The sequence below is a fragment of the Nipponia nippon genome, unplaced genomic scaffold (assembly GCF_047370975.1).
Source record: "Nipponia nippon isolate SJK-2023a ecotype South Korea unplaced genomic scaffold, ASM4737097v1 scaffold_7, whole genome shotgun sequence".
In the NCBI taxonomy this organism is placed as follows: domain Eukaryota; kingdom Metazoa; phylum Chordata; class Aves; order Pelecaniformes; family Threskiornithidae; genus Nipponia; species Nipponia nippon.
In genome coordinates this window covers 28,510,844-28,582,932 of record NW_028262391.1, presented here as the reverse complement: position 1 = coordinate 28,582,932, position 72,089 = coordinate 28,510,844, and the positions used below count along the sequence as shown (strand labels likewise).

Here is a 72,089-nt window from a genome sequence, read left to right as displayed (position 1 = left end):
TCACTTTTTTCCCTTTTTCCCTTTCTCACTGGCCCCAGTCTCCAGATAGCTCCAAAATTTCACAAGGAAAGAAACTGCTTTCAAGTAGGAATAAAACAAACAAGGTCATTGGAAAAGATAAAAAATAATGAGTTTCTTTTTGTAGGACTCCTTGCTCATCTCTCCCTCCCCCTCCCCTTCTTCATCTCACTCCAGAAAAAGAAAAATAAATCTTTACTAATCCCTTTGGAGGCCTGCCTCCAGATCCTCCTGCAATGCATGTTGTAGCCATGCTGAAAACAGCAGTGTGGCCTCAGACTCCATGAAAATCAGTTTATTACCCATTCCCCAAAACCTCCCTCTTCCTCCTGTCCCAGACCCACCTCCCCATGCAGGATTGTCGCAGCCCACCTCTCTGGGTCAGGCTCAGACCAGTCAATGGCCACTGATGTGGTGTCTTCTCCTGTTTTATTTAATTTTTTTTTAAGTCCTAGGGATTTGGAAAGTGATGAATATCTCCAAACTGGGTTTTAAATAGTTGGTTAAAGAGCAGTCAGCAGAGAAGTAGGAGGAAGCTCTTGGGGAATGAAGATGATTTTGGCCAACCTGTGCTGCACGGCTCCAGTGAGGTCAGCCCCACCCTGGGGCTCGGTTGCACCCCCTTCTTCTGGGGGCTTACACTGCCACGGGGTGCTCACCAAAAAAATTCACAAAAACCATATTTTTTTTCATCAGAAAACAATTTTGTTCCTACATCCATGCGGGGAGAAAAAAAGTTTTAAAAGTTGAAATTTTTTGCTCTGCCACTTTTTAAAAAGGAATGTTAATGTTCTGAAATGACATTTCAGTCTGAAATTGAATAAAACATTTCATTTGATCTAAAATTAATTGGGGTGGGGAGGAGAAGGGTTTATTTTGGTAGGGGAAAAAAAAATCAAAGGGTCTGTACTTTGCATTGATCCAAAACATTTCTTATTTGAATTTTTTTGTGGAGGATTGGGCAACAAGCTGAGTTTTTCATTTGTCCAGCTCTAAATGGAAGCCCTGAACCAGTGAGTACTTTACATTTGCAAAATGCAAAGCCTGAACAGTCCTGGTGGGAAGAGTTTGGCCCTGCTTTTGCATCCACTGTATTGGCTTGCCTGCTGATTTTAAGCCTGAGATGCTGGACACGTGGGATGGTGAGGAGGTGATCAGATCAAAGAAAGGCCACGGCATTGTCTTACCCTCTTCAAGGTGCTGTAGGGGCTCCTCTTTCTCATCAGATTTCCTAAAAAAATCAGTATGTCCCCTTTAACCTCTAATGCCACATCATGTTTTACCTCAAATTGTGTGTTAGTATTAGCAAAGGAGTTTGGAAACACCTTTGGCTGAAATGTCTGGTCCAGCCTAGCTCAGTGGTCCTGGGGATATCTTCAGATGTGCTGATCCCTGGAAGGACGAGATGGTTGGACATCCCCAGCCCTGGACTGATGCTATGAGTGCTGGTTTCATGAAATATATTTTAAGTAGAACAAGGTAAAAAAAGTCACTCACTGCAGATGTCAGCCTTCAGCAGCCCAGCCTTGATGGAGCAGTCATGGTGGCACCTGTGCCAACATAGTGTATTTCTGTACCAAGGCAAGCAGATCTACAGCAGCCTCTGTGGTTCGGTCACTGTTTTGCCAACACTGCCAGACAAGTGGGCTGCCAGGTCAGGGTGCCGTCCAGCTAACAGCAAAACCAGGCTTAGATACATCAGAAACTGGCCCAAGGTTGAATGGGCCAGCCAAGCTAGGACCATCTTGGGTTCAGTTTTGATGGTCAGCCATCTCCAAAGGAGATCCCCTGCCCTGTGGGACCAGCAGTGTGTCACATTTCCAGCTGGACACCAAGACAACCCTCTATGACACCAACCGCCCAAGTCCTTGCACTGGTCTGGGCTGTAGCCCTAAACTCATGTGATCCAATCCAGACAGCAAAGGACCTTCAGACCCTCCTCTTCCTCCCTGACGCCCCCAATTCCAACCTCAACATACGCTCTGCAGCATCAGCCTGCTCTGGAGCTGGGGAAGGCAAGTTGTCACATTATGCATCCAGCCCCTGGCAGCCCTGCCTGTACCCCTGCCCATGGCCCTGCCCAGCAAGACCTTGCTCAACCCTGGGGGCCGCCTATGCCCCTGAGCTTCCAGGCTGGCACAGAAGGCTCTTCACTGCTCTGAGCCGAACAACATCCCTGCCAGGCTGCCGACATGGCCTGCACTGAAAAACACTGATGGAGTCCAGAGCTGATGAAATCAAAAAAGCTTTAAATGAAAATTGCTCTGAAGAGCACTGCAGAGAGGGGGGAGGCAAGGGGAGGGTGCAGAGAGGAGCTCCACAGCTGTTTTCTTTCATGTCCTTTAAAGCTCCTGTTATGTTGTTTTTTTAATTAAAATGTTTTTTAGGAGGCTGCTGGGATTTACTACTCCTTGTCATTGATGGAGGTGAGGTGCACAGAGAGCATCCAAAGGCTGGTGGAGGGATAAGGGAGGCAGCGCTGCAGTGCCAAGTCCCCCAGCCATGTGTGGACGGCGCAGGGCAAGAGCGGTGGCGTGGCAGGATCAAACCTGCCCCAGCCTTACGTACACAGGTGAAGTGGAGGTGCAAGAATAAAGCATCAGTCTGACATGGATTCTGATCAAGACCCTTAGATAGGGCAGAAATAGCTCCCAGTCCCCGTGCTCGTGTCTTGCTTATCTAAACGTGTTGCTCTCTACCAGCCCCGTGGCTTAAGGCTGTGGCTGGTGAGTGAGCAGCCTGGCTGTATCTGCTTGTGGAAGTGCAGATCTGCGTAAAACTAATTCTTTCTCATAGTAAAACATGCCCTGAAACCCTTGCCTACAAAGAAATGCTGTGCTTTAATCCCAGCCAGCCTGAATTTTCTGTGTATTTGTAAAATAAATGATCTTTCTGTGCTTAGCCAAAGCAGTTATTAATGTTTTCACACCAGAAAAGACACTCATTGCAATTTCAGTACCTGCTAGTGATGAATAATGAACACCTAAAAAAAAAAATAAGTATCAGCATTTGTTTATAGGACATCAGTAATGAGAAGGCAGGGTTACGATCAACAGTTAAAACCACTGTTTGACCCATCCTTGGAGTCAAACCCCCAGAAAAGATTCTCAGCGAGATGGAAACCTTACCATAGCTCCACACTGTCGCCCTCCCTTCCTCCAGCTGTAGCACCTGACAGAGGCGAGGGGATCTGATCGTGATAAGTGGGTAAATGATAGCAGTGAGATAAGCAGCGCTCTGCTCCACGCCAGGGCTTTGCACAATATCATGGTTCATTATAAAGGAACGCAAATACCCTGGCAGAATCCTAACCTAATGAAAGTCTTATTTTCCAGAGTAACAGTTCATTACTGGACTTGCTGTGCAGTCTAAACCCCTAAGGTGGAAAAAAAAACCTATGCGGGGCTGCTGAATGTGTAGCGAAATCCTAGTAGGCTTGGACATTTGCAATTCTGCTACATCTCTCTTTGCGGGAGGGATGATGCTCCTTGCTCTGACTCAAAAGGGGTTTTTAGGACTCTAGGGGTTTTTTTAGGACTCTGTGGGTGTTTTAGGATACAGATGCTGTCCCCATGCAGTGGCAGGTGAAACACAAACACTGCTGCCCAGCCTCGTACTCACCCTGGGACACGCGATCTCTCACTGATGGTGCAAACACGGGTGTCCGTATGCAGATATTTGTGTGCAGGACACACACACAGGAGATCTGACCAGCAGCTTGGATGCCGAACTAAAACACACTTATGAACGTGGCAAGATGAGCTGGGAGAGCTACAGAGCCCCAAACACCTGAGCTCACTACACCTTCAGCTCCTTGCAGGAATCTCAGCTTTGCAGGCTGCCCTTGAGGCAATGCCTGGGGGCAGGAGGAAAGCTATGATTACAGGGGAGACTTTCCAAAGCCATATATGAAATAAAAGGGGAGGACAAGCCTTCCCCCCGCAGCATGTAGAGTCACAGCCCTTCCACTCCTCAGGACAGCCATCATGGACTGCAGTCTGTGGATGACCTGCCAGGAGCCTGCAGAGACACGTCTGGTAAAACAAAGCTGCTCATCCTTGTGTCCAGCAGTAAAAGAAGGCAAAATATTATCATCTGTGCCTTTTTTCCCCCTCATCTGTTCACAAATAGAGGGAAAAAATAGCAAGACAGCCAACCGAGAGCCTCTCCTCTGCAAGGGCATGCTGGGACCCCCAACCTGGAAGAGATGCACCTCCCAGTGCAGTGATGCTTTCATCCTGACCCAGCCAAGCATGAGCAATGCGGTGAGAGCAGAGCATGAGTCCAGCCCGAAACAATGGCTGCTTCTGCTTCCCACCCACCTCCAGTCTCTACAAGCTGGTGTTAATCCAGGTGCCTCAAGAGCAGATGTAAAACATATTCACACTCTCTTCCAGAAAAGAAGACAGAAAAAAACCCCAACCTGGCAGTGGTGCAAAGCAATAGTAACTGAGCAGGCAAATGGACAGAGAAAATACTTTCCTATTTTCTATTCCAACCTTATGCCCTCTGCTTTGGTGGTGTGATGATAGCTATGTTTTTCAACCCACCCATATGTGGCTCATTTGCCTACATTATTTGGGGATGTAGGAGACAAAGTCCCCGTGGCTTTCAGTAAAACTACATCTCTTCCTCGAAAAATGTAAGGAAGGCTCCTCACTCGCCCAGTCTGCAATGCCAGGCAGGGCAACTCCAAGGTCTGGACGTTGACTCTGAAGCCAGGGAGGGACATCAGAAAATGCAATCACTCTGTAAGCCAGAAAGCAGCAGTTACACACTGTTTCTTCACTCCGCTTTACAACCACCACCCATCTTCCGCGAATGCATCAGCTATTCTTGACAGCTAGGGCTGTTTAAAAAATGAAGACTCACTGTCAGAAATTTTGTGAAATTACAGTTATTTGTGCTTTTTCCAGGAGGGAAGAAGGCTTGTCTCTGCTAACGGCACCAACTAAAAGTCACGTACTTCGTCTAAAAGTTGCCTGTACTCTCTCTATTGTCAACAGGATGAAAAGGCCTCCAGAGAACTATTGAACCCGTCCGTCATGGATACCCCTTTGGGACAGGACAAATTGCCTTCTGGAAGAAACTTGCTTCTGCATGGACTACAGAGAGAGCTAAAATGAGCATGCACCTAATTTTTACATGATTGGTGAGGAGAGAGGAATCCCAGCCCATATGTTTAAACACGTGAGTTCTTCCATCTTGACATCCTTTGCAATTATTAGTAGCACCTCCACCCAGCTTCTTTATCCAGAATATTATTGAACATGTCCATCACTCCAATGAGGAGTTTTGCTGTAAATAATAACAAGGGAGGAGTTCTCCTCTGTGAACCGGTGTAGCCTCTGAGCCCTGCTCACCCTTCCCCAGCACACTGGCATTTTGTCTCTTTTACACCTTCCTCCCCAAAGTCAGTCTCTGTAGGCTAAGCCCAAATGAAATGCAGTAATCCCCTTCTCCACAGCAACAGTCTGAGGTGACAAAGACATCCATGAACACATATTTACTGATATTACCATTAAACCAGCCCATCTTTCCTAGTCCTATCCGGCTACAAGTGGGATCCTTCTCAATCATGGATGTCAATGCCAGCTCCCAGCAGAGCTCAAAAGAGCAAGAAAACAAAAATTAAATCACTCCTGGCTTTCACTGAACAGGTTGAGGATGACACAGTGATGGAGGAGGGAGATGCTTTACTATCTTTTAAAACAGGGATCATCAAACCATACGCACCACAGGAAACACAGCTCTGGTCCTCTAACCGAGGGTGCCTGGCTGGTGGGACTACTTGCTGGCACACATCCATCAGCCATGCAGAAGGGACATGCTCTGATGTGGGCAAAGCCCTGGCACTCACCACCTGCCAAGTGCCCTGAGGACCCATCCCCATCACCCACGTGGGATATTTCCTGGAGCAGATGCAGGTGGCAATGTCCACACAAGGTCCAGAGAGGAAAAAAACACCGAGGATCCAGGTTGGGAGGTACGTGCTGGAGCTGTGAGCTTCTCGACGCTACCTCTAGGCAGACAGAAGAGCTGCTCCACACACAGAGGTCAGGATGGTGCCTGGCGGTTTTTGAATGCCCAAAGGCCAAAGCATACCATATAAAAATAAAAACCCAATGTTCTCATCTCCACCTCCACTGTAGGCTTGAGGGGTGAATGCAAGTGATGCACTTCTGCTTCAGTTTCCCCTTGTACAAAACAGGACTAACCGCATCAAGCCACCTTCAGAAATCACATAAGGTTCTTTGGAGAAAAGGGAACCTAAAACTGGTTGGTCTATTTATAATATTTGCAGGTAATGGCATGCTAATACGACTCATTAACACTCAGACACTGCTCATTAGTGTCTTTTCACTCTTCCTTCGCAAGGCCCATATTTCTATTTTACATATAATCTATTTTATTAAGCAGTTTCTTAATAGAAAAAGGTATTATCGTCCATGCAGCTTTTTTATAAATCCCCTCGAATTTAATTAGGCCCCAAAATGTTCAAGGAAGTTTGGTTATGTAGCTAAACTTCAGAAAACTCAGTTGTAACTCCACCTCCAAAGCATTTAAGTTTTACTTAACTATGTGCTCCACATTCTTCTCCCACGTGACATCAGACAATATAATTATTCTGGTTTTCAAGATCACAGCTATCCTGGGAAAGTAAGGGCTTTTGTATTATTTCCCAATGAGTAAAACCCCAGCACCAGCCTCTGCAAGGGGCTCTGCCCACTCTTGGAAAAGAGAACATTCATTTTGCATCCCTTGGAAAATGAGAAAAACTGAGCAGGACTTTTAAAGTCCCTCCCAGCTGATTTTCCACACTGAAACATGAAACCTCCTGGGCAATGGATTCTCCTCCCGTCCTCAGTTCTCCTTGCCGTTGGGATGCTGAGGCTGAACCCCAGGACTGCAGTAGCGTTGAGGTCTACTTCAGCCAGGCTTGATTCAGTACTGGAGAAGGGAATGAACTAAAACTTGTTATTTAGTGCAGCTTGCCTGGTACTCCTGGCAGAAGCCAGGGCATCTCAAAGCCATTGGCAGAAAACTCAGCCTGAGACCAGCTTCACACCAGACCCCCGCATTCTCATCCGATCCCAGCTCACATCTAAATCTCAGACTTTGTGTGGCAACACCACCACCGGACCACTTTTCTGCCAGCAGGGTTTGCTAGAGAAAACATTCCAAATCTGAGCAGTGGTGAACCTGCAAGGCCTCCAGATGTGTCCCTGCCAGCTGGGATACACCCCCAGCCCAGGACCCGGGTCTTTACTGGGTCCCAGTGGTTATGCTTACCAGGGGCAAACACCCTCAAGCTCTCTGCTGCTACAGAGATACAACCCTGTGCAACAGGGGCAACACACATTTCAAAGCCAAGCAGTTGCCACATGTAAAGCACTCACTGTCCCTGGGCTTTGCGCTATTGCGTTGTAACCCGCAGCCTGTTTTCTAGCTGTCAAGATTTCCTCCAGCAAGCAGGATTTGCATTCGTCTGCAGCCTTGCCATCCACTCCCTTTCCCGCTGCTAAAACCTCCCCTCCCTGCCAGGTAAAGGATTTTTGAGCTGCCATTCCTCCTCATTACCATAAAACAGTTAGCTACGTATTGTTCTACTTTATGCAGAAATTGCAATTTCATCTGTAGCTTTAAAGAAATGGGAAAATGTTCTAAAACATGGGCTTTTATTGAATTAAATATTAACATAAATACAGAGCTGAATGCAGCACTGGATTATTAATTTTAATATTTAATCCAACAAGAAACCTTATGGTTGTTTTAGGGTGGTTTATTTTCTTTAATCCAATTCATTTCCTGTCAGCACTAAAATTAAGTTTTCTTAATGAAGGAAGGTGATCAGGAAAGTGTACTCTCATGGTACAGAATATTAGCGGCTGGTGACTGAGAGCATACAAATAATAAAAAGAGAAAGCAATAGCAGTAACGATACCCCTGTGTTGGCATGGACAAGCATAAAAGGAACATAATTAATACGATGCACAGCTCAGATGAATACGAGTCAGAGATTAAAGAAAGCAGGTGACCCTTAAGTGTTTGTCATTCAGAGTGAAAACAGCACAGATGGCTAACTTTGAGGATGACGTCTTTAAACACAAGCTCACCTACTGGGCAGTAACAGAAATGTTTAAGGAGACCCTTTCAGCCTGGGTCCATGCCCTCCACCTGGTGTGGCTGTCCCCATGTCAGCGCTGCATCACGACACCGAAGGCGTCAGGCTTAGTGGGGACATCGGCAGAGCTGTGTGCACCAGCTGTAGAGCCGTCCTTTAAGATGACGCTCCTCCTTCCAGCTCGATCTGGCACATCTGCCAGCTGTTGGGTCCAACAGCCCCATGCCTTTGAGGGATGCTTGCTGCGTGCTCTGTGGGACGGGTACTGGGAGTGCTGGCAAAGAGAACAGGTTGATCTTATTCATGGTAAGGGTAGCGCAGCATTTCTGTCTCTGAATTTGCCCTGGGTCTGACATTTCTCAGCCATCCTGCTGGCTGCTTGCTCCCTGATCGGGGGACAAGGTGGGGCAGGCTGCATGTCTGGGTTTTAGTGATGACATTTTAAGTTGGAGGAAGGTAGAAAAAGAAAACCAACCCGGGCAGGAAAATGCTTTGGAAAAAGTATTTTACAGCAGCTGCAGCTTGAGTAAACCAGTCTAGCGCTTTTTTATTTACACCAGGTGGGGATCTGGTCCAGAAGCTTGGGAGGACTCTTCCTTCCACAAATGGAGCAGTATCCTTTCTTCTGCTTTTTTTTTCATGCAGACTTTAGACACGCTCTGTTCTCTGCCCTGATAACACAATAACCTGGGGGCAGTTGCATTTCCACAGGACACATCATGGTGGGCAGAAAAAGCCACCTTTTCTGATATGTGATCTGTCTCTTGGGCTTTCTTTGGCTTCTTGGACAATTGCTGCTTCTCACAGTAACTACGAGGTGGGAGGTGAAGTTCTTGCTTTGGAAAGTTGCTCTGTGATACGAGCTGGGCATGCAGAGAGAGTGAGAAAGAGAGGGGCAAGCTGCTGAGGCCAGCAAAGGAGGACGAGAGGCAGTCAAGAGTGGAGGATACCAAACAAGAGAGACCAAGCTGGAGGCGGGGGATGGTGAGGATTCATTGGGATTCAGAGGCATCCAAGCGAAGGAGCAGACAGAGGCTGATCACTGATGCTGAATAGCAACAAGCTTCCCCAAGTGCTGGGCAGATACCTGCAATTATTTTCAGGCAGTGCCATCCATCTGGAACAGTGCTGGGAACGGCTGCACCTGGGGTGGCTCTTCGGACACCCCATGCCACCTTGCCCCACACACACGCTTCTCCAGGAAAGCCCGAACCCTGCCTGCTATTTCCTCCATATCTGAACACACCCTACAATAGCAACCTCCCTAAAAGCCCTGGGGACCCCCAGCATCCAGCACCCATGAAGCCACAGACGCTGGCATCAGGGGAGAGGGAGAAACCATGCAAAGGGCTTCCAGGCAGATTGAGTCAGCAGATATAAGATGGCATGGCCCTGTTAGGATTAACCCTCATTAACCCTGAAGGTCTGCCCATGAGTCTCACCTTGCCAGCAACCTAATGAAGAGCCTGGAAAGGCTGATCAGCTTGTGATGGTGAGGCATAGGTATTTTTCTCCCCAGGCTGATGCCAAGCAGAGCTGCACGCAGGCTCAGCAGGCAGGGAGAGGAAAGACGGCCCATCCATGCCAACACATCCTTATGTTTCATTGTTTAAGCTCTTAAGCTCCTGTTTGAATTTGAGCTGTAAAACATTGAACTGATTAAAAAAAAAAAAAAGTCCTCCTTAATCCAGAGAGAAGGATGAATGTTTCAACCAGCCATGTCTTTGCTGCATGGAGCTGGCTATCTCTATGAACTCTGCCATTTCCCAGGGTGACGGAAAGGGGACCAACCCTCTCCCACAGCAGGAAAGCCAAAGCTGGGTTCTGCTGGGTCCCATGACCCCCCTGCCCAGTGCCGGTGGCTAAAGGGGCAGAAAAGGCAGGAAAAAATGAGTCTGTCCTACTTGCTTCTTGCTAGAGAGGGGCCTGGAGTGCAATCCTTCGATGATATTGTAGCCTTTGGATTATTACCTGTCACTACAGAGCCAGCAAAACACACTGACCTCCAGAATCTGCCTGTGGCGGGGCTGGAGATGAAAGAGTGCCAATACAAAGAGAGCAAAGCCTGCCTTGGAAACAGTGACATGATGATTATTGCTATTGCGTATAATCACACATAATGACGGCACAGGAGAGCACTGTGGCCATAGGGAATCATTTTATCACCAGCCTCTCCTAGTCCGACAGAAAGCAACAAAGACAAATGTCCCTAAATGCTGAGGCAAGTCAACGATGAGCACGTTCAGATCTTGGTCACAAACTGGACATCTGCATTAATGATGGTGTCTCTTGGCCCACTATTGGAGCTCACATTGTGGAGGAAGTTAACATAGTTATGGGCTGCTGTGGCCGTCCTTATTTATAAGGTTTCAGTTTTTCATTTTCATGCATACACTGTTGCATACCATGGTGCGCAACCAAGCCCTGGAGTGATGAGCGCGTGAGCAGCTCCTGCCCACCCTCATCAGCCAGGCCCAAACCAGCCCTGTGGTTCTGTGCTCTCCTGGCAAAGAAAGGTGTAAAAAATATGGCAATCATAGGTGGAAAATTGGGTCTGTGAAAGGGTGCAACTGCTTGGAGTACAGCTGAAGGAAAGATGGCTGGCACTGCAGCTGCTTAAAGCTGGAGCAAGCTTGGGAAGCAAAAGGGATCCAATTTTACATGGCAGAATGGGCTGGCCCTAGACTGAGCGTTGTTCATGGCTTAGGACTATGGAAAGAGCTCATGTGTAAAGGTGGGAGCATCTTCCCCACAAAACCAGGGAGAGCCAGGGCACCAAAGCTGCTGGTGCACAAGGCAGCTTGGGTCTGGTACAACACCAGGGTCTGGGAAGCAATAGAGCTGGGACAATAAAACCTGCCTGAGTTTTTAACCAGGTTAGCCCAGATGGGAGGTCCATGCAAATACAGCCACACTGCTCCTGTGCTGGCACAGCCACATGGGGCTCAAGTCAATCCCAGTGACTCACACGCAGGTATCTGCTACCTTGCCACCACTCTACCTTGTTCAGCACAGGCAACCCAGAAGGATGAATTTGTGACTAACTTTGCCTAGCACCTTGGCAGACCCTAAGCAACCTTGTGGAGCAGAGGGAATCTGCAAAACAGCAAGAAGTGTGAGCAGATGAGAGACTGTCAGGAGTTTTTTTGTTTTACAATGATGATTTATTTGTTTTGAACCTGGTTACAAATGCTAATAGAACATGATTTTCAGCAGCATTTTTCACTCTTGTATTTTTTTCCAGGTAGAAGAAAAAAATTTGTGACAAATTCAGGAAGGACTTCCCTGTCCCTGTCATTGCAAAAAGCCACTTATGAGACCTTTTTGTTGAGATCTAGAAGTGACTTGAACAGGACTGCTGCTTGGGAGGGGAAGGTAACATCACCACGATCACACTTCCTACTCTGCAGCAACAGGGAGAGAAAAAAGGTAACAGGGAACAGAAAATATTGGTAACCCAATGATGCAACAGAGATTTCTTGCAGGGTATCCATACAAGCGATCACTAACCATGCTTGCAGGAGCAAGAGAGCTCTGGCACAGATTTACCACAGAGCATCCATTGAGAGGGGCTTGCATGGGCTGCTGGGACACAGCAGAGGAATGAATCCCACTGACCATGTGATCTCCCAGTAAAAGCTATAGCTACTCTAGCACCCGCCATACCCCCCACACCATGTGCTATGGACACATGCCACCACCAAGGCCACATGTCACACGTGGTTTGCAGGAGTCATGGTGTGATGGAGGGCTAACACTGCAGAGGCGTGGGAGGGAACAGGGGCTGGATGCTCAGGCCAGGATGGATGGACAAGAGCTAAATGCTACCCTCCTTATATATATATTTATATCCTGTTTACTCTCCTCATATATATTACCCTCCTCATATACATTTTATTTACATTCAGGTAATCCTTAAGGCAGGAAATTCCTGCTGGGTATGTCTTTACCCTTCTCTTATTTTCTTACGGACTCTCTACCTGTTGTCCCTGTCTGTAGCTATTTCTTGTCCTGCTTTTGACTTTTACCTGTCCCATTTTGCAGCAACAGAGAGGAGCCCTACCAGTGAGGCACTGAGAAATGTGTACCTGGGAGGGAGTGGTGCCACAGGCCATGAGTGCTTGAAAAATGGTGCATGGCTGTGAGAGAGTTAAGCCCTGCATATGCTGCAGTATGGCTGGCTTAAGCCATGAAAGTCTCTCCAGAGCTGCAGGTCTCCTTTAGCAGGGCTGGGAAGAATTTGCAAAGGCAGCTCAGCTCCAGCAGGGATGGACACCGCCTGCCCCAGGGCACTGTCAAGGCTGAGCCATCAGAGCGCACATTGCAAATGCACAGCACTAGTGACAAGGCAGCGGGAGCACGGTGGGAACCGTCAGGCTCCTCATCTTCCTCACACCCCTTCACTGATAATAAACTGGAGTCGCTGTTGTGAATGGGCAGAGCAAGTAGCCATGGGGGGTGCAGAGGGTGAGGAGGTGCCTCCTCCCTACCCTGCTCTTCACAGCATCCCTCCGCACTGCTCGAGGAGTGGGATGCTGCCCCTGTGGGGTCTGAGGGGTGACAGGTTAGGCATTGCTGAAGGCCACCTTAAACCTGCTCTTCTGCATCCTCACCCCTTCCCTCCACTCCAGCTGGTGGAAATCAGGGTTGTTGCCCACCATTACACGCACTGGGATGCTCTCTAACAAACAAAACACAGCTCTCTCTAGACATGCACACTTTCCTAGGATGAACTTCATCTGCTCTAGAAAGCTGATACCAATCACTTCCTTCCCCACGCCTCATTTTCTTGTTCCTTCAACTTAAATCAGTGAGGGGCTTGGAAAACTGAGTGCGATCAGTGGCCTCCAGCCTGCTACATTGAACAGTGCACATAGCAAGCATAGGGCCTTATTTCTCTCTTTGCCTGTATCAGGGGGATGGGGGCTGCCAAGATGGCTTTGCACGTGGTTGCAGAAGTCAGAAGCCCTGGCCAAAAAGGTTTGCCCCTAAAATGGCCATGCAGTTCTAGCACACCCCTTTTTCCCTTCCTTTTTCATGGGTGCCTGTTAGCACGGCCACTCTGAGGCTGCAAAGATGCCATTTACCACGAGAGGACACCATCCTACCTCCGACTTCCTCGGCGCACAACGGCTGGGTAAAAATATCCATAATAATATTACAGGGACCGACTGGAACACACACGTTGGAGAAGAGAGCAAGAAAGAAACAATATGTTTATCATCCTGCTATATCCAGTGAGAACACTGCCCAGCCATTTATTTATGCAGCAAGTACCCCTTTAAATATACAAATCACAGGAACATTAGGCTGTAATAGACAGACCAGGGATTAGTCTGAATGTACTTCATTTGGTGATTTGTGAGTGCCTGCGTGTAAGAGGGTACGTATGTGTGTGTGTGTTGGTTGACTTTAAAATGGAATAAACCACATTTAGCAGCTAGGTAGCTATGGAAACATAACCAAAATTGTTCTACCACCTTTCTGCCGCACTGCTTTCTGCAGCCCTGCAAATACTGTCAAGGGAGGACTGAATATTGTTTCTTATAAATAATAGAATGTAAAGAGCTACAGAAAGAATCACTAAATTAGGATCTAGAAGCGGGGATAGTTCAGGAAAAAAATGCCCAGTAGCTGTAATATTAGTTTCTGACGACTTAGCAATGATAAGGGACTTAATTTTATTCTTTTGACTGTATTTTTGCAATTTACAGAAAGATGCAGGCTGATGAAATATATGTATTTTGGTGCATGTACTTGTGGGGAGGTAAGTATGTGTGTTTACGTGTATAAATATATATGCACAAACACACTCCAAACAGCGTATGCACCGACACAAATATATCAGCAGCATTTTGGTGTTTAAAAAGCAAAGGACTTCGCCTGCTACCCAGCTTTTTCTGCACACTGCAGCCACAATCAGAAGCAATTCCAGCTCTGCAGCTCTGCTCTGCCCCAGCTGGGCTCCCCAGTTCTTCTCCCAACCTACAGATTTGCCAGTAATCCTGCCCATGGCCCTCCCCAGGCGCTGCCAATCTTGTTGAAGTATTTAGAGGCTGAGAAGACTGGTTATATATCACAGCTGATTTTAAAGAGCCTTTAAAACTGGGAATTAAATTCTGGCCCACTGGACTCAACCAGAAAATGCTCAGTTGTTTTCATTGAGGCCAGGACTTAATCCTCAGGTGTATGGAGACTTTCCAGGACTGAGTGGTCAGAGTGAGTCCATTTAAGTCTTTTAGGGCTGAAATTTGTCACCCGATGCAGCCCAGATGACAGCATGATACACAAATGGCATCTTCCTGCTACTTGGCTTGCAACCATTCCAAGCAGGAGTGGCTGACTGGGAATGGCCAGGACAAGGACAGGGAACAATGTGAGGCTTGCTGTCCTAGAGGCAAATGGCAGAAGGGGTCTAGGTGGGTGTGCCACTTCTTACTGATGTCCCCCCCATTGATCTATTTTTTGGGTGCTGGCCCAGTTCAGCAGCTGGCAAATACAGAGAGCCAAGGCTGGGATCTCTATACGGCATCAGCCCTGGCCACTGCAGAGGTCCATCCAGCTCCACGTCCACCTTCTCCACACCACCCATGACTTTCTTCCTCTCATTTGCCCCTTCAGTTCTGTCCTCTTCAGATCAAGTCTCCTGGTCGTTTGAGGTCCTGTTGCTATGACAGGTACTCTATAGCTTCCTTTCACATCTTTCCTTGTACCTGACCCCTTGAGACACGGACACCAGAACTACATAGAGCATCCGAGCACCACAGGGTGCACAGTGGATGTATCCAGTCACATAATGACAGGCTGTTTTATCCTCCATTTCTTCCTCTGTAACTTCTCACATTGCCCTTGCCTTTGTGATCACTGCTGACATTTCCAGAAATGGCCTGCAATGCCTCTACAATCTCCTTCTAGAGAGGTAATAGCTCATTTAGACCATGCTGCTGTATAGGTGTAGCTACTGTTGATTTTCCTCCAAGTGCAGTTGCCGGCAACAAATATCCTCTGCTGTGTCATCACATAGCCATCAGTACACTGCAATCCTTCTGTACTTCTTTGCAGTCAGCTTTTGTTGGCACTGTCCTGAATAATGCTGCATCCTTGCAAATTTTGTTTTCTGTCTGCTCTCTTTTCCAGATCATTTGTGGATAGGACAGCACAAGCCCTACCACAGATCCCTGGAGGACTTCATGTGCAGCTCCTGCCCACAGTGCAAGGGGATTGCTTTTTCTCAGACATCGTTGGAGAAGGCTGTTCGTTCACAACAGCACCTCCACTCCTATCCCATGGCAACTATGTTTTTGAAAGCCTTTTTGGAGGACTCGGAAAAGCAGCTCAGTGCCTAAAATGTACTGAGCTTATGCAAATACTGCTTTATGCCAGGACTATGAGCAATCAATCCTCTCTTTTCCATCTTGGTTTGCGTGAGCACTTGCTTTCTGTCCCTCTTCCCCCTTCAAGCCTAGTAAAGGCACATCTTACCCTGCTTTCACGTTTGGGGTCTGGTCCATTGGCCCACCAGACTGGCCTCCAGCAGCACTTGGATTTCACACCCCACTGCAGCATGAGAGGAGGGCAGAAGCTTCTCCTATATCTGAACCACTGATCCTCCTATGTGATCGACCACACACCCACTGAATGGGAACCTTTATCAGGACTGAGACTTGAACTAGAAGGTAACTTGCTTTGGGCTTGCCCAGGACTCAAAGAGCTTAGTAAAGTCCAGGAAGTCCACCACCCCTCAGCAGGGCTGCTGTGCTTGCAGTCAGAATTCTCCAAGGGAGCCCAAGGAGGGGGATACCGAAGGACACATCTACTGTGTTTTAGGGTCTGAAGCAAGATTTGCCTCTGCAGGCATTAGCCTGTCTACATGTCAGATGTCCAAAAAATTCATCTAGAGTCCTACTAAAATCTGTGGAGAGCAGTCAGCCCCTCTGGAGATTCACCTTAGAGAGGATGAGTGATCCTAGGAAGTCCTGTCTTTCTCCACTGACCCTAGGAGAAGCCAGGCCAACCACCTCAGCACAGGAACCAAGCTGAAGAGGTGATGTCAGGACAGAACCTCACAGCCCATAGAAATTGCAAAAATCCCCAAGCCTAAGGAGCCACTTTCACAGTTCAGAACTAGGTGTCAACCTGCACCGGTGGATGCCTGAACATATTTTTGCACCCAGCTATCACATGGGCTCTGGGCCTGAACCAGCGTACGCTGCTACGAGGACAGAAAAGTTGGCAGAAATTGTCCATGCTCCAGACCCAGGCAACATGCTGGAGAACTTGGCTCCCACCACGGCCTCTTAGCAGAGATGCCTTCTGCCAGGGAGGAAGGAGAATGGGTGATGAAGTAAAAACTTTTGGCAAGCTTTGCAAAGTTAGTGCTGCTGATTAGCAACAACAGAGGGCTTCAGAGACAGCTGTGCTTCTCCATCCCCTCTGCCATTAGCTAGCCAGCCTTGTGAGACAGCCCAGTTAGGGACGAGGCCCTGCCCTTCTTCAGATATTGGACTTGCCATGCACGGAAGCAGCAATGCCAACTTCTTCATTCTGCCTGATGGAGGGAGCACTGCCCAGTCACATCACAACCCTGTACTGTCATTCTGGATGCAGAGGTTGGGAGCGGGTCCCTCTCGAGCTCAACGTGTTGTTGCTTTAACAATCAGAAGGATGGAAAAACAAACCCCTTTACTGTCTATTGTTAAAGTTTACTGTCTAATGTTTTAATAAACAGTCAAGTTCTTCCTCCGATCATTAAATCAGCAGTAAAGCAGAATGGAGACTGGTTTATGAGATTCTATCTGCATCACTAACATGCAAATGTGAGGTCTTGGCAGCTGCAAACAGCTACTCCCAGTTGCATGGCTTTCTGCCCACGTCGAGAGCTGGATCTGCTTCTGGTTTGGAAGAGGTAGAGCTCATGGGATATGGGCAGAGAGTAAGACCTCTCAAGGGCCCTTCTCACCCAATCCTCTACTGAACTCCACATCAGTGCAAAGAACATAGTGCAGATATGATGTTCTGCCCCCAAGAAAGATTAGGAAATCCTCCTGGAGATGGCGAATGGGGCACATCTTCTCAGAATGGTTTAGGACAGACAAGCTGAGCTGCGCTGTTTACTCCTAAGGCTTTGGCAATTGAACAGAAGCATTTAAATGGCAGCAGTTGACCACATTTGGTGGTCAGAGGCACCCTTTACAATTAGCCCCTAGCTCCTGTCGTACCCACAGCATCACAGAGACCAGGGGTTCATCAGGGGGTCTCAAAGGAGTGGGATGATTTACTGCAGGGGAACTAAACCAGCTACAGATATGGGCTTAAAATTAGAAATAATTAAAACCACAACTTTTGGAGTGAGAGCAATGGAGCATCTTATGACATAGCTGGGTACAACCCCACAGTCACCCTACTCTGCAGCACCAAAGCTGGGACACTGCTTGGTGGGCTTGAGTGCCACACAATTAGACACCATCTAAAGAAACTTAAACCCTTTGTTATCTCTGGGATGATTCATGTTTGCTTGAAAGCATTAACATCCTTTAATCTTTGTTTTTCCAGGAATCCCCAGCCTCCAGCCCATCAGCTGAGGGCTGTGTGGACCCAAGCGTGAGCAGACATGGTGGTCCGTTGCATTCACTCCATGTAGGACTAACTTCTAAACACCTTCCAAAAAGCTTATCTGCCAGTTTTGCTCCAAAAGTAATAATGATCATCCCACCACCCATCCCCAAAGTAATTTTTAATAGCTCACAGTTGCAGTGAGGTTTTATCTCCTCGGGGGTGGCTCTGTCAGCAATAGATACCAGGTTTCCTGCTTACTGCCATTTGTGGGCTGTTCCAACTGTTTGTCCAGTCATCAAATTATTAGCACATTATCCCTGGGCAATGGCTTGTAATTTTCTCTTTTTATTACTCAATAAACAGTTTGGAAGCCAACCCCCCAGAGTGAGAATAGAAACTAACTTACTACTTACACATAGATAACCAATGCCGCAAAGACAAACGGTGCAAGAACACTGAAAAGCTACCAAAAGAAGAAAGGAGAGAAGAGTTGTTTGTTTCTTTGTTTTTTTTTTTTAATAGAAGGCAAATGTGGTATAGGACATTTTCAGGGGAATGGGGGAAAAGAGACAAAGCCTTGAGAAGCCCTGCAGGAGAGGGTTGCTGGATTAAATTTCCTTGATAACAGTTCCAGCAGCACACACCCTGGTTTTTCAAACCTCAGTCCCAAATGTCAATACTCCGAAGTGAACATGCCTAGATGCCTGGAGAGCCTTGGGAAAGAAAAATACAGCAGTTAGCTGACACAGTATAGCTATAGTCATTCCAACTATATTATAGCTATATATTTCCAGCTATAGCTAGGAGAAGGGGCTTTGATGGAGGAAGGAGATTGTTCTAAATGAAAAAGAAATGCAGTTTATGGAGAGTGAAAACTAGTCCTAAATCTAAGCCTAATTGAATTATAAATAGCCTGGATGCTTTCTTTCCATTCACAAGATTGTTAAACTTCCAAATATATGTATATATAATCTTACATTTTCTAAACATTTCTATTCAACTTTCTGTTTCAATATGACAATTTCTATTTCAAAGTTGACCTATTTTGAGGAGTAAGAAAATTAGCTGAATTCTCCCAAATCAAAATGCTTCACTCTGGGTTGAATAAAATATTGGGAGGGGTTCTATTTCCTTTCTCCAAAGAAGTATACTCCTCACTGGGAGCTACCAGAATGGATTTTATTTATTCTTTTGAAGTCCAGTTCAGCCATGGAACAGAAAAAAAAAAAAACTTTACACAATTTGCACAGCAATGATTTCCAGCCTACTTTCACATTTCAAATTGAGCTATCTAATCTATCCCATGGATTTGGGATATAGGAATTTGAAGTGTAGGTGGGGATTGATAAATTGAGTAAGGGGTTTTGTCTATAACAAAGGTTTCTTGGGGCAATATCTCCTGCAAAATAACTTACTATAGCCTACTCTGTCCTACTGGACACAGATTTCTCTTGATACCCATCACCGCAGTTTGTTGGTGGCTTTGGAGATAAAGGGGAGTGGAGATTTTTTATTGCACACCAGTCTGGCAGGCCAGTCTGTGGATGAATTCACTCACAGTCAAGTGGCTTTTAGGAGTCGTTCTTCAAATGTTTTGAACACTTCCGCTGCCAGTATTTGATTAAAGAAATTTTTAATTGATGCAAGATACAGTATAATACAAAGCTGCCATTGGTGTGAGAGGAAATAAAAACCTCACAATGGTCCCGAAAGCCAAAGATATATATTGGAGCATTCATGCAAGACTGCATGTTTCAGTTTGTTGTTCTTGGAGAGGCTTGTTAATAAGGATGACTTACTCTTTGTAAACAGCAGCAATGCTTTTGGTACATGAGGGATGGTCCTCAGCAGAGCTGGGAAAGGCTGTCTCACTGGAAGGTCTGGGCAAGGTGACACAGCAGGAGGTTTTCTTTCTGATGTGGTATCATTGGAGCTATCCCAATGCCATTCTCCTACTTCGCAACAATGTTGGGCTGGAGAAAAAAAAAAAAAAAAAATCCGTTTGAATTACTATTTGCACATCTCAGAGCCTTTGCTCCAGGCTGCCTGGAGGCTGTTGGACAACTCTGCGCCATCACCATGTTTCCTTGACAATGCCTACAAGATTTTCTTTCTAAAGCTGGACTCTGAAGCACAGACCTCTGCACACCAGCCCCTGCAAAATAGTCCTCATTTGAAGAGTCAGTTGCCAGAATATCTGATGGAGTGAAATCTGTGTAGCTTTCTGATAGCATAGCACAAGAGCTCAACTTTCCAAAACTTTTCACAAAAGGTTGTGTTGGGACTGCTCAGTGCAATCAGTGCATGAGCTATTAATGTGGAACTCATGATTGCTTGCAGCAATCACGGGGTCTGAAAACACAGCAGGATTCAAAGGAAGATCAGCCACTCACACAAGGTAACAAGGACATCTTAAAATGAGCAGCTATTGAATTGGGATTGGGAGCTAATTTATCCCAAGGGAAGGTTATTTGTTAACTGCCTCTTGAAGAGTTTCTGATAGAGCTGAAGGAAGGGTGACAATTCCTCTTCACAACAACCCCTAAGGATTATTCATCCTCCTCTGGAAAGAAAACTAAAGCTTCTTGAAGGAGGTGGACAGGGACTACAGACAGCAGCACAGATGCTTCAGGTTCAAATGCCTGTTGCATGAGCGAGAAAGAGGTTCTCCAGTCCCAGAGACCAGGGCTGACACCTCCCTGTTTGGCATGTCCTAGGGTATTCCCCCGAGCTTGCTGCCACTCCTGATGGGCACCAGCCCCGCAAGGATACCACATCATATTTGCTACTGTACAGATGCTCAGTACCTGTCACTGGTACCAACCACCATGGTTAGGTACCTGCATTCCTGCTCCAAAATGTCTTCAGCCAAATAGCAGGCACTTGAGACCTAGAAAAGCTTCTTATTCAGGCAAAGATGCTTCTTCTGACTCCACTACCATGCATACCCGCATGTTTCAATAGGCAGCTGTATCACTGATGACTTGCTAGACCCTTGGTTGGCCTATTCCCAAAGCCAGAAACATCACAAATACATCAGACCTTATTTCTTTCCCTTAAATTTCTTGCAGTATTTCCCAGTCCTTCTCTTAACATCTCTGTGAGACCACCTGCCTGAGACACAGCTAGGTCCTGCTCATCTTCAACGGACTCGGTGTGTTTCCACATGGGCACCACAGAATCATAGAATCATGGAATAGTTTGGGTTGGAAGGGACCTTTAAAGGTCATCTAGTCCAACCCCCCCTGCAATGAGCAGGGACATCTTCAACAAGATCAGGTTGCTCAGAGCCCCATCCAGCCTGACCTTGAATGTTTCCAGGGATGGGGCATCTACCACTGCTCTGGGCAACCCGTTCCAGTGTTTTACCACCCTCATTGTAAAAAATTTCTTCCTTATATCTAGTCTGAATCTACCCTCTTTTAGTTTAAAACCATTACCCCTTGTCCTATCGCAGCAGGCCCTGCTAAAAAGTCTGTCCCCATGTTTCTTCTAAGCCCCCTTTAAGTATTGAAAGGCTGCAATAAGGTCTCCCCTCTTCTCCAGGCTGAACAACCCCAACTCTCTCAGCCTTTCCTCATAGCAGAGGTGTTCCATCCCTCTGATCATTTTTGTGGCCCTCTGGACCCGCTCCAACAGGTCCATGTTTTTCCTGTGCTGAGGGCTCCAGAGCTGGACACAGTACTCCAAGTGGGGTCTCACCAGTGCAGAGTAGAGAGGCAGAACCCCCTCCCTCAACCTGCTGGCCATCATTTCACTCTCTTGTGGAGAAGAGTCTCCTTTAAGCCATTGGGGTGCCTGAGGACATGGTACAGTTGGTCAAATGGAGTAAATCCCCTAAAAGATCAGGGACATGAGGTTGAGACAGAGAGGTTCAATTTGAACAGCCAGTTCTGGGTGGCTGCAAAAAGTCAGAAGTTTGTGATTGAGAAGCAGAGTTATTTCCTCCTAGGAAGTCCAGCAGGTCACGCTCCTCACCCAAACTACCAGCCCATTAAGACCCAGGGAGAGCTGAGCATCCATTTTAATCAGTCCCCAAATGCCCTACAGGATGGATACAGTTTAACCCCTTAAAACCTCAGGTGAGTGGGCCACAGCACTGCAGAAGGGAGGATATCCTACACGATCCACTGATGGCATCGCTGCAGGAGGCATCTGGTGCTGGGGCTCCACTCCAGAGACAGTGACCAACTCTGAACACGAGCAAAGACAAAAATGAGGCTCAGACAGAGCAGTAAAATAAATCAGTGACAGAGTCTCAAAAAGAGACAAATGAAGTTGATATTCGTCCTTGTTTATTTTAATGTTTGGAATGTTTTTGAGGTGATTTATGCCTCTGCTTCAATGTGTTTCTCTCTCTTTGTCTCTCTCTCCCCTCTCCCTTTTTTTTTTTTTTTAAAACAGAAAAAAAAATATATTTGGGAGTTAATTGGATTTCCAGGCTTCGCAGCCAGACACTGTAATTGATCTCTGAAGAGATGGATTTGTCGGTTAGCTGGGTATGAATTTGACAACAGAAGAGGGAAGGGAAGAAAAATTTCCTCATGCACACAGAGCAGAAGTGGGTTACAAGGGGGTAATGCTGGCAGAGCTAGCGACCCAGGGCAAAGTCCCCCCTTTTTCCTGACCTTGTCCCAGATTTCCAAGTTAAACAGCACTTGTTACTCTGGGCCCCTTCAAGTAAGATGGCCAGGAGATCTGAGCTGACCAGGACAATCCCCTTGCTTAGAGCTATGCCTCAGAGGAAATTTTTTGGCTTTTATTTTGCCCCAGCTTTTTGAAGGTACACATGGAAAAATGCCTGTTTGCCTGTCATCCATGACATGGGATACTCCTTGCCTCCCCTCACTTGTCCTGCCTTGAAAGCCTGTTATCTCCAAAGCATGGATGCCTCAAGCAAGACCCCTTGTAACTGCAGCTCCTGCCACCCCACACATCCCCCCAGCCAGCATTGCTTCTCACCCTCACCCAACCTTCACCCCCAAACCCACACCACTTGCCCCTACTCTCCCCAAAAGGCAGGTGCTATCTTAAATCTCCTTGAGTTTCTTGTCACGGCAGACCGGTTCACACTGTGAGGTGAAGAACAGGCATTGAGTTGGGGGGTACAAGGATGCACCCAACTGCCAATACCCACATTTCCCATTTTGCCCAAACAGTTTCCAAGAGTCCCCACTGAGCCAAGCTCATGTTGTCAGGCAGTGGGCTGGTTGGCAGCATGACAAACCTTGGCCATGCAACAGAGGTTTCTCTGTTGTATGTAGCAAAGAAATTTATATTCTGTTCTCAGCTTAGCTGCTGCAAGAGGCCTGATCCTGCTGCTCTGGACAGAGCGATACTGGAGGATGCTGTGCCTGAAGGTACCTCACTAAAACCTGTCACGGTCCCCTGCTCTCTGCTGCCCATCTCTGAAGCAGATGGCAAGCAGCCGTTCCCGACAGACTGCAGTGTGCTCTGGCAGCACCCGTGGGGAATCCAGGCTCCCACAGATCTCTGCAGGTAAACCCCTGTGGGAATTTGGTGCAAAATGAGCACAGGAGCAAATTTCCAAGAGTCATTCCTGTGGTTTAGCATTATCCGCCTCTAGAGTGGACGAGAAAGGCATTTCTGGGAGGGTGCTGACACAGTTACAGCAGCCCAGTGCAGTAGGGTGTCCACTGGTTTCCCAGCCAGAGCATCCTTCTCCCATCGCAGAGGTGCACCCACCCCTCCATCCATGTGCACTCAAGCCCTGAGGTACCGAAAGACCTTGGTTATCCAGGAGACTCCCACATACCAGGGAAAACGTTCTCTGCAAAATTCATGTCCTCAGCAAAGGACTCTTCTTCGCTCATTTCAAGTTTGGCTGAAAATTTATCCGAAATACCAGTCTGGCGGTCCAATGGTAGAGCTCGCAAGAAGCCAGAAAAAATCAACAGCCTTTCTGAGACAGACCTTCCTTTCCCCTTGTGGGTAACCCAAAGAAAAGTATCACAGTCCCATGCACCTGCCAACCTGCCCAGGAGATGAGGAATTGCACTCCTTTTATCTGTTAGAGGCCTGTCTGAAAAGCCAAGCACAACCCAAGCCTGTGCTAGTTATGCCGTGCTGATGTTTTGCTGCTCAGAAGCAACCCTATAATAATTCTGTGCTGCTGACACCACCCTGGCACAGCCCTGCAGAAGGAAACACAGGGTTTGCACAATGCATAATTAAACTATGGAGCTAACTTCCACGGGAAGTTGGCGTGGCCAAGAATTTGTGACATTTCAGAGAGGAAGCAGGCATGTACGCGGATAACAAGAATAGCCAGAGTTACAACAGCTAAATACCAACATCTCTGCTGAAAGTGGTATTAATATTGCAGGCAACCTCCAGCTATTGGAGATGATGAGCAGATCTAACACAGGGCAGATTTGCCTTCTGTTGCACCTCCCTTTGCAACATCCGCTCCTGGCCACCCCTTGGAGAGGATAGGGAGTTACATGGATCCAATCCAATTCCTGCAATTCCCCTCCTCTGTTTTTTTGCTAAAGCCTGTATTAAAAACATCATGCAGTCTTAGTTTGCATTGTTTGCACTGGATATAAAACCTGTGCAATGGGAAATTTTTGGAATTGCAAAGCAAGTTTATAAGCAGGAACATTGCTCTGTGCAGGTGTAAGATATCACTCACTTCTGAGCATTACAGCTACTACAGACTGTAACAAGGAAGCAGCTCACAAATGGTCACGCGAAGGAAAACATCTGTTACGAACTAGCAGGTACACAGATCATCTGCAAATTGCACAGCTTGTGCCTGATTTTCCCTTGCTTTGTTTAGCAACTTGCAGTGCCACAACGCAGGAGGCAGCTGCTCGCAGAAGGGACCTCCGCGGCGCAGAGCTGGAGATGATGGAGGCAAGGCAGAACAAAGCACAGCATCCCTCTGACCCCGCAGAAGATGTAGGTCATGCCACAGGCATTATTTAACTCGGGACCACTCCAGAAAGCTAGGTTGTACTTTACAGCAGGCATAGTGCCCCTTCCCCTGCAGAGCCAGCTTTCTCCTGCCCCAGAGGTACCTGATTTTCCCCTTGCATGGGCTCCTCGGGCTGGCAGCATGCAGAGTCACCGTTTGCCTCCACCTTGCACACAAAAGATTTCCTGATCTTGGCTAGACCTTTACATCTGCTTTGTGTTACGGGGCTTAGATCAGGAAACAGAAGGATTCTGTTTCCATCAGACAGGATCTCTGGTTGATCTGCAGACTGCGTCAGGACTCAATCGCAGTTCCCACCACCATGTGCCATGGCTGGAAAGGAGGATCCTCCTGTGCCTCTCCTGATCACCCACGCCCTGCGTTCCCACTTGTGTAAAACAACTCAAACACCTCTAGACGCAGACCACAGTGCTGGCTGTCTCCAAAATCTCCCTGCCTGCTCAGGATCCAGGCCTCTAGAGTCCTTCTCAGCCTTGCACAACTCTGTTCCCATCCATCAGGGAACCAAGGGTACAATTTTGCCTCATTTTTTTCTCTTTCTTTTCAAAAATCATTTAACAATATTTATATGCTCTTTACTCCTTGAGCAAGCAAAGGGGGCAGGAGGAGGGGATCCATCCCTGGCCCCGCACTGCATTCACCTGCTTTGAACTCCTGCTCCCCTTGGCTCTCCATCAGACACATCAATGCCTTTGGCACACGATTTATCATGTCAAGAGGAGTTCACCACTTCTGGCACTGAGCAACAAGACTTATTAAGTCCTGGACACACACCTTAGCAATCGATGGGAATTTCAATCATGACTTCATTGAGAAAGGGATCAAACCTTTTAAAATCCCATTCCTCAAACACAGTGGTCTTGCATGTTGCAGGAACCCCGCATAAACACTGGGGCTTCATAAGCATCTGCATGTGCTTTGCGGGGGGAGCAATGGTCACTGTATATAGTCTGGTGAGACCGCATGTGAAGCACTGTGCAATCCTTGTCACCCAAAACTGGGGTCGAGGATGGTGAGCTCAGACTGGAACTGGCTCAGAGGAAAGCTATCCCGACCATCAAAGCAAAGGTGGCCTTTTTACAAGAGTCAGCTGCTCGGAGAGCCTGACTTGCTAGTCTAAGAAAATGAAGGTGGAGAGGTGATAAAATTGTTCTCTCTCCATGTATCAGGAGGTTTAACATGAGGGAAGAGAAAGTGCTATTTAAGGTGAAAGGACAACATCAGCAAAAGGTCATAAACCACCCATGAATAAATTTAGGTGAGAAACTAGATTAAGGCTTCTCACTGTCCAAACAATTAGGGGAAAAGCCAATGCAATATGAAGGGGTTTTTTTCACCCTAGGAGAGGGAAGAGATGCTTCATCGGCTGCACTAGCAGAGAGCAGGACTTGATGGCTTGGAGGTCCTGCCCCAATCCTGTTTCTGTTGTTAAAGCAGTGTTATTGCAGCCGTGCAGACTAAGGATGCCAGAGAGGCAAGGTGTGTTGGGAGAGAAAACACATTTGTGCACAGTCAACTGATTTAACTGGAAAAAAAACATGACAAGTTTGAGGTTTGCGTCTGACATAGAGAAGTAAAAAACAAGGGAAATATAAATCAGAAGACTACGATAATGCACAGAAGCCAGCTGAGCAGCCACCGAGCACCAGGGGAAGAGAGGGCGAAGTGCGAGCAGAAGCTCTCTGCTGACGAACCAGCTGTCTGTCCTGTAGCAGCCCACATGGAAATCCATATAGAAAATCATTAAACAATTAAAACCTCCATCAGAAGAAGATCATCCTTTGAAGACATTTCCCCAGAAACCTCCGTTTGCAGCTTTCAAATAATCCCCTGCCTCATCTAAATAATTGCCAGGAGTAAATGCTTTGTAGATCAGCAACACTAAACAGGAGAGCAAAGCAAAATGAGTCAACACAACCCCACAAGCTCTACCTCCATGCAAAGTCATGGACCTGTACTGGGTCATGTCGAAATACCACCGCACCAAGCGCCACATGGACATGTCACTGGCCAAGCATCAACCCTCGCAAGCCCTGGTGACCTCCATGGAAATGGGCTGTTTCCAGCAGAGAAAGGTTTTTTTCATAAAATAATCACTCTGTGCCAGCTCAGCAGTTTGCCAGAGGAAACGATCCACCTGAAAAAATTACCCAGCCAAAAAAGTAAGGTCTAATACACTGGCTGATTTAACACACAATATTATCACTCCCTACAGACAGAGGCTTCTCTTATTTTGAAGGTGCTTAAGCACCTGATATCAGTTAGGCCTAAATACTTCTCAAAAATCTGGCCCTTCATGCAGAACCAAGATAATCTTTGAAGACACAGCAACTCAACTGGCTTTGCTAAATCAATCTTGCTGTTGTTTTATTCAGCGTAAGAAAAGTTCCCAGGGATCACATTTCTACCAGAACTTGTTAACAATTTATAACTATCACCTTAATCATTAAAAACAAACAATGGGAAAGGAAAAAAAAATCATTAAATTAATCCCTGATCTGGAATCCCAGAAGAGAAAATGAATTATTTTTCAAGACTGCAAGAATTAGGAGCCAACCTTCCAGATCGTGTAAAAACATGAAGAGCAAGCATATGCATATACTGCCAGACAGCATCTGAGGCTGCTGGAGGATGGGGAGGGGGTTGCATTGCTTTGAAGCTCCTTGCTGTCATTCTCTACAGAGCCTGGCAACCACATTGTGATAGAGTGAGGCAATGTTCAAGGCAGGATCAGCCTTTTAAGCTTTCAGAGTTATTTCCGAAGGAGCATGGGCTGCGTCAAACATTGCAGTTAGTGTGCTGGAGCCGTACTGCGGTCAGTTCAGCCTGAGCAAGGAGAGCCAAGCCCTGCAGAAACATCATGAGGACCTGGACCACAAGCTGCCACCCCTGGGCTTCTGAGGAAAGCACATCCCTAGTTCCTAGGGAGCTCTGACTGCTCTGCCTCACTGTGTTCCCATTAAAATTAGCATCCCTCCCACCCATTCATGTTTCTGACAGCCGAGTGGGCTCCTGGTCCCTGACCAAACTCATAAATTAAGGTAGCAAGGCCTGTAGGAAACATTAGGAGCCTTTATTTGACCAGCTGATAGAGACAGAAACAAGAATACATCTTGGATGCAAACTTTGCTCCTGTCTCCACGAGACTCCAAGCCCATGCAATTGTCAGGCTTGGGTTGGATTTTTTTGTTAGGTTTTTTTTCCCCATTTGGACTAATAAAGGTATTAACTATCCTGCAAAAGCCATAGTTCACCACAATGACAACCCCACCACCACTAAAAATAAATGTCTATGTTAAATGGAGAAAAAACAGTGCAGGGGGAGGAGGAGGAAGCATCTTTCACTGTGGTACAGGGGAAGGCAGCGGCAGGCCTGGAGATAAGATCCCAACCTCAATTCCAGCCCAAGGGCTTGCCAAAACCCAGCTTGTGCCCTGCATGCCTATAAGTAATTGAAAGTGATAATGAGAACAGATGGACTAAGGTATGACGACTGGAGGGAGACAACATGCTCCCCACCTAACCGCTTGTATGCACAATGCTGGACCTAGATCATGTATGGCGAGGCTTGGAAAATTCAAGATTTTTTTCCACTTGGCTGAAGGAAGCATCCTTCTTCAACGGAGCAACGTGCACATGGCTGAGCGGGCTGGTCCACCCAACAGAGGGCACTGATACACTGACCATGGCACCAACCTCTCCCCATCATCCCCACCAGCGCCGCCTTCTCCTCCCCTCTGCACCAGTGATGACCTTCCCACTATCAAGTTCTCCATCACAGTCCTGGCAGGGGTTGCCATGTCCCCACCCAACACAAATCAATGGGGTGTCACCTCTGTGGAGTGAGGACGGGAAGCCAGTGGCCCAGTGCTGTGCCAAACCGACTTCCTCGCTGGTGCTGCTGCAATGCAAAGGGGCAGTCGTGAGGAACGCGGGTGGAAAAACCTGGGTGGGGAGGGGGAAATGGAGGCCTTCACTTTTTCAGGCTGTTAACTGTAATTAGCCTGGTTTCTGAGATGTAATTATCTCTCAATCTCAAAGCAAACACCCGGGAGGAAATTGCACAGTTAAAGACAGCATGGCATTAAAAATAAATTATGAGAGTCCTGCCCGCTAGTGCTGTGGATCTGTCAGCATTTTCACTCTAAAAGCCCCAGCTTGGGGGAGCTGGAATCACCCAGCTGTGACTTTCTCTGCCAAACTGTCTGCCTAGACAGAGGATCGTGCGGCATGTCTCTTACAATGCAGAATTACAACCACCCCCCTCCCTGATCAGGAGGCATTCAGCTTTGTCACAGCCCAATTACGACATTGCTGCACTTTGGGGGTGGGGAGGTTGTTTTGTTTTGGGTTTTTTCCCAGAGGAATTAAATTCTGCAGGCTATTTAATACAGCGCACGAACAAAGCATGCTAGGTGTTTGGAAACAAGTCAGCTGCTAACAGATCAAAATATTCCTTCCTCTTGCTGAAGGAGCTCCCAAGCCTCCTCTCCGCTGCCCTTTTTGTTGCTGCTTGAGTGGTTCCCCTAATTAGGACTGTGCTTTATCCCAAATTGCCATGCCAGGGACTCATCCCAGGAGGTGGATGAGCCCAGCTGGTTGAAGAGCTGGAGTCAATGGGGAGCTGGATCTCCGCAGAGACTCATGGCCCACCCTTTGCTTGGCTCCCACCAGCAGAGCTTTGCTCAGCCTCCAGCTCCATGGCTGGGCCACCGTTCTGAGATGCCTGGCTGAAGCATAGGTGCAAGAAGGAAGGGAGAACTGGCTGGAAAGCAGGACTGAGCTCCTCACATGACTATGGAGCATGCAATGAGGACACCAGGGAGGACTCAAGGCTTGCTCTTGGCTTACTTCTAATTTTAGAGTGTCTTTTCCATCCACTGCTGCTTCCACCAGCTCAGACTCAGACTTACCCCTAAAGCCAGCAGAGCTATGCTGCCTTAGCTCAGCAGAAGACCCCAGCAACATCATCCCAAAGTGCCTTCCCTCATGGTACTCCTCTCCCATGGCAAGTCTCTTCATGTGTGCAAAGTTTGAGATCACAAGAAGGTGTAGGTAACCTTAATGGAGCACGTGCCCCAAATAAGACATGTTGCATCACACAGAGAGGAGCAGCCCTGGAGGGAAGCAGAATCTGAATGGCTTTAAAAGCTGTAAGTGACACTCAAACACCTCCTCAACATCTGCAGAGAGCCAGGACATGCTGCCACCTCCAAACCATCATGCTCATTGCACAAAACACCATTTCATTCATTCTGCCGTGGCTGAGGTGGATGAGGGACTCCCAGAAACATGGTGAGGTCCCAGTAACATGCTATCTCTACAAGAGATGATCCAGAAAAGACCACTGCTGTGCCTTTCATCAGAAATAGAGCTTCTCTCAGGAGTTCTGCAAATGAGCTTCTCCAGAGCAGAGCCCTGCCCTGTGCTGTGGGTAATTAGCAGATGCTTCTGGAGAACAAGATACAACCTCCAGCAGCACCAAGCCCCACTTAGTTAAAACCCTAATACTTACAGTATGAATCAATCCCACTGTCTCTCCTCTCCACATATCTAGTCACTCACAGGATGCAAAGAACAAGTCTGGAGAGCCCATTAAAAGCCACTCGACTGGAAAATAGTTTCTGGCCTAATTCTAGCACTGGGGTCTTAGTCGGGGAAAGAAATCTGACAGCAAGAGTGTGTCTGCGGGGAGGAGGAGGCAGAGCTGTTAACTACTTCACCAATCTAATGTATAGCACTCTCCAAGAGTAATTAATAATTAATATTCGTAGCCTGCTTAAATCTGTTGACTCTGTAAACCGCAGCCTCTCACTTAAAGGACTCTCAGCATGCTGAGACAAACTGAAGAACGTCCCCCACAGAGAGACTCAGCGTAAACAAGAGCAACAGCAATTCCCAGCTACTCAGCCCTAGTTTTAATCCCTCTGCTTCTCTTGCCCTCTTTATCTTATTTAATTAAACATAATTCCCTAGCAGTGTCTCTGACCAGAGGTGGATGGAGTCCAGTATGATGGGACCTCGGTCTCTGGTCACTACAATGCTACTACCAGTGCTTTAATGGGAGCAGTAAGGTTGGCACAGGACACTGAAGTCACCAAATCCAATCTCCTTCAAAGGGTCTGTTCAGATGTTCCTGGGCCACAGGCCATTCAGGACAGCAGTGGAGGCTCTCTAGCACAGACAAATGCTGCCAACAAGTGGTAGTCTTGTGTCCTTTCAAACACTTGGGATTATCAATCAAGATGGATTATCAGATTCATATATAGATTTATCTGATTCAGGAGTTGGGCTTATTGCATCAACAATCAATGAGAGCTTTCCGAAGACTGAAATGCATCATTAGAGCATTGCAACTGATCTTGTAGAAGCCCCGACCCTACCACACCTCAAACCATTGCCCTCTTTTGCAACAGCCAATCGTTGAAGGACTTTTTGAGAAGGCTGAGCTCTGCACACTTCCCTCAGGAATAGCTGACCATATTAAGATGACGATAAACTGGCCACCAGCCCTCCCTTATTCTTCCAGAGTAAATGTTCAAGCACAGCTCCCTGCCTGCTCTTCACTAGCATCTAGACTTACTGTAAACACTGCACTGCAGTGGGAGATCACAGATGTGCAAGGTAAATGCATAGAATTGGGGAGTTTAAAGCCAGCACAGGCATCTAGTTTAGCTCATGGAGATGCAGCATTGCAAGCTGTCAGTGTAAACCTGCCCTCCGTGAAAACACTGCTCAAGGTCTACTTCTCAAGTGACCTCCAGGTACCGGTGAACTAAAATGGCCCAAAGACAGTATAATAAAGTCAGAGTAACAGTAAGGGCTCTCTCAGAAGACAAGGCTGCTCAGGCCCACATGAAAAGGTGCATATTTTGTCACAAAACTCTAGTTTGCTGCCTTCACTCCAACCGATCCTCCTTTCTATGGTGCAGCCTATAATCTACTTAGCCCTCATTCAAAGCTGCATACGTAATCCACAATTTTGCTCTTTTCCCCACCCCCCCCAGCATTGTCACCATCTTAACCTGAGTTTCAGCCACCAAAAGATGCCTGATGTCTAGGCACCATGCTCATGGTATCTGTGGGGTCAGGGTCATATGAGTTAACAGTGCAGGGCTGTGTATCAACAGCATGCTAATGAAACCAAGCTATGAGGCTTGGCAACCCACTTTAGGTTGCACACATTGAAAGGTGGAGAGGTGGAACAGAGCAGGATGGGTTTTCTTGATGGGAACCACAAGTCCCAAGGAACAAGATCTCCTATAAATGTCACAAACCAGAAGAACTTGAAGGTCTGGACTAAGAATTAGGCACCTTTGTGAATCTGGCCTATGGGATCACACAAACTGTCCTAGTTTTGTCTCTGTAGCACCATCTCTGGGGACAAGCTGACTTCCACAGAAATCACAGATCACATTTTCTTTTGAGTTTACTCAAGACTTGAAGAAGATTCTTAATAACTTTTAAATATCACACATTGGGGTAATTAAATATACACAGAGATTACTTGTTTTATAGCAGATTTGAGTCATTCGTTGTATGTGTGTATTACTTCTTCTGCTGTATTCCAAGGCTGGTAGAACACAAAAAGGTCCTTTTTCATTTTAAGGAACATTATTCTATCATCTGTTTTACGAGTTATATTTTCATAGAATCATAGAATCATAGAATCGTTAAGGTTGGAAAAGACCCTTAAGATCATCAAGTCCAACCGTTCACCTAGTACTGCCAAGTCCACCACTAAACCATGTCCCTAAGCACCACATGTACCTGTCTTTTAAATACCTCCAGGGATGGAGACTCAACCACTTCCCTGGGCAGCCTGTTCCAATGCCTGACTACCCTTTCAGTGAAGAAGTTTTTCCTAATATCCAACGTAAACCTGCCCTGGCTCAACTTGAGGCTGTTTCCTCTTGTCCTATCACTTGTAACTAGGGAGAAGAGACCAACCCCCACCTCACAGTTATGCTTTAATCTGGTGATAGTCTTCTAAGATACAGGAAATAGTTTAACTCAGTAAGTCACATTTTATAGCTTATTTCCCACCTAAACTCTAAATTCTGTGTAGTTTAATCAGTATTCAACAAAGGAATTTGTTTTTCTTTCCAAAGTGCAATAGAAAAAGGCCTGCTTGCTAGCATTCAGATGTGAGCACACCTAAAAATACCTAATATGAGGAAACAATTATACATCTTCCCTTGAATTAATAATTTGCATTTAGAAAGGAGGAAAATATGCCCATAAATAATTTTTCGCTAGCTTCCTATAAAAAACAAGGACAACCAGTCTGATTCTGTGGTTAAAAAGTACTGAGGACACGGTTGTCCTGCAAAGGTGTAAATAGGTTTTAAATACTGGGAAACCAAGCCTTGTGAGAAGGCACCATGAGCAAATGTGGCAATTTTTGCACTGTGGTGCAACAGATTGATACTTTTTGGGAAAAACCCCAAACAAACCTTGTTTGTTATTGGCCTCTCTGCATTTGTGCATATTGTCTTTACATTCCAAGGCAATAAGACCTTCCCTCTAAAGTCTCATAGTGAGATAGATACTTAACAGTTTTGGCTCCCCCAGGATTTCAAAAAGTGAAGGAAAATTAAGAAATACTTTTTTTTTAATTTCCTTTTTAATAAAACGAAAAAAACCCCAATCATTTGGGTTTGAATGAAACCTATTACTCAACTTAAACAAAACGTGTCATTTGGTTACCAAGTGTCTGTAAACATTTTGGTAAGATTTCAAGAGAAATGTATGTGAGAGTTGAAATATGAAGTTCAACATTTTCATTAGGACATGAAACAGAAGGCTTCAAAGTAAAACAGGATTTTTTTTTTTTTTTTTTTTTTTTTTTTTACAATTTCCCTCCTATACCTCTCCCTTGAAAGGGGGGAAATCTAAACGAATTTCCAAATGATTCAGGGTTGTCAAATTTTGGAAGGGACGCCACAGAAAAAAATACTCTTATTGAAAAACATAACCTACCCAACCTGTCTTTTTTTGTTTGTTTATCCCAGTGGATCCAGAATCTCTGCTGGGGCTTCCAGCTGCTGATGAGATGGGTGCAACTGTGCAGGCAATGGGACTGCACATCGCTGGACTCACCTTACAGTAGCTGACTGCTGTCAGTTTAATTCCAGCTTTTTCCCCTTCATCCACATATCTTCATCCTGAGAGCAAAAGCATCTCTTCATGTCCAAGTGACATGGACCTTTAGGGAGAGGTATCAGACTGTACTGCCAGGAACAGACCTAAGACACACCTAACATAGAAGATGCATGGGGAAATGACTGCCTTTTCTCTAATTTCTACTGATGTTGCCATTAGCAGCTTCCCAGAGCTCACTGCTGCTAATCTTGACACCCACCAGCACTCCCTCAAACCAATTCTTCTCCACGTAATATCTGTTCTCCCTTTGCCCCCTTAGGTTCAACCCTACTGAGAACAAAAATATCCCCCTGTGAGAAAGATGGAGCAAGCAAGGTTGGAGAGCACAAGCCTCCTCTTGAAAGCAGTCCCACAGCCAGCAACTCCGGACAACAACATCCATTTTGCTAATGACTGGAATAATGATAGCATTCTTGTTAGTAACTGTGGAGATAACAAGGCAAACACTAGTCGTAATTATTGTAAAATGTGCAGAAGGCAATTTAGAATAATGTATGTTTCGAATGCAGAGAGCATACGCGCACACAAAAGAGCCCGTCGTTAGCTGGATCTCTCTGCCTGTGGTGTACAAGGGCCCTCCTGATTGCATTGTCTGGAGCAACATGTCATGTGGTGGTGCTTGAATTTAACAACACCAGGTCCCCCCCACTCTGCTGGGGTAAGCGGCACGTGCTGGGTCCTCTGCTTGCAACGGATCCTGCTGGCTTACCAGCTAAAAAAAAAAAAAAAAAAGAGGCTGATTCAAGACCTGGGAGGGGAGGAAGAAGCTAATGCTCATGGGAAGGACAACCCCAGAGCTGGTGTGCTCCAGTGTTTCTACGGCGTTTGTTGGCAGCGGTCTTCCTGTGCCTGCAGCCACCCTGTGCAGGTATCATCCCAATATCCCAGCAGGATGCATGCCCTCTGCCTGGCCATGCAGCAAGCTCCCACATTCAACAAGCCTGCTATTGACTGAGGACATCTCTTCATGGTGGAAGAAGGCTGGTTCCCATGCACGGGTCAACCTTCGCTCTTAGGTAAAGCAGCATTTGAGGTGCAACGTGAATCATGGGCAGCAGTAGGAGATGAGAGGCCAGGAAAGAGACCAAAGGGAGAAGAAGAAGGGTGGAGTAAGAAGAGGGGTCCAGAGGATGAGTGAAGGGAATGAGGAAAGCCAAGGAGAAGAAGAGGGCACCTGGGAGACTCTCATTGAAAAAGCTGAAGGATCCCTGCCAAAGAAAACAGTTGGACATGTAGGGCTCTACATGTCTCTGGTTAATTTTGACCATCTGGCATTTATTGAAATTGCCTCCCTTTGTGTTTTCTATGATGAAGTGGTTTTGTATTCCTGCTTTCTCTCCCTCCTTTCTCCTCTCTTTCAGTCCAACATGTAGCTTCTCTCCTGCCTTTCATCTTGCACGTCCCTGCAATAACTGCTGTGCAAAGAACACAACTTGGGGGAACGAATCCTAGGAGGGTACCAGGGATGGGGACCAAATGCCTGCATACAGCCGGCCACAGTCCATGGGCTCCTCCCGTCCTGCTACCCCTTGTCTTATGTACTTTGCTTCCCTTGGCTCTCAATCTGGGAAGGTAACAGACTGAGAGGAAAGAAGGGAAGAGAAATCAGAGCAGAAGTTAAACAGGAGAACAGAAAAGCAGGGAGAAAAAACCTTTAAAAAGGTGCAATTGCAAAGTGATGACAGGGTGATGGAAGGGAATTAGCAGAGAGGAAGGCTCTGTTCACATCCTCCTCTCCCTGCCGTGTGATTAGAAATAAGCCAAGAGCCATTTTGTAGAGAACTTTGGCATCAGCCGCTCTCCCGCAACAAGGGTGAGAGACTGAAATAATCAACATTTTCTGTGGAACAAAAATGCAAACATTCAAATTCACATCTTAACTGACAGTTTAAGTCAAAATACATCACCCTGATGTTCTTCAATTAGCAAAGATTCACAGACTCATTTCATGGCATAGCCTGCAGTCCCAGGCCAAATTATACAGCCACGCTGCCATAGCTTATATTTCCTATAAGTCAGCAAGAAACCTCTGAGGTTCATGATGTGCTCCCAAGCTGGCAAGGAGGAGCTTTTACAGTAGTTTTTCAGGAATTCTGTCCCAGTGGAAAAAAAAAAAAAGCAAGCAACACAACTGCGAGGGTGGGGAGATGTTTCCTTTGCCCCATCTAGCCTCTGGACTTTTCAGAGCCAGAACATTATTCATTGCAAGACCTTACCTAGTAAATGCGCCCTCCATGGCTCTGTATGCCATTGCAATGCTCCTCGTAGCCACGACGCTCGGAGGTTCGCATGCACTCTGAGGACTGCAGGCAGCAGCTCAGCGGCTCTGCTGGCACAAATTAGTGGAGCTGAAACTTTAGATCAGTGACAGAGAGAATCTGCCTCCTGGGAGCAGTAAATTGTGATGCTGGTCCCTAAAGACCCTCCTTGCCATTAAGTGATTAATGAATTCATTAACACCTCTAAGACCACAGGAAATATGACACAGACAGCCTGCCTAGGCTTTGCAAAGGTTTGTTTTGGTTTGGTTTGGTTTTTTCCCTCTTTTAGGAACAGCAGAGAATAGTGACTAATTAAGCTATATGGGCCATGGCACCACTACTACATTTATCCAGTGGGGATGAACAGAGTGGTGACATTCTCTGTCTCATGCTCCGAACAGCTTTTATTTGACCCATAACGAGATGTTAAAATAAGGGGTTTATTGCTATTATAAACCTTTCATTTGAAAGGGGAAAAAAAAAGACTTTTTACTGTAATGGCTTTAATTGGCTTTCCCAGCGTTCCCAGTCCAGGGGTGGAAGGGTCCCAAGGTAACTGGAGGTAACAGTCAGGGCAAGGAGAGTGGAAGGAATTGCACAATGGTCTCTTCAAGCCCTACAGAGAGCTTTAATTCTTGCCCTAAAGCCATGGTCACATACTCAAGACCACTTCACTGACAGTTTTATTTACCTAATGTAACACAATGTGTACTTTCCATCATTTATCAGCAGTCCTGGTCAACCAGGGAGGTCCCAGATGACTGGAAGTTAGCAAATGTGACGCCCTTCTACAAGAAGGGTCGGAAGGACGATCCAGGGAACTACAGGCCTGTCAGCCTGACCTCGGTGCCGGGAAAGGTCATGGAGCAGATCATCTTGAGTGCCATTATGTAGCACGGACAAACGGGCGATCAGGCTCAGCCAGCATGGGTTTATGAAAGGGAGGTCCTGCTTCACTAACCTGGTCTCCTTCTATGACAAGGTGACCCACTTAGTGGATGAGAGGAAGGCTGTGGATGTTGTCTACTTGGACTTTAGTAAGGCCTTTGACACTGTCTCCCACAGCATTCTCCTGGAGAAACTGACTGCTCACAGCTTGGATAAGTGCACTCCGCGCTGGGTTAAAAACTGGCTGGACGGCCGAGCCCAGAGAGTGGTGGTGAATGGAGTCAAATCCAGTTGGCGGCCAGTCACGAGTGGTGTTCCCCAGGGCTCAGTACTGGGGCCAGTCCTGTTCAATATCTTTATCGATGATCTGGATGAGGGGATTGAGTGCACCCTCAGTAAGTTTGCAGATGACACCAAGTTGGGTGGAAGTGTCGATCTGCTGGAGGGTAGGAAGGCCCTACAAAGGGACCTGGACAGGCTGGATTGATGGGCCGGGGCCAACTGTATGAGATTCAACAAGGCTCAGTGCTGGGTCCTGCACTTGGGTCACAACAACCCCATGCAACGCTACAGGCTTGGGGAGGAGTGGCTGGAGAGCTGCCTGGTGGAAAAGGACCTGGGAGTGTTGGTTGACAGCCGCCTGAACATGAGCCAGCAGTGTGCTCAAGTGGCCAAGAGGGCCAATGGCATCCTGGCTTGTGTCAGCAACAGTGTGGCCAGCAGGAGCAAGGAGGTGATAGTGCCCCTGTACTCGGCACTGGTGAGGCCACACCTCGAGTGCTGTGTTCAGTTTTGGGCCTCTCACTACAAGAAGGACATGGAGGTGCTGGAGCGTGTCCAGAGAAGGGCAATGAAGTTGGTGAAGGGTCTAGAGCACAAGTCTTATGAGGAGCAGCTGAGGGAGCTGGGGTTGTTTAGTCTGGAGAAGAGGAGGCTGAGGGGAGACGTCATTGCTCTCTACAACTACCTGAAAGGAGGTTGTAGCGAGATAGGGGTTGGTCTCTTCTCCCTAGTTACAAGTGATAGGACGAGAGGAAACAGCCTCAAGTTGAGCCAGGGCAGGTTTACGTTGGATATTAGGAAAAACTTCTTCACTGAAAGGGTAGTCAGGCATTGGAACAGGCTGCCCAGGGAAGTGGTTGAGTCTCCATCCCTGGAGGTATTTAAAAGACAGGTACATGTGGTGCTTAGGGACATGGTTTAGTGGTGGACTTGGCAGTACTAGGTGAACGGTTGGACTTGATGATCTTAAGGGTCTTTTCCAACCTTAATGATTCTATGATTCTGTAACCAACAGGCTAAACACTTGGGATAAAGTATGAGCTGGGCTTCGTGTGTGACACCTGCACTAAATGAAGGCATGAGGTTACCTCCCACTGTACATCACCAGGACACTCCTGGTGCTCCCATGGCTCCAGCCAAGCAGCTGACAAGAGGCAATCCTTCCCTGCTGCAGTGATGACAAGTGCCTCTCACCCCACATGTGCCTTGGATGGGTGTCCCAGGTCCGGCTTCCTGCTAAGCCCGTGGTCTAACCCCACCAACCCTGGCTGAAGATGCCACAGCAGCAGCCAGGCAGGGTTAGTTGCCTCACTCAGGAAGGGATGCTCACATTACCCACTCTGAAGGGACAAATAGCTGCTCCTTTCATCTCATTTGCTTTCACTCATCTTAGGCTTGCTTATACCTATGTCACATATTTGCTGTATTGTTGCAGAGAAGATGGGATTTATCTCTACAGCCATCAATTACTGCAGAAATTCCTCTCCATGACCCAAATGGGACAACTGTCCTTCACCCCAAAATGGCACAGCAGCACTGAGGCTGGCTTGTGCCTTGGCTTTCGGTGTCCTGTAAGACCTGCCTTGGCAGCACGAGCTTGGGCTGCATCACAGTTCACTTTCAGCACAGCCTGAGGCTGCTTGTGAAGAGCTACACCAGTCCAAGGGGACAAGAGGTGCTCTGTACGTAACACTTTGTACCACTTGAAGATAAATGGAGGTGGCAAGGAGCCACCATGTATTCCTGCTCTGGGCAGGTATTGGGGCTTTGGAAAATTTGAAATTGTGGAGAATCAGGCCCAAAAGATAACTCACTTTCAAAGACAGATAGTAAATTGGAGAGAGCTCAGAGAAAGCCACTACAAAGATTAAAGGGCAGGAGGTATTGATTTACGTAGGAAGATCAAAAGAGCTATATTTGTATATAGTAGTTTAGCTAAGTGATGACTAAGTGTTTAAAGGGAAGAGTTTGAAGGACATAAACTGAGAGAGGGACCATTAGGGTGAGTGCAGTGAAGAGAGTTTAATGGGAGCAGTAGAGTGAAAGAAAAGGAAGGGAAAAGAGGGAGATCTCAGCTGCCTGCCCGTAGACGCTTTTTGGCAAGGAGATGTCAACAGCCCCGTCGACATTGGGTCCCACACCACATTTGGCAAACCAGCTTCCCAAGGCATTTCAAGCCCCGTCCTGCACCTTGCTTCACTGCAGCTCCACTGCCAATGCAGCCCGCACTGCGCCACAGCATCCAGGAGCATGGAGGAAGGTCCTCAAGAGGACTCAGGGTACCATTGCAGCCCATGCAGCACCCTTCAGCTTGGTGATACTGAGATACCTCAGACTCTGAACCGTGGGAGCCCTGTGACTGCTTTAACTCCCTCAATATCCCAGACAGAACCAGAAACAAGGCAGCTATATATCTCAAATCCAGTTCTGAGGATTCCACTGTCCTTCTTCATCCACTCCAAGGCCTAAGGATCTTGTCCCCAGTCTTTAAACTTATTTAAACATTATTGGAGCTATCACTTCTTGTCCGGAAATAGTGTTTGCAAAGCATTAACCTGAGTATGGCACAAAACCTAATCCATCTGCATTGTCCGGTGACATCCCAGCTTGCAGGGGACCTTCTGCTTGATTCTGTTCTCTCACACTGCCCTACCTTAACTGACCTACACAGGATTTGCAGGGCTAGGGCTGGGACCACAGACAGAATACCCAAAGCTATTCTGTTCTTCGAGATAATTCAGACCCAGGTGAGAAAAAGTTAGTTAAAGTGACTTTTTAATAAGTGACCTACCCTTAGCCTCCCTCCATGGGCTCAAGCTGACAAATGTCTTCCTGGTGCTTCCAAGAAGAGCAGCAACCAAGAGCATTTCAGAGACTGGTACCTTGGAAATCTTGGAGAAGAAGCCTGTATGCAGAGGACAGGCAAGAAACACCTCTTTCCCATCCTGGGGAGTCTGACAGTGAGCCCTGAGGCACAAGGGTGTGCAGGACTAGAGCTGGGGAGGACCTGGAGGCCAGATGTTTCATTAAGCAGCTGAATTTTTAAGTTACCTCATAGTCTTATATCTGCTTACTCTGCTAAAGGCTGCAGCTGTCCATCATAGCAATGCATAACCAACCCTTTAGAGAAGGCATTTCCTACCCTGACGGAGAATAGGAGGAAAAGCTAAGCGAGACAAAGAGAATCTGATAAGAGAGCCTGATCGAATTGCTCTGCCATTGCCTGGGATATCCTGAAAATTTTATGGCCTCACTTCTCTAGTCCGAAAACATCGACAAAAAGCTTTTGCTCTGGGATCGGCAGGGACTTCCAGGCAGTTTAGATCAATGCCAATGCTTTGCTCTCTATCCACATCGTTCGGCATTTTATCACTTGCTGGAGTGATACTTTTTGCTGGGAACGTTTATAGACAGCAGAAAGAAAGGTCACGTAATAAGTAATGACGACAACAGAGCAGGTTACAGAGTAGGCTAAATGAGATCAGATACAAGGGGTAGGATTCATGGCCTGTTATAGAGCCACTAAATACATTTTTGTCACCCTATCCTATCAGGTGTCAACAGAGTTTACCCCTGATCAAGGGCCCCTTGATCCGTGTGACCAGGCATGGATTCAAGAGGATAAACAATCATACGCGGATGAAGTGGATGACATAACACGCAGGCCGTTTTGTTCAGTCATACATGGTTCCTCGACCACAAGCTGCTCACCCTTGATCTACACTGCCTAGGTACATCACTGTGGAAAAATGCATTCTGATGCAACCAGATGCAAGATAACACCTCTGGGAACAAGGAATGCAAATTACAGCTACTTGCAATGTAAGAGATTACCTCAGAAAGCACCAACTGTAGCAAGGGCTAAAGATGCTTTCCATGGAGTAAGTGAATATTAATCCAAGCAGGGACAGGAACTGGACTTTCCCTAGCCATTTGCATTTGCTCCCTCTTTTACCCCTCACTTTGCCCCTCTTTTATCCACATTTACATGACTTCGTATGAAAAATAAAACAATCCCCCCAACATTTTAACTAGAGGCTCAGAGAGCCCTTGTGCAGAGCATACCATAGCTCTGCATTTACAGAGCTTTTCCAGGAGATGCAGGGATGTCTTAGGCAGAAAAAACAACTAGCCCTTCTTCAGCAACTTCACGAGCCACTCAGAGGCAGGGAACATCAACACTTCACCTTCCAGGAGAGCTGTGGGGCTACGGGCAAGCATGCCTGTTGGACCACGTGAGGTTAACACAGGATGCTGTAGGTTTGGGCTCAGCACCAGTTGCTTGACCCTGCAAAGGCACTGCCTCAGGAACTGGCCAAGCAGGACTCGGGGTGACAACAAAGCTGCTGAAGATTCAACCATGTGCAACCAGCTTGTGCAACCAGCCTTCTCTCACCTCCTGCTCCCCCACAGACTGTGCCCCAGCCCTTGGTGTCTGTGCAGGGAGGAGAGACACCAGAGAGCATTCAAATGGAGGCCAGACACATGGGTGAGAGCTGGAAAAACTCATAACTTAGCTCAGCTTGTTCAGTTTATTGAAGAGTTGCTTGAGAGACCACAAGATGTCTGGACATCCTAAATACGGAAATATCCTGGGTTGCAGGGGACTTCCCAGGCTTTGACAAATACATGGCGAGATTCAATGCCTGGAAGTTCAGGTCAGATAAATCCCAAAATACAGTGCAATTTCCCAGCAGGGAGGGAAACTGAACACTGGAGGACCTTGCAAGGGTGTGGATCCTTCTCGTTTGACATCGTTAGCCTAGCAGTAGATAACTTTTGAACAGCTAGACTTTAATCCAGCTCCTGGGAGAAATCCAGCTCAGAGGGAGCGGGGCTGGATGGCGCAGGGCACACCTCTTTGCCTCTGCCCCCTTCCTTCTCCCCTCAGCCATGACAAGAACAGGAAATTCTGTGTTATCTGCTGCTCAGCCTTGGAGCTTCTCATTAAGCCGGTAGCTGTAGTCCAATCTCATTCCCCAAGACCTCAGCTGGTTGCCTGCAGACATAAGGAAGGAATTCATTTATTTATTTTCCTCCTCCAGGCTCATTTGGCCAGACAGATGTTGCTTGCTATTTCTTTTTTTTTCTCACCTTCCTCTGAATCATCAGAGATTAGCTGTGTCTGGAGATACCACATTGGAAACGCAGCCCAGGCTTTGCAGCTGTACCAAAATTGAGGAGTGGGGGGTTACCTTTTTCTGCAGCGTGAGGCCATGGCTTACCCTTTGGGATAGGTTAGTGCTACCTCACCCGTACAGTTATCTGGACAGCATCTGCTGTAACATGGAGGTTCAATAGACACGGAGGTTCAATGAAGTTTTGTTATGATGGTCAGCATCGTGCGCAGAGTTCGTAACCCGTACATCAGATGCTCTAGTCTTTCAAGTGATATCGCTATTCAGAGCCTTGCAGGAATGCCTAAATAAACATATGTAAGAGTTTAAACTCAATCTCTCCCCTGCCCTGTCCCCTGTAAAACTCTTTGATGACTAAGCCCATTAGGGGAGGAGCAAATCTCTTTGAAATGTCACAGCTGATCTCTGCTGACCTTATCAAAGTGCAGGATCAATACGCTGACCCATTCAGAGTAGGGAACCTTAAGCAAAAGCCAAAGAGAAGCAATTAAATCAGAATTTCAAGAAGGGGGGGGGATAGAAATACCCCATTATGTCTCTAGAGAGTGAAAAACAAATGAGCCAAAAGTAACCATGATGCTTAGAATTATCATATACATAATTAGTATTTGATAAAGCAGGAAATAAAACATAACATCCATTCATCATGCTGACAGCTGCAAAACCATATTGCAAGGCTCTCAAGTGTTAGTGTTATGCATGTGTACCTTCAGCATCGCAGGTACTAATCCACGCTGCCAGCTCAGGGAGCTGAGCACGCCATGGGCTCTGCAGGATGCTGGCGGCACATCCCAGGGACTGGTTCTGAGCATGCAAGGCATAATCATGTGCTCTTGACTGCCTGGATTCAAAGGATGGAGAGGCATCAGTAAAGGTCTTAGTAGCAGCTAACAAGCTTCCAACGAACCTGTGACTTCAGACACACAGGGACCTTCAGGCATCCTAGAAAACTAAACTGGCTTTCCTGACATCTGGAACTTGACCATTTCCACCATCTCATGACTGCTACAGTCCCTGTTGTGGTTTTGAACCTGGCCAATTATAACCATTTCGAACAACGTCTCGTCCCATCCTGGGAGATGGCAAGGCCATTTCAAATAGGCAGCCTGCAGACAGACAGTCTGCTTTGGAGGATGATTACGGGCAGGGGACAAAGAACGGTCCTGCACACCCAAACAGATGCAGCCAAAGGGTTTATGGTCAGACATGACCCAAATCCTCAGCCCCTACAAACCATAAAGCAGCACCTCCACCACCTAATGCCTGGGCCCTATGATTCCCCATAAGATGGAAAAGTATTTCCACAGAAACTCGTTATTAACGCCCCCATTAAGAGGGCAATCAGCAGGGAAGAGGGCCTAGGGTGCAAAGAGGAGCTATGGCTCCCATGGAGGAGAGTTTAAAGGAGCAGATAACAGAGAAAATGCTAAAAAAAGTCAAAGAGAGATGGATTAAAAGATAAATAACTTGTAGGACCGGGGGCTCTGTCTAGAGCAGCTCTCTCTACAGGGCTTTGCCAAACAAGATGTATTTTTTCTTCTCTTCATAGATATTTTTAAGATTTACCTTTCCTCACAAGGGTGAACATGAGCCATTTGCAAGCAACTCGGCGGCAAAACAGGAAGAAATCAACTTCTGCCTCGCCAGACAAAAATAGCCAAGTGCCTGATGGCGAAGCCACACACCCGTCCTTGCTCTGCCTGGCTGGAACGGAGCTGTGCCGCAGCCTCCCGCTGCGCACGCTGGTCGCCAGATTGCCGACTTGGGATAGGTCCCTGTCCATCTGTCGAGGCAGAATTATTCCACTTGAAAAACACTAAAAAAATTCCCTGGAGTACTGCAACTGTCCCAATTCCCATGTGAACTGTCTCACTGTCAACTGCAAGCTGCTCGGAGGAACGGGAAGGGCTCCGGTCCCAGCCCTTCCTCCTTCCCTCCCTTTTTATTTGCAGATAAAGCCACCACCTCTAATTTAATCAACTTTTTTTCTGCCCAGCTCTTCATAAACTCACCTCATTAACTCAGCATAAGGCAGGATCCTCAGCTCTCCAGCTGACCACATTTTTCCGGCAGAGAAAGAGCACTGTGAACAATCTCTTTCGGAGGGAATCAAAAAAGCAATCAAAGAAAGTCTCTGCTGTCCTGGGAAATTTTCTATGCACTGGGAGTCTCATCAAACCAGGGGAAAGAAAGCAATAGCAAATTTAACAGTGCCATCCATAGCAGACACAGATGGCTGCAGTTCCTAAATAAGCATTACATTAGTGCAAAGGAGAGGGAAAAAAAAGTTAAAGGAAGAAAGAAAAATGTAACAGCTGTATCTTAAGCCTGGAGGCTGATGCTAAATCTACGTTTGTAGATGCTTTCAGCAGTGGCCATAAAAGTCAAGTTACTTCCACGTTAAAGGGGCACTGCTGAGTGCTTTAGGCACTGTCCTGGACCTGCTAATCATTTGGTGAGAGTATCCTCCAGCTGTCCAGCAGTCTGGGGGACCTGTGGCAGAACAGGAGGAGATGGGGACAGAGAGGGAAAGCAGTGGGGAAAAGCATTGATATTTAAAGCAGCATTTTGCACTGCTTTGAATTGAGTGTTCTGATTAAAAAATAAATAAATAAAAAAAAATCAATAGCACATGATGGCCTTCACTGCACTGACAGAAAAGATCATTCGCCCTCTCGACACTACGGTCAAGCTAAGACCACAGCTCAAACAATTTCCCCAGCACACGTCCTGTAATTCTGCTGGGTGGACAAAAAGGAGGTAAAAGAACTAGGGGGCCTTGACTTGAATTCTTGACCCCTCCAAAGCGGAGGAGGCCACCGATACCTTGCTCTGGAGGGAACCAGGAGCTCAGGCAGAATTCAGGGAAAGCTCTGCTCTCAGCCCAGGAATGCTGGCGATTTTTCTCCATGATCTGGAAAGGAAAACATGAGCTTGCTGCCAGCAAAGATCACAGTTGACACAAATATTGGAGGAGCAGTAAATGATGACATGAATGGGTTGGTTACAGTTGGCAAGCTATATCGGCAGACAGGCAGGCTAATAGTGGCCTTTAAAATATCTGCATGCCAGGCTGGGCCCGAGAAACAAAAGATTATGCGTGCACTTAAAAGTGCAGGCAGTTTGAGGAGAGCTTCCTGGGGCAAGGGGATAACCCCGTTCCCGGAGGTGCAAACAAGGATGCGATGAGGAAGGAGCACCTCCAATACTGTGCAAGACTGGCACTGTGGTCAACCTCGTCTCCACACTTGTGACCACGTCCAACCTGCAGCGAATTCAGCCAAGTGCTCAAGAGAAGCGTTTTCCTGAGCAAGCATCTCTCTTGTGGAGGGATAGGGACTGCTGAGGACCAGCCATTGGAGCGGCACATGGGCAGCTCCCCAGCAATGCACCTGGTCTTCATAAACAGAGGCAACTTAAATCACTTAAGATCCCAAAACACCGAGCTCAAATGACACACGTGTGTTGGCCTTCGGGGGATGAGGTTTCCTGTAATCTCACACATCTGTTTTTCTTCTCCTCTGCTTTTTAAAAGCAACCAGTGAGCTTTCATTCCTGCTAATGTTTCCATCAGTCTATGACAAAGTGCAGAATTTCCCATCTCCGCTGTGTCAGAGCTGTGGTATCTTCTGCCTCTTGTTGACCTGGTCAACAATTTTTATCACATTAATTTCTTTTTTTTTTTTTTTTTACACTTCATTATAACATTCATGCCTTCTAAGATACTTGGGCGCTTCAGCAAGTCCTGGTTGCCCTCCATGTCTACCCCATTGCTCACAAACATTATTTCTTTTTTGCTATCGTATTCACTCTCTGTCTATGAAGTAGCTATGCTGATTAATTATCAGCCTTTGGGATTGCCCATAGAGCACAAGCCTTAAGGCTGAGGAGTGAAAAGAATGGCATTACACAAGTGGGCAAGGTTTGGCTGCTCTTACCAGAGCTGCTTGGGGATTTTCCATCAGAAGAACCTTGATTTCTTGCAAAAGAAACAACTCACCTGGGCATGTCAATACCAACACATTCTTGTTTCCAAAGAAAAAAATGACCCAAGTGTTTTGATAACATCAAAACACTGTTTCATTATTTTGAAGGCATAGAATACTTTGATTTTCATTCTAAAACAACTTTTCACTTTGAAGTTTCTCTTATATTCCAATTGCTTTTAAATTCCAAAATCGACTCAAAATATGTAAACAATTTTTTAATAGCTTCACAGGGACATTTCGGAACAAAAAATACATTTAAATTATACTCGAGAATTTTGCCATAAAATGGAAAATACACTTCTTGCTCAGCTCTAGACATCAGCATAACACCTTGATGGGCTTTACTATAACTGAGAGAACCCGCCCGGGCGCTATAGAGAACCAGGCTAACAGGGGCTGCTGGAGGGCATGTAAAAATGCAGGCTGAGCTGGGAGAGCAAAGAGGCAGAAGGACAAGCTGAAAGTAAAGCTGTAGGTCAGGGAAATGTGAATTTGTGATGCCAGGTGGGGTATCTGTACATGGGCCAGCTTTCAGAGAGTTTGGGGATGCGAATGGAGAAGCTGCCAAAGAAGGAAATTTCAGGGCACTCCTTTCAAGGGCAATCCGCTGAATCAGTTTAAATTGTATCAGTTAGTGAAAAAGAACCCCAAATTTCCTTCCCCACCAAGCAGACTCCCTGTTGTGCCAATGCAGTTGCACAGGGGTGCTCTTGGTGGCATCAAGGAGGAGATCTGGAAGCATCATCTCCATCAGCCCAAGCCTCTCTGAACCCCAGCCATCAGAGAAAGTGGATCAGTGCTGATACCTGGGATAAAAGGTATAGCCATGCTCTAAAGCACATTAATTGCTTATTAATTACCCTATTAATCACAGTGACACCTTCGTCTGCATTCCCAGTAGCACACTTGCAGGTAGCTGGGACTGCTACACTGCTTTGTGTAAACTGAGATAGTTTTGCTGTCTCACTCCAGACTCTCCTGGGTCCTGAAGGGTGAAAAACAAACCCAAAAAATCCCACACCTTAGCGAGCATCCCAATGGCAGCATGGCAGGCCATGACCCGGTGCAGGCAGGTTGGAAACATGCCTCCTCGATGGCAGCGGGCAGTACAAGAAAATGCAGATGACAGAGAACTTGTAGGACAATGATGCTCTGAAGTCCGCAAAGTTTCAGATTCAGGTTACAATTTGCAAAGTGTCAGCTTACAGAGCCTGTCCAGGGCTTTGCTGTGGCTTCCCACAGGCAACTGCAAGTTCCCATTAAATCACAGAAAGCTGTAAACCAATCACCAGGGAAAATTTCTGTTCCATCACTGGTGCTTTTTCTTTATATTATTATTTATAGCACTCTCTGATTTCCAGCAACTTTTTTATTATAAAAAAAATTATTTTCTTTGTCTGAAAATTGATATAAAAAGAAATCCATCTCTCAGCCGTCATTTCTCTTAATGATGTTTACATCAGCAGATGGGGAAAAAATCACTTTTTAAACAGAATTTATTACCCGCTGACCCAAAGCTTTACCATACATCACTGTGGTTTCACAAAGTTAGTTTCCACGGCAACATGATGTAACTCCAGCGTGTCTGTGAGCTGCTGATGTTAACTCTTCCATTCCTAGCTGTATTTTTTGTGAGGGGGTATCTTGGCCACATGGCAGTCACTAGAAGACCTCAAAGTTGGTTAGATGGGAAAGCTCAGCTCAGGAACCCCATGCAAATAGGGCCATCTTTAAACTCCCTCATTTAATGAAATACCTAGTAACAGCTTCAAGCAAGAGTGAAAGCCTGCAGGTGTCCCAGGCAAAGGGAGCAGCTCTGTGCCCACCAGCCAACACCAGCTGGGTAGAGGGAGCACAGAGGGAAGACAATGGATGTCTGGAGATGCCTACCAGTATGGCATGCTGAAAACAAGTTCATCAACACCCATAGCAGGAACACCCAAGCCTTATAAAAGGTCCTCCTCTATGCCCATCTTCTCCAGCACCAAGCCCAGGATGCCAAGAGAATCAGGGAGGGAAATATAACACAGGCATTGGGGTACTTCAGAAAAAGGGAAGAGAATCTAGGGGCTTAGTGGAGATGGATGAGCAAACACTACTTCACTGAAGACTTCAAAATAGGTGGTGAATTCCTCTGGGGTGAGGAGCTGGGGTGAGTCTCTTGTCCATGGTTCACCTCCTTACTGTGAAACTGTGGCTTGGTGTAGAAATACCCAGAGACCAGATACCTTCCCGGCTGCTAACTGTCCATGTGTGCACAAGCATCTCCTGAGCTCCCTCAATTAGGCAGCAGAGGCCAACAGATCAGGGAGAATAAGAACAGAGCAATAAGCACCACTGTCCCGTGAAAGGGAAGGGCTCAGGACAGCACAAGGCAACTCTCTGCTCCTCCGAGGAGCTGTGCTCTGACCATCTCCATGCTTTGGTCCCAGAGAAACAGCCAAGCTTCAGCCACAGGAGGCTATAGCAAAAAAGCTGGCTACTTAGCAATCAAGGTTGAGCTCCAATAGAGACAGTTGCACCTATCACTGCATTTATTGATTGCCGGGGTGTTGATAAACAATTGATTTTTTCTGCAAATGTCACCTGGAAGGAGTTTTGTACTTCTCTCTACAGGGAGCAAGCAATAGGAAGAGCCTAACAAACACAAAGAAAGCAAACTATCTTCTGCTAGGGCAGATAATTCCTGGTAGCAAGCGGCCGAGTAATAGAAATAAGTTGCTTCTACTGAGATTTGGGAGTCTACCATGGTGGGAGATGGGAAAAGCATTTACTCAGTGCTTTGGCTAAGATATCAGAATGTCACTTTGGCACCTTACCAAAGAAATCCAACATCTACAGGCTCTTGGCTTGAGCCAGATACAGAGCAATAACTGATCCACCTGATGAGAGATGTTAATCAGCTTTCAGTGTATGCCTGTGATAGATCATAGGCCAAGAGAATAAAGGCTGTTGGGGCCATGAGAAGCATATAACAATCCAAAGACACAAATTGTGCAGGGGAGAAAGCAGACCCACGTGAGCCATGTTCCAAGAATGCCATACATTGAGCTCTTGAGAAAAAAAACCCAGGCATTTAGAGAGAGGACAAGCAAACTGCAAGTCACTTGGCGCTAAGGCTACCTGAAAATTGATGCTATATAACATGTTAGAAAGTAGAGGACCATTTAGAGGACAATGTATCGCCCTAACTTGAGAAAATTTTGAGTAGCATTCAGAAGAGACAGCAAAGCACACAGGGCACAAATACACTGGAAACCAGACCTCACTAGCTCTGATGTCCCCAGAAATCCTTCAGAGCTCTGCTGGGAGAGTTGTCTAAGGAATTACAAGCCTCCTGTGTGATCTGGGCATTTCCCTCTGGACATCAGTCCTGTGTGTGCTGTGCAACCATGCACTGACTTAGCTATGGTTGGGGTCTACAGAGGTAGAATTTCTTCCTACACCAGGATCAGGAAGCTCTCAAAAGTTTGCCACAGGAATTGCGATGCAGTCACCAGTTCAGTACTACAGACCAGAGTCTTCCATCTGTTGTACTGGTGTAAATCTGAAGACACCCTTGCTTTGTACCCGGGTAAATGAGAGCAGACTTTCACTTAATGAGGTGCAGAGGAGATATATCCAAGACAAAAAGGTTTCCAGCATTTGGGCTCTCATTCGTCTCCAGGAGTCAGACCCCTTCCCAGCCCAGCTGAGCCCTGTAGCATGACTCTGAGATGGGGAGAGCAGGGACTATGCTCGCCTCCACAGAAACACAACCACAGCCAGACCAGAGTGAGTAGCTCTCAGGAGGAAAGCTAACTGCTTTTGGTCACTGCCATGCCACAGCCTTGCTTTTAACGGTGAGCATCTAGTTTGAAGACCAAGGTCCTAGTGCCATTGAACCTGAGAAGATCTCAACACATATCCCTGGCACTGTAACCATTGGGACTGAAGGACAGAGTCCTAACATATTTCCTTCTGCTCTCCCTTAAGCATTTCCAAAAACAAAAACCACAGTGGCCAGAAACCTTCTCCAACACATACAGCATGAAAGGTGCTTCAAAATCAGTTGCCCACAGCCTAGAAGGTTGTGGTGCAGCCCTGTGCTGAACTCCTTCTCACATTGCCCAAAGCACAGAGCTTCCCAAAACTTGTGGCTTCCTCAGCACCACCAATAAAGGGCAGTCCCTGTCTTTCTCTGCCTGAATAAAAGGATTTCAATTCAGGAGGCTGAAACCATATTCAGCCAAAAACACTTGCTCTGATTGATTTATTCCTAAAAACTATTAAAGCTTCCTTTTCTGCATTCTGTTTCACAGCTAATACACAATTTAAAGTCTCCAGTAAAGCTACTCTGTGCTAACAGGCATTGGTTCTGCCAAGAAAGATACCAGCCACATTTTCAGAGATATGAGCAGTACACTGATGGGGTTAGTATTATTATCAAAGATCACATACAAGATTAGTATCATTTTCAAAATCAGCCTACCAATGCCATTTCCTCCACTTATCTCAAAATCCTTGAGTCTATCAGAGGATGTTGACCTTTATATCAAAAAATGTCGAGCAGCCTATTTATTAGAAAGCTCCAAATTAGATGACCTAGAAGGACAAAGCTTTTCCAGAAGCAACTCCCACACCTTTCAGCAGGGAGGTGGTACAGACGCTGCAGAATGCACAGGCAGGTTGGAGCCCACATCTCGGGAAGCCAGCTTCAGCCTTGCGCAAAATAGTCCGCTTGATTGAAGGAGATGTACTAATCGATTGGGCAGCACAGTCATGAGGTGTTGTACAATTCCTGCTGAGGACTGAAAGATACATCCATCATCACAGCTGGCTACGCCAGGCAGGAGCAACGCGTGCAGCAGAGCTTTAAAACCTCAGCCTTTTTAACAACGCTGTCCCACAATATGAGATGAGGATTGTGATTGAGCTTGCAACAGAGGAAGCCTCTGCAGCACCACACTGTGTTGAGTACAGGATTGTGGGGCTGGGAAATGTGCTTTCCTGCCCTGCACATTCTACAAGAGCCACAGTCCTTCTCCTGCTCAGGAACCATGTGAGAGAAACTGCAGTGGATGCAGGACTCTAGACTGGGATTCAGATATGCATCCCTGCATCAAGCACGGTCCTTTCCCAAAGCTTTCCATATCCATTGCTTGGGTCAGGCTAAAGGTCATCTCTGGCTCTGACAGTAATTTGAGATTGTGAAAAATGAATCTGTTGGAAAGAGAAGACCGGGATATACAAACCATGACCATGGCTTGAGGTCTGCCAGCTGAGTGGTGAGAATAACCCCACACACACGCTCCCAGCCCTTTGACACAAGGTATGCCAGCATCCAGCCACAGCAGCTTGCCAGGCATCTGAGCAGGATTTGTCTGTAATCATCTGCGCATCCTCAGACTCAGCATCCCTCATCCACTTCCAGTGACCCTGAGGTCCTCACAAATTACCCACGCTACCGTATAGCTGGGGTCACTCAAGATCTTGCCATCAATGCTACGCGCCATGGGCTTAACCTTCACAGCCTTTCTGCCACATATTTTCACTAGAGGGATCCATCATTGAACTTGGCCCCAAAGTCCTGCACCGCTCATGCAAAATTCCCACTGGAGTCAAAAGGAACATAAAATAAAACCAGCTGCTCTTTGCTGTCACAGCCTAAGTGCATTAATGTCTTTTTATCTACATGGGGGCACTGTGGCCGACCCCTGTTTCCATGCAATTGGTGTTAATAAAATCTCTCTCTGCAGAAGTGACAAGGGAAAGATACACTTCAATTGGCATGTTTAACTGAATTGAAATTTGAGTGCAAGTCTCGTGTTTCATAAAAACCTCTGTTGATAACTCTCATCTGCGACCTTCCTCTGAGACCAGCTTTTGGGCTGATTATTCCCAAAGAAAATGCTTAGGCAACATCTATATAAGGGAGCCTCCAGCTTTGGCTTACAATCAACAAGTCATTTTTGAAACACTTATTTCAGCCAGTTCAGGTTATTTTGACTACAAAATTAAAAGCAAAAATTGTCCAGAGACAAAGCATTACAAAGAGCATATGGGAAATAAGATACAGAATAAGTCTCAAGTCTTGGCCAAAAACTGTCTAGTTTCGATTTAGGTAAGAGTCCCTGGAGCTGAGAGGCAGTAAGCTGAAGCTAGACCTGAGGAAATTAAAACAGCTGTTACATCGTCCTTTTCAATGCGCGTGGGCAAAGGAGAACAGTAGCTATGGGCTGTAGCTGAGCACAGGTGTCCAACAGGAGGAAGAAATGCTGTTGCAATAGGTGGGAAAGAAAAGGAGAATCAGGTGCACAGCTGAGCAAGAAACACACCTGGCTGGATCCCTGGATGCAGCAAAGGAAAGAAAGCTAGCAAGTATTTTTGGCTAGCTACAGAAGCAGAAGGTGGGAGGAACATGCCGAGGTATAAAGCGTCAGCTTACCACGTGCCTGAGATGTGCAGAAAGGCAGCAACGTGGAAGGGAAGCAAAGGGATGCTGAAGAGGGCCAGTTCAGCAACATCCTCTCATGATGCCATGGAGCTGTATTGCCTTGCCATCCTGACACACACCCAGATAAGCGCATGCGCCTGTGTCAGTTAACATGTTGGTAAGCTGGGGGTTATGCAGACACTGTGGCTCTACCCCATGTGTCACCTTCTAGTTAAGCCTGAACGGCCAATTCCTCAAACCATTTAGAAATTCTTCTGGAGGTATTTCACTGGAGCCTTGATGGCCTAAGGACCAAGGCAAGACATGGTCTTAGTACCTGTGTTCCCAATGGCTTCTCCCCAGCTATACCTACTGGCACAACTTTTTCCTTTCCCTGTCTACAAATTAACTTCATCCTGCTTAGATTTTCCTCCGTACTCTTGAAATGATGTTCATAGGGTGTTTACTTCAGTTTCACACTACTTCTGCCTCTTCCCTATAAATCACTTATTCTGTTTTAAATTGATATTAACCATTTCGCCAGAAGCTCCTTTTCTAAGCAAGCTGCTATTAAGAGCAACTGTATCTGTCCATACTAAATGAAAAGAAATGATGAATGTGCTTCATCAGTCAAGGCAGAAAAAGTGATAGCAATGTGAAGAGACAGTAAATAAGCAAAGCATCCACAGAGTATTTCAAAAGTAAATCAAGTTACGGAAACAATTAAAGGAAATAGAGAATTTGCCTGCAATTACTAGTCATATTGCTTCTCCCATCCGTACAGTCAGTTATGCAATACCAAAATGACGAACTGACTTGCATTTTTGAAGTTTCAACATTTCATCAGTAATAGCAAATTTTTTTCCAATTGGGAGAACAGGTGTAAATCTCCCTCTCTTCTTCCCCATTTAGCCAGCTCTACTGAGGGGGAAATCAGCAGTAACTTGAACATTAGCTTAAAAAATGGGGCATAACTAAGGCTACAACAGTTGAAACTTAGCCAGGACCTCCCCACCCACAGGTTCATCAGAGCTTTTTTCAGGAGGTTTTGACCTGAGAGCAAATAAATGCAGCCCTACAGCCCCCTCTGCTCAGCAAACCACAACTGAAATAATTAATTTGCAATTTTTTTGGTGCATTTTTCATAAGTTCAAGTTGTAGTAGGTGAACCCCTCTCTTCCCAGGCTGTATTAAAGCAACGATGATAACGATTTCTTGGTCTATGCTATTCCAGCCCAACACACAAAACAGTACTGCCCCCTTGGTATCGAAAAAGGCTAAAATATTGACTGGTACTGTCTAATTGATCGTGGAAGGCAAGTGATTATAGACTGGGAAAGAAGGTGGTGATTCATGTAAGTTTTACAATTGATCTAATTAATAATCTTCAATTAATTTATTGCTATCCCTCAATAGGTAAAAAGGAGAGGTGTGACTGCTGCAGATCAAGATACAGCCCAGTAGCTCCAACAACTTCAGGGTGACAGCTCGAGCCTGCGTCTGTCACTGCTGTCCCAGGCACCACTTCTGAATCCAAAACCCCTTCTGTGTGCATGGGGCAATGGACCAACCCCCCTCAGAAATATTCCCCAACAATAAATGCCTTAGAGGCCTGATGTGCTCAGACACCAGGGGGACAGAAGCCAGGACAGAAGGATACATCTCCCCTGCAAGGTGCTGGAGCATAGCAGCCCAGCTGGGTCTTGCCTTTAGCTAGGAGAATGCCCTTGCAATGCTCTCCTGCTTGTTAAAATTTTGTACGCTTTGAGCTGCCTGCAACCCTTTCCATCCTGACCAAGCCACTTCAGAAAGTCAAATCCTGCAGCACAGATTCTTGTAAGTAAAATAAATACAGATTTTGCTCTCATTGTGGAGTTTTTGCAGGGTTCATTGGACCTCTCTGTCTCTCCATAGATGGGCTGAATGAAATTTTTCAGGAAGCATTTGTTGTGGAACTGAGATGGAGAGTCCTCACCCAGTCCAGGCTGTGGGAAGGGTCTGACTACCCACAACACCCAGTGACACCCCCAGTCCCTTGCTCCTGGGGCGGCCTGGGATTTCAAGGAGCAAGAATAAATTGAGTTTCTTTCACTGCAGCCAGGATGAAAACAACAACTTGGACAAGTCAGAAACTGCCTCAAGGGGAGCCTAACTCCAGATTCAGTTAAGATCTTCCTTAGCATCACAGCCCAGGCTGCAGCTCCCCATCCTCGTCCAGTGTGGTCACCCTGGTTGAAGTCTCAGGGGGATTCACATTGCTACCTCATTATTCTAATCATTCTAATCACCTCATTAAGCACTTAAAATTTACTCCAGCATGAGCTCTGTGAGGACAGAGCAGGAAAGGCGAGGCAGCCTTTCTCACCATCAAGTTCACTGCCCTGGGGCAGGAGGGGGGCAGCCCTTTGGGAGATGCTGCTGTGCAAAGAGAGCTTCTAAAAGGCAGAAAAAGAAGTGAAAAGTGCCTAAAAATTAGGGGGATGGGAGCAAATGATGCAGCATGCTTGTCAGACACACATGGCAGTGCCAGGCTTTGCCTGGAGCTTCCCTATCAGACGTTTCCTTCCTACTAAAAGAAATGTGTCAAATTAGAGTAGGGAAGCATATACTGTTGCTGTCCTGCAAGAGCAGGAGAGACATTTTATGTATTTCCCTCTCAAAAGTCAGACAAAAGGTCAGCAATTCCTAAACGTGGCAAAAACACACACACAAAAAATTAGAGAAGAAATTTGATCCAAAGATTGTGGTGCATCCAGTCTGAAACAGGACAAACTTCAGCTCATCTGAAAGTTCCACACAGCAACTGGAGCTTTTAATTTAAAGAGGATATTTTAAACATATGAGATCTGCTGCTTTTTTTGTTTTGTTTTAATCAAATGAGAAAATTAATTTTTAAAAATACTCCCTGAAAAAAACAGGTTTTCAGTGAAAAGCTTCTGAAATGAAAAAGTCTTTTGCAGGCTTCCTCTGAAGAGGAAAAACCATTATATTTTTTCATTCAGATGGATGGTATGTGTCTTCTTTCCTGATGAAAAAGAACAGTACTTCTGGACAAATCCTGAGCTGGGTCGGTCTCTTCTCCCTAGTAACGAGTGATAGAATGAGAGGAAACGGCCTCAAGCTGCGCCAGGGGAGGTTTAGGTTAGATATTAGGAAAAACTTCTTCACCGAAAGGGTGGTCAAGGATTGGAACAGGCTGCCCAGGGAAGTGGTTGAGTCTCCATCCCTGGAAGTATTTAAAGAACAGATAGACACGGTGCTCGAAGACATGGTATAGATGGACTTGGCAGTGATAGGTTAACAGTTGTACTCGATGATCTTAAGGGTCTTTTCCAACCTGACGATTCTATGATTCTATGATAACCTGCGCAGCTCCAGCTAGCAGTGAGGAAATGGTATGAGGAGCCTGAACAGCACTGTGCTGCTGCTTGCTTAACCAGTTCAGACAGATGTAATGGAGCTTCCCCCAAAGTGAGTCTCAGAATAGAATCGAGAAAAACTCAGTTTTATCTTAAATTAGGATGGTGCGAGATCATTTCAGAGCTGTATACTGTGTGTTCCTGCAAAGTCATATGGAGTCATAGGAATGGTGGTTTGGGATTATTAGGCTATGCTTTCCAGGATGCTCCTTTCCTCTGACTGAGAGCATGACACTAGAGCACAGTGAAGGTGAGCTCACCCTAAAGAGGACAGTCCATGCCAAGGAACAGAGCATCTCCATTACAGTTCCCCCAAACCAGTCCTGGCAGAAGCTCTCTAGTGTTGCATTTGCTCCTAACTGCAGGCTTTGGTTCATTTAAAGCAAAGAATTTGACTCAACTCAAAACAAAGCTCTTCAATTTGGATTTGCCCCAGCTGACATTTTTTTTTTTTTTTAAGTGTAAGCTAGAAATCTAGAATTACAGAAATTGCTGTGCCCATGTAACTAGCACTGTGGTGGAAAATTCCCATCCAGCTCTGGACCCAAACAGAGAGCAGGTCCTGCACACAGCATTCTCTTTGAAGAACCAAATGAATTTTCCTATGAGTTATCAGGAAGCACTAAGGAAATATACCCTCTTCTGGAATAAAAAAGCACCCTGCTAACTTCCAGCAAAAATCTCAGCATTAAAAGGGTTCATTAATGCAGGCAAGATTTACCCTATTAGACAAGAGCAGTGGTGCCCTACCAATGCAGAGCGCTGTCTCTGGAAGTGCTTAATTCCATATGCTTCAGAGGACAGAAGAGAAAAAAAATAATTAAAAGGTTCTTAATGCATCTAGCCAATTAAATAAAGCTGTAAATGGGAAGGAAATAATTCCTTCCTGACCCCTGCAGCAATCAGCTGCTGACCTGAAGCATGAGAATTGATTAGCCTTATCTTACTGTAGCATGTATAACTACAAATGTTATTATTGGCCATAAAATCATCCAGCCCTTTATGGAACCCATTGGTGGCATTTGGCTCCATGACCTCCCAAACCATGAAATTTGCTACCTAGAAGAAATGCCCCCATGGTGGGAGAAGTCCTGCTCTGCTTCCCTTTGAAAGCAGGTCTGGAGGAAGATGGTTGCCAATGGTGGGCAGCACTGCCCCAGTCTGCCCCAGTATAGCCCTCAATAAATTTGGTGATGTGTGGAGTAAAGTGCTCACAAGAATAAGGTAACACTTACAGCTCTGAGCTGCTGCTGTCATTCTTCACCACCGATGGCTTGGCCTTTGCACTGATGCGGGGGTGAGGAGGAAAGCCCAGGCTTCGCCTCGCCTCCTCTCACTCGATTAATAATACAGCTGTCAGCACTCCTCACCATTTTCCTCAGAGACAGAAAAGCCTGGGATGGGATCTACCCTTGTCTTCCTCACCCTTCCTCACCAAGAAAATCCCATCCCCCTGATGCAGGTGCTTACCCAGCGTCTGCCCTGGAGCAGAGCCCCCCAGCCAAATGCCTCTTCCAAAAGCTGGAGCATCACCTTCTGAGCTAATCAATAAGTAATTGCTGGTGCTCTCACAGCACAGAGTAGTCTCTCCATCTGTTATGCCTCTTTCCGCTCCCTCCCTCAACCTTTTGTGCTGGACTAGTTGCACAGGGAATCACATTTGGTCTCTGGAAGGTCTGGGGAGCAAACTGCCAGATGACATTAGGAATAGGGAACTTCAGGACATTAGGGACACATTGGGAATTAGGAACTTAGCTCTTCTAAAAGCTGGAGCTGTATTATCTTGTGACCCAAGCCAGTGCTGACAGCATTAATGTGGCTGCATGGTACATTCAGAAAATCTGGACAAACAACAGCACTTGGTGGCTTCGGTACCCAAATGGTGTGGAAAGTATCTCAGCAGAGATACTGGAGATGTAGCCCAAATCTGCAGCCTCTGATGAGTCTTTGCCCAGTTCGATCTCTCAAGACCATGAGGGCACAGATACCTCCAGTGTCGCAGACAAACCTAGAGGACACAGGCATTTGGAAAGGGATCGCTCTGTGTTTTCATGGGATGGAAATGGAATTTCTTACAGGCATGACACAGAAGGCCCCATCACACTTCAACCATTACTATAGCCCTGGAAGAATGAGAAACAGGGAGTGTTAAGAGTGCTACCAAAACTGTTGATGCTCTGAGGACAAAATTACATTTGCTTTACATCGAGAAGGGAATCTGGAAGAGGAATGAGCAGCCCTGGCCTTGCTGGGATACCAGCAAAGCCCAGCCTTTAAAGCCCAACAATGTGGGATGAAGTGCTGAAAAAAATACCGAGATGGTACAAATGATCAATGCACAGGTCTGATGCCTTTGGGAACCAACGGCAGCAGCCAAACAGAAGCAACCCACCCTGTTTGGGGCACAGCATTAGAGACTGTCTCCAAGTGAGCGGTCAGATATTATCTGGAGAGATGCTGAGACACAGACTAGAAGGGATGTTAATTGCATCAGGCTTCATCTCCCTCCCAGCCTTTTCTAGAGGGGTGGCTGCAGACAGGAGATGCTCCATGCCAAGGAACATACCCCCTACCCACGCTTCCCAATACAGTGTTACACCATCCCCTCAAGCAGCAGAGCCCTGCACTGCCTGCGAGCCTCTCTAAAGTTACTTGGATACTGCACTTCACCCCTCCTGTTCAGAGGAGCACACTTACATTCATAACCTCAAAATAAAATATTTAAAAAAAAAAAAAAAAAAGAAAAGAAACAGAGGCGAGAGAAGAAAAAGAAAAGGCAGAAGGGGAAGGGGGACAAAAGGGAATGGGCAGCTGTGCACTTCAGATCCCGACCTGCTTGAACTCAGCTCGCCTGGAAACTCATTTCTTTTGATGACAGCCCCAATTAGCATGTGGCTGGCTGGCAACCCAGGCAGCAGGGAGCTGGTCTCTATGGAGAGCTGGAGAGGGAGGGAAGATTTCATTCACCTGCATGTCTGGCAAAAGCCTGATGTCCTTAAATCTTTTAGATAGCTGCCTGTGGTCATATTTAATATTGCCACATGACTGGAGCTGGGAAAGGTGGGGATTATCTTAACTCGAGTCAGTGTGAATATGCAGCATCCCAGCAGGCTTCTGCTCTGGCTCTTCCCTCGTTGGCTTGTGTTGCTCAGGTCCTGCTCAGAGAGAGGCACACATCACGAGGTGTCATGAATTTGCAACAGAAGGCAGGACTCACACAAGCCACATGCTTTTATGTGATTTCTCCAAGGATGTCCCTACGATGGTCGTGGGTGAAATGTGGCACAAAGGCCAGACAAGCTGAGACTGATCCTCCAGAGCCTCGCTCTTCCCCATCACTTAAATGAAGGGAAGGAGGAGCAGAAATGGGATTTGTCATCCATTTTTACTATCAGAAGCCTGAAATAAACGATGACCTGTATTTTGCTGGTTGCATCTTTCCTGCCTAGTACCAAGTCTCCCTGGCTTCTGGGCAGGGACGAGTGCCATGAGGGTCATGTGTTATGGGCAGATGGGAACTCTGCAATCCGGGTGGCAGGTGCCAGGAACAGAGAAGTGAGAAGGAAGTGTCATAAAGAGAGCAAAGAGATGGCAGTGAAGAGAAAGGAAGCAAAATAAAGAGGTGAGTGGGGACAAGCACATGTGGTGGGGAGGGCTAACTGAATCCATTAGAGGAACACCTTACCAGCTGCTCCCTGCCTTCACCCTGAGCTTTGCAGGAGCTTTACAGCTAAGTCCAACAACAAATACCCACTGTACCAAAGAGATTATCAACGTTTAAACAAGAGAGAGGGAAGGAAGACCTGAACAGAGAAACAAACGGCATCCCTCAGGGCCGAGCAGGGCATTCCAGCTCCTGGATGCCAGTGGTTGCTGCACACCCCATTGCTCAACCCATCATGGGTAACACTATGGCTGTGCAGCCCAGACCAAGGGCTCTCTCCTCTCTCAAATTCAGATGTCAGGACTAGGGTGATGTAGCCTAGTGCAGTAGCTGATTAAATCTTTTTAATCACCTCCACAAGGTCTAGATTTCAGCTTGTTTTAACCACACATGGCTGCACTTGTGAAAGCCTTAACTTATTGGTCACTCTGATTAGGGTGAAAAGGAACATAATTTTGGTTCACGCACATATGCCCAGATGAATACTTTATAGATAGCTTTAGCTGCCTAAAAGAGATCCTTTAAAAGAGCAGTACACTCTCATTCAGAAAACCAGAAGATTCAGTAATAAGCTGGTGTTCAAAAACCCCTGAACAAGTCAAGAAAACAAATGAGTTGCTATGGTCAGAGTTAAATATCATAAATAATCTTAACTCTGCCCTCCATTTTCAAACAAAAATCAAAATACAAGACAAGCCTACAAGTACACCGAGATGTTTTCAGGAAGCATGCAGGCTTTGAAAAGTGGCATACAGATAACAGTACCATTGAACAAAACATAATGAATCTCCCTTATTAAATCTCTGCCTGCAAAATCCATTGTACAAAACACATGGCTGGGCCTTCTTAGTCAGGATCCTCTTAGTTCAAATACATCATCCAGACTAAGGACGGCTCCAGGACATACAGTTCAAATAAATTCAAGAGTTTCTGGAGTTTCCCAGCCAAGCAGCTTTTGGGATTCCAAGTTACAAACCAAGTTAGGAATGTTTCGCAAAGATTAAATAAAATGCTTTAATAGACTCCTCAATAATATGTACCTTAAGAGAAAAACAAAAACAAAAAAAAACCAAACAAATGAAAGGAAGAAGAAAAAAAAAATAAAAGAACTGCTGCTGCATAAGCAGGTAAAACTGGATTGGATGAGCAAGTTCAATTACAGTTAATTATTTAAAGTTCTATTTATGTTTCTATGTCTCTCCATCCTTACCGATGCCATGTGAGTGCAGCTTGAACTTCAAACAGCATGACTAACATCCGTTACACATGGTACTTTCTCTCTCATCCTCCTGTCCTGATCTCCCCTTGCCACCTCTCCCCACACACAGAGGAGGAAAATTGTGCAATGTAGTGTTTTCTTTCAGTGGGATTTTGATTTAGGGGGTTATTCTTTTACTTTCTATTCTTCTAAACTGATACTTGACTTAAAAGGGGGCAAGGTATCACACCCGTGTTTGAGGAAAAGCCAAAATGTAGCCCTCTCATTCTGAACATGTAATTTTTGCACGATGCCACCTTGAGTTATTTTCTTCTTGTTCTTTCAGTAAATACCATAAAGGGAATAAAATATCTGAGGCCGAACAAAAGGGCTCCAGACTAACACGTAACAACCCGCTTTTTAGTAGAGTTGGGTGAGCCCTTGAAAAAATCCAGTAGTCACTTGACTTAATGCTGGAACCCACTAGATCGCTTTTTTTGATCTGTTTGTGCATGTTTCCAAGCAGGAAGGTGTAAATACAAACACAGGCACTAGCAAGCACTCACAGGCATCATTTGATGGCACTGTGAATCCTCTTCTAGTGCCTCTTGTATGGGACACAAGGTACTGACCCAGTTCAGGTTCTCGCTGGTGGCCCAAATCTGCTCAGACCATGTCATGGCAGGTTTTATGCCAGGTCAACTCCTTTTTCTTGGCCAACATAAGCCCTGTGTCATGAGATCTGGATAATTCAACAGAGGTGAAACAACATGCCAGCATCTGATCTGAATCAACTGCACATGACTGGGTTAACCAGAAGTTCCCCGATCCTGAAACTACAGCTCCCAAAACCAAACTCTCATGAGCCTTTACCCCTTGCACTTTGCTGAACTTCCAGCAGGTAAAGAGAATAAATGACACATAGCCTAATCGGCCCATCTGAACTAAATTATCTGTGTACACATCAGATGTATTGAGCATTTTTAAAAGATTCCTCAGAGCAGACCCAGCTTGATCACTCATGTCTCCTGTTTCAAAGGCCAACAAAGCAGTCATCCTGGGTGCAGCTGAACTTACAAAGCAGCATAGGCACACCACCCTGGCACTGCATCCAGATACTTTGGTTTCCTCTCTCTACAGGGAAGCAGCCATGTGGCCAGCACACAGCAACCTATTTTTTTTTCATTAAAACGAATTGATTCTAAGCAGGAAGCACTTTTTAATTTCCTTTAGCATTAGAAATAATGTTAGCCGCCATAAATGAAATGAAAGACACCTCCCAAAATGCATTTTCAAATGTTCCCTAAATAGCAAATGACATTCAAATCGGATGCAGCCAGAATTGTAATTGGAAGCTGCAGAGAGCCCTCTTTCAGGATTCATAATAATTGTCATTTCGTTGAAAAGGTTCACGTAATAAAAGCTTTGCAAATAAGGGCCAGCTTCTCCAAAACATGCAGCTAATTCTGGTCACTCCAGCCACACAAAGTGCCCCAGAACTCTCTTTAGCAGCAAGATAAACGACATGGATAGTGTCACTGCATAGCTACAGCGGTGCAAAGCAGAAAGAATACAGCAAGGAAAGGTTCACAGAAGGACAACAAGTAAGGTCTGAAACATCTTCGTAAATAAACCAGCCCAATGGGTTGGGATGCTTCAGCTTAGAAAAGAGGCAGGTGAGGGGGATTTAACAGAGGCCTACAAAATCTTGAGTCCACTGGAGTGGTGGGTGGGGATGACTCGTTAAACCATCTTGTCCAACCCAAAAACTAGCAGTATCAGAGCAAAGTAATCAAACATGTCCACAGCAAACAAAATGAGACAGTTTGTCATGTAACAGGCAGACGCTTGTAAGATGAGGGTGTGGAAAGTTTACAGGGGTTCAAGGCAAGGCTGGGCAAGTACTTAGAAGGGAGATCCAGCAAGGCTTATTGGACAGATGAGTCTTATCAGACATAGAAACTATCCTGAGCTGAAAATAATTAGAGTCCAAGAAGAGTACTCAAGGAAAGTATCATAACTGCTTGCCTCTTCTTACTGTTCTCTAGGAAAGCAAGGTTTCCTAGGGCAAAGTAGGTTTCTGCAGGGTTTTTTTAGCAACTGCCTTTACTGGGTCCTCCCTGCAGTGCCAGGTATCAATCTGACCAACTAACCCTCAATGACCTCCTGGAGAATGGAGTAGCTATGCAGAAATAAAAAAATGCAGAGAAACCAACTGATGTCAGGAGAGAAGAAATTTAAAAAAAGGGAGGTAGAGTGAGACAAACACATATATATGGTTGTCTAGGTTGCTCTTACAACTCTAATCCAGGTCTTACTGACTTCAGGTGAGAGGGAGGAGACTATGAGGAGGAGAGGGCTGAGCTTCTGTAGTTGGGCTGTTGTAGCTGTGATGGTGTTAGGAGAAGAGGAAGGTGAACTTTACAGGGGAAGGTAACATCTTCAAGTAACGCACCTGCTCAGGTGAGGAAAGCTATATCAGCCTTCTGGATATGCAAACACCCTATATCAAGCCTGTGAAGAAATCTCAAGTGGCCCTTGTGCATCCCAAAAGCTCACCTATTTCACTCTGACCCAACTACATCACACTTGAACTAATAAAAGACGCTACCTCTCCTTCCAAATCTTGACTCCCTGGGTCTCAGTAAGACAGATGATACCCAAATAAGAATCAATAACCAGGTTGTGAATAAGGAAAGATGTACCATGTAGCAAATGGATACTGAAAAGGGCAAGTTCTAGGGAGGACTAATAATTGAAAGGGGGAGTTTGCAGTGGAGCAGAGGAAGCCACACTGCTCAGCTCTTCATGCCTTCAGGAAGGGAACATTTTAGAGGGAGAGCTGTGTCCAGAGGACCCAAGGCAGTTAGGAATCCATATGCCAGTGAAAATGCACTGGCACTACCAGAATCCTCCTGTCTCAGTGTTATGGGGTTTAGTAGCAGGAAGGACAAATCCAGGAACCACGGAAGGAGATGACAAGTTATAGAAACACGGACGTTTCACACAGGGGCTTATGCTAGTGACAGACAGCTCAAGAAATGATTGGAAAAAACCCAAATCCACTCATCTTAAAGTCCCTGTCTATCTCTCCTATAACATCAGACTCTTATTTTCTTCAATTATCATCTCCTTCCAGTCCACAACCCTGTGCCCAGCCAGGCTGCCATCACACTAAGAAACCCATTCCTTCTGTCTTGTGTCTCTATCAGGATGTGGGGGGAGACAATAAATACCTTTTCCAACAGCAGCTGCACAGCTTGCACTAAACACAGGGTGCCTGGAGTAATGTTACCTCTGAGAAAATTATTAAAAGGATCAGGCTCATTTTGTAATTCACACCTGGGTTGCAAATGTGAAAGAGTCTGCAATAATCTCTAATGAAATATTACATTGTTTAAAGAGTTCCCAGTGAAATTCGCCCTTAATTGATTTTTGATCTGTGAAAAAACACTACGGAGAGAGAGAGAAGATATTAGTCATACTCCTGTTTTATGACTCCTGCGAGTGTTTTCCTTCCTTTGTTTCCTTTGTCCCCAGAGAATCAACACGACATTGAAGAAAGCAGCCTGGAAGATACTACAAAACTATAAATAACACTCGAACGGGAATCCTGAACAGCTCATCCTCCTAAATCATCCTGCAAAAGGTGAAGTAGTCTCCTAGGACAACTCAGAAATTAGAGAACATGGGTTTGTAGCTAACACTGTCCCAGGCAAACCCCGTGGGCTGAGGTCTTCTCCACCCCCCAAGAACCTCCCCGACAGCACCCAGACCAACCGCTTGTGCGCATGCATGTTTTGTCTCACACTCAGAATATCACAGGGGAGCTTACGCCAGAGATGAATGACATACAGCAACCGCCAAAAATATTGACTGCAAAATGCTGACAGAAAATTCATTACAGCATTAGCGTCCAGATCAGGATGTGACAGGGCATGAGCAGCTGCTGAAACCAAGGAAACAGGTCAGTATTAACTCCGAAGTTAATTCACTGAAAAGCTCTTCCAAAAACCAGCAGCAAACTGTCATAAAGCAAATGACCAAACAATAAAATATAGCTATAAGAGACAAGAGGAAATGCATCTATAAACATCACAGGAGACCAAAAAAAACTGCTGAAAGAGATGACTGTAAAACACTAGCCACTGGATAAGATTTTAACTAACATTTACAGCAGCCAGAGACTCATTTTGGATAAACCAAAGTTAATGACAGGGAAAAAAAAAAAAAAAAAAAAAAAAGAAAATTATGTGCAAAGGTTTTCTTAAGAGCTGCTGTATGGAGCCATACTGAAGACTTGCCAACCAAACAAGCACTGTAACACATTCCACGGCAAGAAGTTGTGATGGGTGTGATAGCAGGTTGAAATCTGGGAGGCTGTTGAGTGAAGTAGAAGTCCCTGGACACACTGAACATCTTCAATAATAAAGCCTTTGGTAAAAACCAGAATATTTATTAAAGAGTGAAGAGAAGAAGAGTCCTCCAGAATTATGGAAAAACCAAGTAGTGTCAAGTTAGTGAAAGAGAGACAACCCAATTGACTGTGGTAGAGGGTGAGGTGTTTTTTCCCCCTCTAAGCATGGACAGCTGGGAATCTACATAGTCCCAAGCAGATTCAAAACACCTTCAAAAATAAAGTTGTCTTGAAAACATGACTCATTAATAACATTCAGCAAGTAGCAAACGTGAAATCCATTACAGAGACCAACAATGTAAAAGCATCTCCTAACCAGGCAGCTGGTAAAACATGACCAGGAGCCTGAGTGCAACTCTACTGCACAGAGCACCATGAGCTGGAATGGTCACAAAGAGATCAAAGTTGTGGGACAATTCACTAGCTATTTTTCCCATCTGCCATCACAGCTGTTTCCCAGACTGGCACCCATTTCTTCTCTAAGTACTCTATTCAGCACCCAGGGAACTGGTATCTTTTTGATCTTTGCCAGTCTCTGCTTGGCGTAACACATTCTGGCATCAAACAAAACCAGACTCTCCTGCCCTGGCACTGTGAGGTCTGTGTACCTCCACTAAGATGCTGAGCACCTTGGATTTCCACTGGTATCTCATCGCTTTAGATTTAGAGGTTTTCATCTCTTTAGATTACAAAAAATAACAAGGGAAAAGACCATTTAGCAAGTTACTCATTAAGATGAAATTCACTCCATCCATACCCAGCTCAAATATTTAGCTTGGGTGAACTGGACCAGAACAGTAGCTGAAAGCTGTAGGGAAGTCAGATGGCCCTTGGCTTCTTTTAGACTCAGCAGAAAAGGCTCCTGCAGATCTTGCTTAACCTCTGACATGGTTTGTAGTGCTCCCCACTTACTGTCAGGGAGGTACCAGGCCAGGCAGGATGGCTCAAGATCAAGAGTCTGATCTGAACCACAGCTTCTGAGATGGGAAGGGAGGCCCCAGCAAGCTTTCCCACTGCTTTTTGCACAGCAGCCTGTGCAAGGCTAGAGCTGTAGCCTAGCCAGAGTTGAGCTCCAGCACAGGCAGCCAGACCCCTCAGAGAGGCACGGCTGCACAGCCTGCTGGTGCACCCAAGACCGCAACACAAACTGCCTTCCAGTCGGCATTGTAAGTAAATGTATCTGGACAGGATAAAGTCAAGATTCCCTGGACCCTGTCACACCCTAGCTTTTAATGTTGGTGTTCACTAATTTAATTATATTTTTTATTGATTTAATTAATTATATTTAATTTTAGGGTTTTTAATGCGTGATTAAAAAAGTACCCAAGCTCCCATTTTGATGGGGATGATGCAAGAAATTAAATACTTACAGCAAATTTTGTGTATATTTATACTAGTTAATCTTGGATCCAGTCAAACTCCAATATAAGAGGATGTTTCACCTAGATAACAAGTTACTACGTGCCAGCTGCCATAGGGTAACCATCCACATGCTTATTCTCAGCCTATGATAAATGTGACACAAGTTTTTTAAAAGGATATACCTCACAATTGCCATGCTCATATCAGTTGCTACTAACTTTATGTCTAGACCTGGGAAAAGAGATAATGCATTTCCTTCAATTTTTTATCACTAACGTGAGAATTATAATATGGTTCTTATGGGAATGATCAGATCAATTTCGCCTTCTGTAAAGCATGTGTTGGCTTATACTCCCAGCAAGAGGTTGTGCATCTCAGCTACCGCTGGAGGACTTTCCCTTATCATTCATTTAATATCTGTCTGTGAGAACTAGTGACATTTCAAGCTCAGATGTGGGGCTGGGGGAATCAGCTGGACAGGATTTGAACAGAGTGATTCACCTGTGACCATGAGTTTGACCTTAGGAAGGACGAAGCTGGGATCAGTCTCTTCTCTTCATGAGTGGAAAGGTAGAAGCACCAAAGGAAAGCTCTGCCTGGAAGCTGTCGATCCGAAGGGCTTTTCTTGTCCATAACAATTGGAGAAACATCCTTCTGCATCTCTCCCTCGGGTACCTTGTCTAGACTATCACGCTGAGCATCTGGGGCATCTCATAATCATCTCAAGAAGCGCGACCTTAAATTCTGAGTTACGGAGGGACCCACAAGATCATCCAAGAAAAATATGGGCTTGATTTTAAAAATACACAAATTCCTTCAGCTCAGATTTTCCTAGGCAGGTCCAAAACCATGCAATGTTTTCTCACAACTGCAAAGAGCCGCTATATGTGAAATATAGTTCTTTGGCCTCAGTTTCTTGGATATAATCATGCACTGTTAATTTCTTGGATATAATCATGCACTGTTAATTTTTAAAAAGTCAACATCAGCAAAACCATTCCACAGCCTGTATAGCCCTTTGACTTCTGGAAAAAAATATAAGCAAAGAGCCATCGCCATATAATAGACATTAGCAATATCCCTGGAAGATGACAGGTGCCAAGACAGTCCATATAGAAAAGACGTTCACCTAGCTCTTTTGGAGCTAGTCACATCTGCAGATCTTAAAAAGCACCTTTTATGTCAGGTGCCTGCCCTATCTCACAGGCACAGAAACTAATGCACAAGGACGTACAGTGATCTGAGCAAGGTCATGAAGCCCAGTGGCAAGGACACAACTGGAAGCCAGGTCTCCTGGGTCCCAAGCTGCTGCTCTATCTACTCTGCCTGGAGGTGGAGGCACTTGTTTTGTCATTTAAGGTACAATTTAGTGTACTTCTTACCTGATTTGAATATAATGGTCTATGCTCTCAATTTGATTTTTCTGCCTTGAAAGTCTGCTCCTTACTGATTCACATTCATCTGTCTAGTTTTCCTTGTTCCTTGTACACTGTCATTTTTCTAACTGCAACGTATTCAACTACATCATCCCAGGCATTTTATTTGTGTGGTTCTGCTCTAATGGCTAGCTTAGCTGTTTCAAATTGTGCCTTGCTTTCAATTTTGCTTGAGTGTAAAAACGTCGTGTAAAAACGAACTACCCTCTGATGAAGGCTTTCAGACTTTCCATTTGAGGAACAGCATGCAGCTTTTTTTTGGGAGCAATGAGAGAAGGATCAATCCAGCTTTTGTTTTACAGATTACTACAATAGATAGCTTCCCCGTAGGGAGTGTTACAGTACTATATTATGCTTATATAAAGGGTAATGACTAGGAACTTGGAGAACTCTACCCTTAGGAAGTGCCTGACGAGCGAGAACAGCAGGTGTGGAGGAAGAATAAAGCCTAAATGTCTTTGTGTCCTGACTTTCTCTGCTTTTATGTTTGGAGACTGAACTCAGTGTCAGAAGCAAGTCGACTCCTGCAGGTACATGAAAGCGGAAAGGTATGAATATGGCAAGAAAGAAAGCCCAAACAAACAGGGGAAACTGCTAGTAGAGCAGTAGCCCCAAACCCTGTCCCTGACCAGGTGGCCTTGAAAGGGGTTGTGTTCAGCAACAGGACACTCTTTATCTCACTATGGAAAAACTAGGAAATTACAAGAGGGGCTGGATAAAGAAGAAAACAAAGCAACAGCAAGCACACTGCTAAGGTGCAGTGGGGAAAGGCTGCTTTGCGTTGTGAGAGCCTCTGGTCACGTCAGCAGCAAGCTGAGAAAAAAACCCATAAAACCCTGGATAGGCTCCACAAAGACATTTTTGACCCACATAAACCTCAAATGCAAAAGGTCTTATCTCTGCCTTTGTAGACCTGATGCTAAATGTGCCTTCATGCTGCTAAACAGCACAACGAGCTCACCACAGGAAAAAACCTCAAAAGACGTACCCTTTGCTTTGTGCATAGGAGGCACAAAAGATGCAAAAGCCCAAAGGGGAGACCCAGAAAATGCCACCAAGATGCATGAACAGCTGGAGTCTTAACTGCATGGACCTGCAGTAGAAAAGCTGGCTCAGACAACAGCTCAGGGAAAGCACATAAGGTCTTGTGAGAAAGCAAAGACACAACCCAAGCGCAGAGGGAGAAACAAGACACAGGCTGCTGCTCCAAACCGTGCAATGAACAGCTCTCTGGGGCTGAATGAGAAGTTGCTATTTGCCTGGTTTGCCCCTGATGAAAACACTGCCTGAATCTAGAAGGATGGGTCTCCCTCCTCTTGTCCAGAGCCTTCGGTCATCTCAAAGGCTTGTAAGAGTTGTAACAGGGGCTTTCCCAATTTTGGGGGTCACACCTGTGTGGATCACATCTGTTCCCTACCCTGGTGTGTTTTCAGCTCCATGATGTCCAACTTTAGGTGGCCTTTGAGAGCAACTGAAATAAATACAATTAAGTAAAAAGCAGCAGGAAATTCCCTGAATGGAGACTTGTATGAAATAACTGAGGAACAAGAAAACGCCTATGCATTACACTAAACACTGTAAGCATTACAAAAAACAACCTAATAAGGGACAAGAAGCTGCTCAGACAACACAGTATTGCACATTTGCTATGAATATGGACTGGAACAGCTCAAGGATATGGTCTGCTTCCATTTCCAAGCTGTTTTATGAAACCAGCAATTCACAAACAAGCAGGGAAAGAGATGATGAAGCATAACTTTGGTGAACATGCTGGACAGCAAAGACCTCCCTGATGCTCTGTGAGGAAGGAAACAAAGATGTACCAAAATACAGCCAAAATAAAATGACTCTACCAGTCACAATACCATGAAGACAATACGAGTCATAAGCTGAATGCCAAGGGAAACTACAGAGACTGAGATACTCAGTGGTACAGTCAGTGCAGAAGCTGCTACATGAACCTAAAATACAACTTCATCCATGAAGCTGTGATGTAAAAGCTGCAGGAAATGAATATACAACAGACACACACACAACGAGAAACTGAAAGAGGGAGTGACCTCCACAGTTTCCACATCATCTCTGCAAGAGATAACATCAAATGGTATTTGAAAGAGTGGGATGGCTCTCAAGCACACTATGACCACAACTGGGTGAGAAGAGAGCAATATACTACAATAGCAATATATAGTGGGAAAGCACTGTGTTAAAAGAAAGCCATTATGAGAGGAATAGACATTTCTGGTCCTGAAATGTCACCATCACGGGATAAACTGCAAGGCAAAGGAGCCTTGCAAAAAAAATCAAAACATTTGCATGCCACTGAGCAAATTCACCACTGGTCAGAGAGCTCGCATCCAAATACAAGTGACTGAGGAAATACTAATTCCTTTGGCAAAAGCAAAAGGATTCAGCAAACTCTAGCTCTGGAAGCAGAACACACACAAAACATGCACTTCGCAGCCAGGGAAGCTGCAGTCTTACCATAATCTTGACACTGGCAGTCGGAGGTCCGGAGATAGGAACGCTCCCTGGGATCCAGTCTGCAGGGGAAGATCTCCAGTACCACCAGCAAGTTGCACAAACAATGCTCCAAGCAGTTAGGATCCTCTCTGATGCTGATACGCTATATGTTTGAACTCCTCGTACATGGTTTAAGATCTAGCATACAAGGACTAACTCCTCTCTGACTGCTGGAAACAGCCAGGAGGGGATAGCTAAAACTGAGATGAAGCGGATAGATAGAGGATCATACACAAGTGATTTCCCATCTTCAGGTTACAGCCCTACCCTACAAAGCGAAAGCAGCACAGCTGACATCCAAAGATATTAGAGAGACTCAGAGATTATTAGGACTTGTGAATGATCTAATAAAACATCTTCCTAGTCCTGCTGTCCCCCAAAGGCAATGCCTGGACAAACACACATTACAGCTGTGTTAAGACAACACGGCTGCTATATAAAACAAGCAGCTTTTTCAGAAATGCCATGATGTGAATGAAGGTGAAATCAAACAGCATGATGGCAGAGAACGGCGGCCTAAGTCATCCCTTATACAAAAGGAACAGCTAATACCTGCAGTCATAATAATCCCTGGAACAAGTCTGTCTTGCTGTAGAGCCTGCATACAAAAAGAGATGCAATATATATTCAAAGTCAGTAAGGCTTCAGGAAGGAAACCTCAAACCACTGCTGAGTGTTTTTTTTAAAGCCACAGTTAGCAGTCCAAAATATCTCCCGTGCCTCCCACTGAATCTGAAATATCGGTGCTTTGCCATGCGCTGCAGAAAGGAGGGTTGTCTCCACAGATGCTTCTCTCCCAGAGCATTCTCCCAGCATCAACGTGGGGTGCTGAGATCTTTACCCCAAAATAAATTCAGAAAACTGCTCAAAGACATGAAAAGCATCAAAATAAACTAGCCACTAAGCCAACTTCAAAGCCAGTCTTGGCTAGCCTCCAGGAGCTTTCCTCTGCAGGAGCTCCCATCCATCATCCCACTAGGATGGACAGACACTGGAGCCAGTGCCATGCTGCCTCCTCTGCTGCTAGGCTCTGGAGAAAGGCTGAGCATGGAGCTTGGTGCTGGCAATGCAGGCAGAGCACTGGGGCAGTGATGCAGAGGGGCTCTCCAGATTAGGTCAGGGCCTTTCTACAGTAGCTGGAAAGCCAGAGATGCCATAAAGTTATGGCAGATAGTGTTGGAGGCCACTGATCTTCCTCCTGCCCCTGACTCTACCTGCAGTGTTCCTGAGAACTCCTTTTCTGCTGGTTAAGTTGAATGGGATTAGGGATGTC

At 46.0% G+C, this 72,089-nt stretch overlaps 1 long non-coding RNA gene across 1 annotated transcript; it reads right to left on the bottom strand.

Annotated features, from left to right (window-relative positions):
* Positions 1-18,254: 18,254 nt before the first annotated feature.
* Positions 18,255-71,419, bottom strand: LOC148050955 (uncharacterized). The gene is made up of 3 exons (XR_015700786.1): positions 70,778-71,419; positions 19,498-19,671; positions 18,255-18,411 (listed from the first exon to the last, which is right to left on the bottom strand). It is a non-coding gene; the product is annotated as an uncharacterized LOC148050955 (long non-coding RNA).
* Positions 71,420-72,089: the final 670 nt, after the last annotated feature.